Source organism: Oculina patagonica, chromosome 4 (assembly GCF_052425735.1).
Source record: "Oculina patagonica isolate OP01 chromosome 4, crgOcupat, whole genome shotgun sequence".
Lineage (NCBI taxonomy): Eukaryota > Metazoa > Cnidaria > Anthozoa > Scleractinia > Oculinidae > Oculina > Oculina patagonica.
The window spans coordinates 36,418,956-36,491,044 of record NC_135761.1 but is presented as its reverse complement, the minus strand read 5'-3'; the positions used below and the strand labels follow the sequence as shown (position 1 = coordinate 36,491,044).

Here is a 72,089-nt window from a genome sequence, read left to right as displayed (position 1 = left end):
TTTGCCTGTTTAAATACAGCTGTGCTATTAAAAGCTATTATATGACCAGAATTTTGAGATTTTATATACAAAACGTTGGGGTTAGGTGTCTGGAAAACCTGAATAGCCAATAGTCGCAAATAGTGAATAGTACGAATACTGACAAATAGTCACGAAAAAGTGACCAATCAGAGAGATGTAGTTCCAGTACCTAAAGGTAACGTGGGATTTTCCCACCAAAGAGGCCAAAATGAGAATAAACGCAATTTCGTCTGTTTTATACCATTGCAAAAACGTATTCATAACATAATCTCATTGTTGTGTTTTCTGTTTTCTTTCTGGTAAAAGACAGCCCAAGCCAGAGTCCTAAGAAAAAAGGGCAATAAATCCACTGAAATTCTTGTGCTTCGGATAAATTAATGTAAGCTAGCTAGCTTAGGTGTTAGTCATGACACAAGTACTTGTGTCTTTTTAAATCAATAAACTAAGATTATCGAACACTTGTCTAACATCTGTATTTTTATTGTTTTACTTATAGAACGTGTCTGGGATCACTGGCTAGATCCATGAGTGATGATACGACTGATGAAATGTGAGTAAATAAAGATGGTCTTCGGTCTGCATTGTGTGAAGAGATGATAGCCATAATTTATCAGCAATTCATATACACGTAGTTTAATTTTGACTTTCAATTTTCTCTTTTAGCATAAGCGGCCAATTGCAAGTAATAACAAAGCGGCTGTCTTTTGAAAAGTAAGCATATTATTATTTGATTCAGTCCACATTGCTCTGCATGTGACTGTGTGAATATTTTGTAGAGTTTAATTAAATTATGCTCTTCATGGAAGAAAATAAAAGCACTCGGTCTTTAACTATTGCTTCCCAAATAAGATTTCTTTTCTTGTGTTGATTTTGTTTAGAATAGTGTGTTTTTCCATAATAATAGGTAAGTGATGAAATATTCCAATTTTTATATCCGTGATAATTAAGATACACTGCTTGTTTACTTTTGGCAATCTCAGACAACACGTTGCTTTTGACTTTCTCATGATCTTCATGAAAATAGTGCAAGAGTTAAAGGGAGGATATTTTGCTAGATATTTTTTCCAACTTATAGCGCATCAAGCAAAATTATGGCTTTTGAAGGATTTAGTGTTGTGTTTTTCCAGACAAAAAAATACAACGTTCATAATAAACGGAGTCACACAGTAAACAGCAGTTGTTCTAGTAGCCTCTCCTCCCTCCCCACCCTCTCGAAAAAAATCGAGTGAATTTTCCAATGTTGTCTCATGCAACCAACGACAGAAAAAATACTGAAATCAACAACAATAACAATTTTATTTTGCCAGAAAAAAGTTGAACTCCTCAGTAGCTTATTGTTCTTGACACATGCTTCTCCAGAACGCAAGTGCTCCTGTTTGTTTTTCCTTTAGAGTGAAAAATTCACAAAAGACCAATGGTAGTTTGTTTTTTGTCCGTATAGTTTAGAAGTGCTTTAGCAACAATGTCCTCAGTTTAAACAAACTACATGGTATGCACTGAAACAAAAATTCCTGTCCAGTAGAATTCTGACAGTATGTAGATCAACAATAAAGCCAAAGTTATTTGGAAAACAAATTGCCAGTGGAGAGATTTCCCCCATTTGCAAAACGTCAACAAATCAAGCTTCAGGGGGATAATACAAATGAAGATTCATTTTCACTGGTTAAAGTCGGCGAGTTGGTGAAAATCAAATCTGGTTCCCGCTGGTATGATGCAGAAGTTGTCGAGCCTTGGACACCCCCAAAAAGAGAAGTCAGTATCTTCAATCAATGCAAACTTTTTTACTTAAATAGTTTTCTGTAATATTTTCGTTCTAAAGATTAAAATAAAAGGTAAGTTAATTGCAGCACAAATTTTTAAGTTTTTTTTATTTTAAAAACGTTAAAAAGTATATTTAATCGAGCTTTTCTCAAGCAATTGAATCCTCCTCCAACATATCAGGCTACACAAAAATGCATTACATTTTCTGTCTTTTTTGTTAAATACCTCTGCAGATTCAAGAACTTAGCCTTCAATGCCCTCATCAGGAGGACGATGGAACAAACCTGATTAAAAACTTGATGGCTCTGCCGTTCCGCCCGTCAGGAAAAATCATGGCATTTTTGCCCAACCACAAGCATAAAAACAACAGGACCAATGCAGACTTTTGCAAGCTACATTAGGAAAACTTGTATTGAAAGCGTGTTGAAACGTTTTCAATGAAGCCGTCAGAACTAACAATGAAATTGAGGGATGGCATCATGGCCAAAACTGAAGAGCTGAAAAAACCTCAGCTCCTTTCTACCTCCTTATTCATCTTGTACACAAAGAAGCCCAACTGACCATCCTGCAAATTAGGCTGGTATTGGAAAAGAAACGCAAACGTGTACAGCACAAGAATTACAGAACGTTGCAGTCAAAAGTGTTAAAAATATGGAAGGAATTTGAATCTGGAGAAAGTGTGTTTGTAGTAACAAAAGGTTCCTTGCGGGTTTTTTTGTGTTGCGCTGATTACTAGCACCCCATTTGGTTTACTGTCATATAACAGATCACACGTACAGCTGCACCTCTACTGCTGTCAAAAAAGGGTAGTAAATGCCCGGTAAAAGGCTGCCAGAACTATTACAGAAGAGAGGACAAGGAATCTCACTTCAGGGCCTATCAAGATTTGCACCAAGAACTCTTGACCTCTGAGGTGGAGAGGCTGCAGTGTGAAATCTACAACGGGGTATGTTTCCTATGGTTGTTTTTTTTACTTTACTTAAAGAATGCTAATGGTGTTGTTAACCGTAACGACCAAGCCGAGAAGTTTGGCCATGGGTCATTTGACCTGAAACTTTACCGCCTTGTCAAACTTTGCTACAAAATAATTTATAACAACTTTTACATTCCAGAATGGTCCCAAGACCTTAAATATGTTTTACAACACTCAAAATTAAATCTTAACACTTCTGTTAACCGTTACGGAAAGAAATTAACCCTTAGCCATAAAAAGCCAACATATTAACCGTTGAGCGTAACAGCCTCCACCCCATTGAGACCCTCGAGATAGTGGTCAATGGGGTCGTATATATTGTGACCTGTTTAATTAAATCTTTGGTTTGAAATTTTGTTGATTTTTATTTCCCTTTGATTTATATCTGGTAGAATCCCTAGAAGCGGGCATACGTTAAGGCGTCATATCCAAAAGTAGTATAAATTAAGATTTGTCTCTGTTGCCTTCATATGATGAATTCGAAGGTAGTTTTTTCACATTGCAGAATTTCTTTCTCTACAAGAAGGAAAGGTCTATAGGCCTCAGACTTCTCGAATTTCCAGGTGGATGGCAAGCTCTCAGAGTGACTATTATGAGCAAATAGACAAAATAATATGCCCGGAAAGGACACAAAACAGACTTTATTTGGACGACTTCGAATCATTTAGGGTTCCAAACAGCTAACTTAACACAGGGCAAATCATCAGAATTCTTTGTTGTCCGAGCTACAAGTCATCGTACCCAGTGTTTGAGTGGAAAGACAGCGCATAGGAAAAGGGAAAGACATCCATCTACATAAGATGTTGGACTCCTAAAATAAATTTTGGCTGAGTATGGTATAACATTAAAAAAAAGTGCAACTGAATTAGAAGTCATCAACGAAGTTCTCAACTTGAGAACACAACTGCACCAACAGGCAAATGTAACAACTGCAATGGAAAATGTGCCAATTTGTGATTTCACTTTTACGGCAATATTTAATCAGGTATTCTATAAACCGACTGAGACAAAGCAGAAATCTGCCCACAAGAAAGCTGCACGTCCGGCGAAGTCAAGAATGATCCCCTGCGTATTATATTTCTTCAACGAGCGACACAAAAGAAAACTTATAATCATGTTACACACTGTTTATCTTCTTGCGCTGTTTTCACTTTTCTTAGATGTTTCTATGATCCACTGTATTACGGTGTTGTTGCACTCGGTAATATACCAGGTAAGTGTTCTGAGTGCTATAGAGTGCATTGTTTATACTGCTCTGGAAGCACACTAGATTTTTCTTGTATTTATTATTGTTATCTTCCCTTTCCGTTGCATGGGTAAATGTTCCAGGTGTATGTTTTTGGCCAACAGTCAGTTACCGGGAGCTGTTGCTCACAATCTCCATCACACAGGGGTGTATACGCACAATTACCTGCATATATGCATGTCATAATCCGAATAACATCTATTTCCATGGACAAAAAATAAGTCAGAAAAAAATGAAGGCAAATTCAATTAATTCTTCCTTGTATCTTTTGGTTGAAGCAGTTTCATTTAGGTCAAAAACAGTTTCAACCTGAAAACTTATTTGACCTTTGTAATGCATAAACATTCCAAGTGTATACCTTTCACAAATGATAACTTTAATCTCTCCAATATAAAGAATTATGACAGTAAATCTTTTCTCAACAATTCCTCTTTGATGGTAATATGGTACTTAAATACTAAGTTGATCAATATTTCTTCCAATGTTTTAACGGGCATCTCTCTTTCTTCTATTTTCTTTTGCTCACAATGATGTTGACGTTCCTAAGAATTTTTTTGGGAATTCAGAGTCAATTTAAGCCAACTTCACAAAGCAGATAAGTTGGAGTTATCAAAATCCCATAACCATGAAAACATGTCATTATGTTCTTGGTGATCGGTTCCACAGTAGTTCAAATCCCCAAAAATCACCTTTGTGTGTATTCCATGACATCGACAAATGTCAACAGAGTCTTGCTATTAAAACTAGTTACCAAGAGTTTGAAAACAGCAGCGTCTGAGTTCATGTGCTCAGTCCTTCAGCATCCACTTTTTGGACTATTTAATGGACTTTTAGCAAAATGAAGCCATCGTTCACAAGCAGAAATTACAACTGGAGTTAAAGATAAAAGATGGAGAAGTTGTTTGTGATTCTCGCAAACGTTTTGTGATTGTGAGCAAAAGTTAAGCTTGAAGTAGCTGTATGGACTTTTTATGATTCCTGATTTCATTTGATTTCTAAAGCCACATGCAATGTCTGTCATGTGCAGATGCTAAAAGCAGCGACACTGGAAAAGCTTAAGACCATTGGCATTTCCTTGTGCTTGAATTGTAAATTTGACACTTTAACCTTCACCTGGGTTTTATAAAAAAAACGGGGACACCAACCTTTTAGTTTAGTCATTGGCCTAAACTAAGTTTTGTTAATCCTTTTAGATCGTAAAATTGTACCTATTTATACTATTCATCAATTCATAATTGGTTCAAGTGATTTTTGAGATTTCCTTCAACCATTGAAACCATGAGGCATGTCGATCTAAAAGTAAGGGCAAAATATCACTGCAAAGGTTTTTCATTTATAAAATCAATGAAGTATCTTTCCATGAAATTTCTTTGCAAAACAATCTTAAGTTGGCGTAATATTCAATTTTATATTTGCTAGTTTTGTACTAATTCCCATTATTTAATGCCCACCAGTCCTCTCATTTTACGGTTCTTTGTTGTCCAGATTAACTGATTTAAGCAGTTTGCTGGCACATGAATTATTTACCACCAGAACGAGCAGTGCGTGACAATCACTAAATGAACATGCCAAGAATACTGCTTTGTTCATTGCTTTTCGTCCACAAATTCTTGTTCCGCCCATCCCCCCTCCACGTGTTACCAGGGATTTCTATAATAAAACCTGATTGGCTCTTGAATAGGGCCGTTCTTTCGTGCAACGTGGTTGGTCAAGTGCATGTTGTTGCCCCGTGAACAGAAATAATGGCGGGTGATTAGATGTGGATGTTATGGCTTCTTCCCATTCCTTGGATTCAAAAGACATTCCTGCACATTTTATGCTTCAAAGAGGGCAAGGACGAACACAAGAGGTATTTAGTGGAAGGACCAGGTCAGTTTAACATGCTTTCGGAGATTAAGACCTTAACGTGGCAAATACGAGTCATTACATTTGTAGAGTTTGCCTAAACACGCTAAAGAAACGAAAGGGGATTGATAACACAACTTTTTAACCTTGAGTAAGTTAAAACGCGTATATCACGAACAGTCATCAAATATTTTGCAGCTGAAGAGACCAGGAGGTAACAATATTGCTGTAAAAACCTTACACGCCAAGAAACAGCAAGAATCAAGGGATGAAAATCAACCTCCTCTGACATCTTCACCCGTTCGTGTATACACTTTGCCTCTTCGTATCTTCAATGGCCCATTTCGCCCATGACACCAAGGCTTCTACAGCAAAACGATAGCAGATCTACTGGGTATGGCATGTGAGTTTATTCCCATTATTATGTTCATGTGCTCAGTCCTCCAGCACCCAATTTAACCCTGTTTAATTGACTTTTGCCAAAATGAAGCCATCGTTCACAAGCAGAAATTACACCTGGAGTCAAAGATAAAAGATGGAGAAGTTGTTTGTGATTCTTACCAACGTTTTGCGATTGTGAGCAAAAGTTAAGCTTGAAGTAACTGTATGGACTTTTTATGATTCCTGATTCCATTTCATGTCTATAGCCACATGCAGTGGACTCTAGTTTTCTGCTCTTTTACACGGGCAATGTTTGGTATTTGCAAGCAGAAAGTGTAAGATTGTATTGTGAGGTTCAAATATACGGGTACTCAAGGCCTGTAGCAAGCTGGTCACGTTAGGACTGGAAGGATTTTGACTGACGGGTAGTTAAAATGACAGAAAAGTCAACTTAAAAAAAGTGAACATAAGATGGTTGTAGAGTTTGTACACTAATCCAATCTGTCAGATCATCTTTTAGCATCGTTGATTTCACCAAAGATCAGTTTTCAAGGCAGATATGAATTTGGAAACCACAAACATGATCACTTTACTTTAGTCCCATGGTTTTTTATTAGGTTCCCTTGCAAAGGTATGTCGAGTAGATCATTAATTGCATAGATGAAAAAAAGGATGGTCGTGGATAAGGGTGACGCTAAAGGAGCGCAGACCAAACATACATTTAAGGAGGTTTTATCGACTCCAGCCAAGAAAAGTACGAGTCCATTGAAGAAACAACCAAGACAAGCTGTCGAAGCAGGGTCGAGTGGGCCATCAAACACCTCTGCTGCATATAACTCCGATATTATGGATGTGATCAATGCAGCCCTAAGTTCGAAGCTTGACCAGCTCGCCACTTAAATCGAAGCTATGGTTACATTTAAGATAGAAGAAGGAGAAAAGAAGTTCCGAAATGTAGAAAAAGAAAAGAAATGGAAAAGCTCAAAGATGAAGTAGATGAAAGCATTAATCGTGTTGAAGGTGTCTTAAGACAAGACATCGATCAAATGTGGGAGTATGCCGTTCGAAATAAACAATACTCGCGAAAGAATAACCTGCGTGTTCTTGGTCTAGAGGAGGAAGAGGGGGAAAACCTTGAGGAAAATTTTATAAAACTCGTCGAAGAGCATCTGCAAGAAGAGGTATTGGCTAATGCAATTGAGATTATCCACAGGATTGGGGCTCCTAAGAGAGATGGGCGGGATCGAGGATCACAGCGTGACACCAGACCAAGGCCGGTAATTGTAGAATTACAGTCACACAAAACAAAGATTAAAATCATCCTAAAACGAAAGCTACTTAAAGGAAAGGGCTATATAATTGTAGATAGCCTGCGAACAGGCTTTTGCGGGAAAAAACACAAAGCGTCATAATCAAACAACTATATCTTTCATTCTTTCATTGGATGTTACACTTCCTCCTGGAAGGTAAAAAGGTAAAAAGTCCGCCTGAAACACATGAAAGGCCTACCCTGCCATAATGGAAACTTGCAGCCCAAATCAGTTGTCTCCATTTTTCACGCGGTCATTTATTTGTTTCGCTTCACGTTCGAAAAATACCCGGCAGCTTAATTCCTGGGCTAATTGCTTGTAGTTTACAGAACTCGTTCATCTTTCAGCTGCATTAGTTTGTTAGAGTAGATGACAAAAAGGTAAGAATCATTTTTTATTGTAATTTTGTGTGCCCTTGCCCAACTAAACATTATTTGCTGTACAATCTACGGTATAAAGACTAGTCATCTTAATATTAACTACACTTTTAACCCTTGCGGAAAAGTTGTTCTTGAGGCAATCACTCTGCGAAGAACAAAATTGCTTCAATAAAAATGGTTTTAATAGTAAACTGCCGAAAACGTGCATGAAATGGATGAGATTTTAATCGACTGCAAGCCATATTCTCTTAAATGATTGCTTTAATGTCTGGGAAGTCCCCGCTCAGCCGGCGACACATTAGGTGATTTTTTTTCGCCGATCGTAGTGAATTTGATCGCCAGCGATCGGCGAATAAAATCACTGATATCTAGCATTTTTATACGCCGATCGCCGCGATCGGCATATAAAATTGCCACGTGTGTCGCCGGCTTTAGATATCTTTGACAAGAATGTTCTCCCAATTTAATCCTTGCTTAATTAATACTTCTTTGGTGCGAGATTCCATTTGCTGCCTGAGAGTGCCTTAAAAAGTGACACCTTGAGCAAAGTTTACTTGCTAGTGGTTGTGTCGGAGTTTGCTGCAGTGGAGTTGTGAGTGATTCTGTCGAAGGGAGAGAGAAACCTTGAAAGAAAGATTTGTTTGACAAGTTTTTGTTAATTTTACCTTTATTGATAAGAACTAGTGAATATTTCCACGATTTCATCATTCATGCAAAGCACAAAATTATTTTATACTTCATGCAGCTCTTGAGAAAAATAAGAAAGAAAAATAGTGTGAGGTTTTGATCATTATCAAGGAAGCATAATTCTCCTAACAATGGCTGAGGTTGATCGCATCGTTGATGACCTATTAAACTTTGATTTTCTGTGTTGAACAACTGCTCTATGCCGCTAAAGCTTTGATTACAATATAAATTATCTGAAACATGTTTCCTAGACGTTTTTTAATTTTACCTATAGTTAGCACAAGGCTAGGTGTTTTCTATGGACATAAGGCCACCTGATACAGTCATACTAAATGGTGAAGGTCTCCACACACTCCAATACTATCTTGACAAGAGAGAAGTAATTGAACCATCTGCAGACACTTTCCATCGTATGGCAGAAAAAGTGTCGACACAAAAATTTTGAATGCAATGGTTAACTCTACAAACAGGTGTAATAGCCGTGGGTAGTCAAATAGGGCCAAACTATGCACGTCTTTTTGTTGGCTACGTTGAAGAACACATGCCATCGAGTTATGTGGGTACAAAGCCAGACCTTTACAAACAGTACCAGGATGATGTCCCTTGTACTCCATCATGCGGTAGAGAAGACCTCTGTGAGCCCCGTGAGCTCCAAACATTAGTTAGATTACATTGCAGGCATTTAATTTTCCTTGTATGTTTAGGTTAAAGCAGTTTAACTTAGGTCAAAAACATTTTTAACCTGAGAACTAATTTGACCTTTGAAATGCATAAACATTCCAAGTATGCCTGTCACAAATGATAACTTTGGTGTTTGCAATTAAACGCTCTCTTGTTCGAACCTTGAGAACGTTTTCTCAATAATATTTTAAGACTGCTTTGTTTTTGTTGTATTTTAGCACCTAAAAACTTCATCCAAAATTTTCTCAAAAACGCTCTCATAGAAATTCTTCACATTTCGCAGACCTTGAGAAAACTATGTCAAGTCCAAGATCTAGAAGCCTTTTTTCAAAATTATCCCTCTATTACAAGAAAATCGATCTCGTGTAAATTGGGCGGTGACGTCATTATGTTGCTATGGTTACTCCGGTTTCGCTGAAACTTGTCTCATTCGAAAATTTCATCTTTCTTTAGTACAGCTGTATTGATCCATTTTCAGTCGGATTGTTTACGGTGGCGTACAAGTTGCTCAAAGTTGAAAGGTATCGTCACTCAAAAATCCGATCGAGCCACCTTAAACCTGTGTCAGCAATTTCCTCTTTGATGATAAATTGGCACTAAAATATTAAGTTGATCAATAGTCAGTTGTTTCTTTGTTTTAAGGGGCGTCTCTCTTTCTTCTATTTTCTTTTGCTCAAAGTGATGTTTGCATTCCTGAGATTGCTCCTTTGGAATTCAGAGTCAATTCAAGCCAACTTCAAAGAGCAGATGAGTTGAAGAGTTAGCAACATTGATAACCATGACGACAGGTTGTCATGTTCTTGGTGATCAGTTCCACAGTAATTCAAATTACCATAAATCACCTTTGTGTGTAGTCCATGAAATCAACAAATGCCAGCAGATTCGAGCTTTATACTCGCTCGAGTATAAAGCTCGATAACAAACATAACATTGAAACTTGCTGTGATTTTTTCATTTTTTTCCACTTTTTAACTATTTAATGGACTTTTACCAAAATGAAGCCATCATTCACAAGCAGAAATTACAACCGAAGTCAAAGCTAAAAGATGGACAAGAAGTTGTTTGTGATTCTTACCAACTTTTTGTGATTGTGAGCAAAAGTTAAGCTTTAAGTAACTGTATAGACTTTTTATGATTCTTGTTTCTATTTCATTTATATAGCCACATGCAGTGGACTCTAGTTTTCTGCCCTTTTACAACGGCGATGTTTGGTATTTGGAGGCAGGTAGTTTAAGATTGCATTGTTAGGTTCGATTATACTCTACGCCTGTTATGAGCTGGTCACGTTAGGACTGGAGGGAAATATGGTCGATTTTGACTTGATTGTACACATTTTTAATGGGACAAAACTAAAGAAAACTGCGCTTACATAGACTGGCGGGCGTGAAGGATGATTATGGTATTAACTTGACATTAAAAAGCAGGTGACACTTGGGGAGTTGAAGAGCCTACGCATTTCCTTGTGTTTGAATTGTAAATTTAACACTTTAACCTTCACCTGGGTCTTGTAAGAAACCAGGGACACCAACCTTTTAGTTCAGTCATTGGCCTGAAATAGTAGTTTTGTTGATCGTTTCTCAAGTAAATTTTTGAGTTTTTCTCAAACCATTGAAACCATAAGGCATGTCAATCTAAAATGAGGGCAAAATATAAGTGCAAAGGTTTTTGATTATTTGTAAAATCAATTTAGTATCTTTCCATGATATTTCTTTGCAAAACAATCTAAGGTCGGCGTAATATTTATTTCATTTTAGCTAGTTTTATTCTGATGTCCATTATTTAACACTTACCAGTCTACTCATTTTACGTTTCGTTGTTATCCAGATTAACTGATTTAAGCAGTCGTCAGGGCTACAACGTGTAAAGGGGGATCTTAGACCTGGTTTTCATAAATCAATCTATGCTTCGCAAGATTTTGAAAGATAATTGTTTAATATTCTTATGTTATAGTTGAAAAAATACTAATAGTGTAAAAGCGTAGAAAGTACCATGAAGCTGGAGTAAAAGATTAATCAACTATTGTCATTTTAAACTTTTTAATCTGCCATTATTTTGTAACAAAAAAAACATGAAGGGCTCAAAGTTGAGGAAAACTTATAGACGGTGGTGGTGTTTATGTTTTTGTCCTGGTTGATCACACTAGTGTGTCAATGCTTTTTGACACTGGCAGGACTTGGAGCATTACGAATCAAGGAACATGAAAGAACAGTGGTCAGCATCACACCAGACCATGTTCAAATCAGTGGAAACCATCCATCCTCCACAATATTAATGCAATAATGTGAGTATACACATATGCCTTTGCCTGTATAAGCTGCAACAGACTTTTATGTCTAGGTGGTACTGTATCAAGCCAGCCATCATAAATAAAGACTGAGTAAAAACACTTCCGCCAGGTCAGAGCTTGCAACGGCCAAATAATAAACTAACTTACCAACCCAACAAGAATCCAGAAAAAACTGATGGATTATTATACCAATTGTTCCTTTTTGATAAGCTCTAGTGGCAAATCAGGTGAGTTTGGTCAAGCCATGGTTTGTATTTTAGCAAGAGGGAGTCAAGCCAAAATACCTAGCCACAGTTTATTCAATTCACGTTTTTCTTGCTGAATGAATTTCGACCAGGATACATTTTGGCATCATTTGGTCACAAGAAGGCTGCCAACTAAAAAGTGGCCACAGACCCCATTCGCTGGCAGCAGCAAGCCAAAACAAAGTAGCAACGTCTGCGTAGCATTGCATTCCATACAACATTGGTCTTGATCAGGAGCGTGATGTATAAGCGGACAAGAAAAGAGAAAGAGTGCAGAAGTATTTTCTTTGGGTTCGGTCAAGCAACACTTTTTGCCAAGAAAAGCTCTTCGGGAGGAACTGGCAAAAAAATTGCATCCCTTTGTGGAATTGATCTATCAACAATGGATGTCTAACAAGATTCATTTTTTATTTTGGCCAGCAAAATAAACTACCAGGGAGAGATTTTTATGAAGGCAGCTATTCAGCATGTACCTAAGACGTATGTTATGCAGTGCACTGATTCTGGTGGTGCTTCACTTCGTTCGGTGCTAATTTATGAGTTAATATCTGCTAGTCACACTTTGCTGACTTCTTTGTCTTAAGAAGAAGTTGACTGTTATGTCAACTTTATGGAGAGTAGTTGCACAACTTTTCCTGCCTCCTAATTCACTGTCTGAAAGAAAACTCTGGGACATGTGTTAAGGCAGAAATACAACTTCCCCAAATTTCTACCAACTCCAGTGAGCGTGTGTTTTGGTTGTCAGCAAAACAACAATGCATAATCCAGCATCAAAAGCAAATGTCTTCACCCTGGAAGGCCCACTTCCAGTGAGGAAAACTATGCTTGAGTGCAGGCAATGCAAAATGTCGTACGGAATAGCTCGCTAAATATGATGGGTGGTGGGTCTCATTATAGGTTTTCTTAAATGTTGTTTCCGTATGGCTAGAAAATGTACCAGCAAGAACAGATGTGTTTTCACAATAAACAATTGTTTTTAACATACTAGTTTCTCCGATGTAATGTTTAGTTTTCAGGTTTTGCAGTGGAAAACGTGTTCAGAAATTGGTCAGACATGTTGTTGCAGAATTAGAAAATGAGAAACTATGCAAGCCCAGCATAAGTAGTTCTGAAATGCAGCAAAAACTTTTCTTGGGCGGCATTGTTGATCTGCCATCAAATTCAGCGATTGCAAAATATATAAGGTAAGACCCCATATCATGAGAAAGAAAAAGATTCAACAGGTGCCGCTTGAATCAAGAACAGCAATAAACGTTGAAAATGCTGACTTTTTCCTTGACCAATGTTGCTGAGTTTTCAAATTTTGTAGTAAACTTGTTGCTTGGAATCTGAAACCCAAGACTTCTACATCTCCATCAGCAACCTGTGCATCTCTTAGTCCTGAAACATCTACCTATCTTTCATTCTTTCACTGGAGTGACACTACCTCCTGTTTCTTTGGAAAAGGTAAAAAGTCCATCTGTTCATTGTTTTGCGGCCGGATAACACTGAAGTTTCATGTCTCGCATTAATTAATCAATCAATGTTTTCATTACAAAGTTTTGTCGTAAAAAATTACGCATCAGTGGATATCCATCTAAATTCTTAAAAAATTTTCACATATTAAGTTGCATGCTGCGTGCGCGGTTGTACACAGAATAGAGGGGAGAGGAACGGTTTAGGGAGGAGGGAGAAACGGCCGAAAAAAAATAGGGAGAAGGGAGAAACCACGTAAAAAATAAGGGAGAAGGGAGAACCAGTACAGAAAGGGAGAAGGGAGAAAACTATTTTGTTAAAGTTAGTTATTATTTTTTTACAATCAGTTCAGATATTTCCTTGTTTTTCCCTTTGTTTCCGGTATTCAAGTCAAAGCCGAAGGTACGTGATATCAGTGAGCGGTATAGGTTTCTTTGAGAAAAGACTGGGTACTATTTTGAGCCCGTAAGTTCCAGTGATTGCGGTATAAATTTTCGCGCTTCGCAATCGATCGATCGAGTCTTCGCGCGAGTTGTTCACAGAGACCATAGAGTCAGAGAGTCCACAAATATTTCTTGTTTTTTTAAACTACCACTGAGCAGAGGTCAACAGACAGCTTTGGGACCTTTTGGAAATTGTAATAACATCATAATAACGAAGAAAGTTGGTTGTAGTGGGGATTTAGTGGTGATCGTACGGTCCGTGTTGTCTGTGTTCTGCCGCTGTCAAGTCAAGGGTCAAGGCCATGGTAAGTGGAAATTTTTTTTCTCTTTCGAGTTACCACTAGAATTGCTTTCAGAAGTTGGTAAAATGAATCGAACGATGGTAAATGAGAGTAAATAGTTGACAAGGGAAAACCGATCAATTTATAAAGCGGCGCCTGTTACCGGTATCTCTGGCCCAAGGCACCCTGCTAAGCCAGCATCACGTAATACTCCAAAGACTTTTGCGACCTTTGCGTAAAAACAACCCCGTCTACTACAGATCGCACTGAATTAATTTGCAGAAAGGAAACAATGTTCAATGTTTTCATACGTTAACATCTTAGGAACCCGTTTAAAGTTGTTTATTTCTATATCTACGTGTAGCCTTGCGTTACTTTGGCGCAACCAAAACATTTCCGGTTCAGTGTCTTCAGTCACAAACAGGAAATTTATGAATTGCAAACTTAAAGGGTCTTAAAGTACCAGGAAAAACATTTTACTGACCAAATCGACATAAATCTGGGGAATATTGCTTTGCTAAGAGTATGCAGGAGTGATTTATTTCTCTTTTTGTACATTTGATTTGTTTGGCACGGACTGTCAGCCCTTTAGGCTCTCTTGTTTTGGCAATCGCGCGAAGTGCAGATCGATGAGCGCGAAGCGCGATCATGAAGCGAATCCCAAAACAAGAGAGCCTAATTATTCACAATTTAACGAGTTTTATTGGATTCCCATACAAACAAAAATGTGTGGTGCGCATACCGCTATTGCCCCACAAAGGAAAGTACTTTTCTATAAGGGCACCGTATTCCACACAAGCACGAAAGAAAACGAAGTCCTTATAGTTGCAGGGGAAGATGTTTGCGATGATGAATCCGCTATAAATGCAGACATGTTTATCTTAGACAGAGATAACAGCCTTCATTTCAGCTGGAAATGCACCAAGTCTGGAGTATGCCTGGACACATATGTTGCCACTAACATTGAAGTTCATTGTCCCATAGAAGCTGCCGTAAATGAAGGTATAACAATTTCTGAAGATCAGTTTGAGGAGCTACAAACTATCCGACAGGATATTAGTGAACTTGTTCCTCAGGAAATTGACATTCAAGAAGACGCTTTGACTGATGGCGATAGTGACAGTGACGACGGAGAACAAATTGGCCGTTGCAACATACCCTCACTTACGCGTTCTAGCAGGCGAGTTAGAGCACCTGCAAGGTACCATGACTTTTTATAAAGAGGGCATCGTTGTGACCGTTGTCTCCAGTTTGGACCCAGACTGTAAGTGAACAATACTAAACATGAAAGATGTTGTTAATTCAGTTTGTTACGAGTGTGGGGCAAAGAACAACGTACATTACGATCAATGTTGAGCTACAACTAAAACCGCTGAGACGAGGAGAAGAGCCTGTTACTTAGGTCACTAAGGGAGACCACCGCCACATTGACCCACAAAGTTGATGTATATCATTCATAGGTAAGGTACATAATTATTAGGACTATTAGGTCATGATAAATCTAGTGGTCTATAGGGACTATACACTGTAGGTCTCTACAGACCTCTACATCTACTGTAATGAGAGCTTTTGAGAGCACTTAAAGCTCTCTTGAATACAGTATTACGTAATAAATAGCTGTGAAAAGCACTGATAAGGGAGAAAGGGGAAAAATTAGGGAGGAGGGAGAAACGGCCGAAAAAATTAGGGAGGAGGGAGAAAAAGGAGCTAAAAAATAGGGAGATAGGATTTTAAGCTGCCCGTTCCTCTCCCCTCAGAATAGTGATCGAGGAAGGAGTATTTTTATTTTTAAAAAGGAATATTTTTATTGAAAAACATAAACATGGGGAGTAATTTGTTTCACTTATTTGATTTTTTTCTTTGTAGAATGGCGAGCAAATGCCTTCCTCGGAACATGACCTCCTGCCACTTGCGTCTCCACATGCATCCCTGGATACCAGCATCAGTTTGAGTTCGATCTATTCTAAGCCACAGCAAACATATCTAGACGATAAACTGGAGGAGGATGTCTCACTCTTCACTGGGGAGGAGAAACTGAACAGAATTTTAGAAAATCAAAGTAACTTATTTAGATCGGTGTCAGATCTGTTTAGGGAAGTTATGGGAGGCAAATGCTGTTCATGTAATGGAAATAGGGCGCCAATGCCAAGTTTGGGAAGGGAACTTTCAAATAACTCTTCTTTGGGTATTTTGGACAGTAAGGATATTTCAGATAATCTAGGGAGGGCAATCGTTTTTTTCAAATTCATGCATGGGGCACGATATCAGTGTTGGGGATAAGGGAAATGGGGAGCAGAATTCAGGGAGGTTTAGCACAATTTCAGTTGGGGATATTGCAGAGGGAAGGGTCAGCTAGTTCTAATAACTCAAGTTTGGGTGATGGGGGCGATATGGGAGAATCTGTTGTGGAGGAGGGGGAAAGTTTTTTGCAGGAGGCATTTAAAATAAAAAGTAGCAGTTGTAGTGTTGGAAATTTCGCAAGGAAATTAGTACAAATCATTTTCCAACCTGGGAAGATAGAGGGAGGTAATTGTTCGGGGACAAGGTCATCAAATCAGGGGAAGCTGGATATAGTTAGAAAAAACGTTTTTAAACAATATCCATGCTGTCAAGCATGCGCAATGGCACAAGTGCGTTGTCCCTATCGACGCGTTTTTACGTAGGAGTAAGGGAAAGGTGGTAAGGGAACAGTAGTATCTTGACGGGGATGGACAGGTTAAAGTATTAAAACGAAATTTTCCAGTGTAAACTTTCAAGGATGTTTTTAATTAATAATAAGAAGCGTAGGTTTTGGTACTAGAAATACATGTAAATACATGTAAATACTGGGTTTTAAATAGCTAATAATTAGTATTACATGTACTTCTTAGTTGTAAATGAAAAGTTGCTCGTATTTTAAATAAGGTTGTAACATTACTGAAGAAGAAGTAATAAAAGTCTTTGAGTCAGTTTCGCTTTTTCTCTTTTGTGTGTATATTTACAACTTTTCCAAAATTCCAGCAGGCAAACGCGATGGCTAGACCCGTATTTTTAACGGGACAAAATTATAAAACTGTGCAAACTCAGACTGGTGTGCGTGAAGGATGCCGACATAATAAACTTGGTGCAAACCCTGAATATAAACTAGTTAAGCATGGAGTTGTGCATCTGTCGTGTGCAGACACTAAAAGTAGCGACAATGGAGGAGATGAAGAGCCTATGTCTTTCCTTGTGCTTTAATTGTTAGTTTGATACGACTTTTCCTGCCTCTAGTCTACTGCCTAAAGGAAATCTCTACGACATGTGTGAAGGTGGGGAATACAACTTTCCCAAATTTCTAGCAACTCCAGTGAGCGCATGTTTTTGTTGTGAGAGAAACATAAAAATGCATAATCCACCATCAAAAGCAAGTCTTCACCCTGGAGGGTTCTATTCCGGCAAGGAAAATTATGCTTGGGTGCAGGCCATGCAAAATGTCGTATGAAATAGCTCGATACACAGGATGGATGGTGAATCTTATTATTGGTTTTCTAGATATTAAAATGTTGTTTTCAAATGGCTAAAAAAGTTGCCTGCAAGATGAGATGCGTTTTCATAACTTGTGTATGCACAAGCTCCTATTGCGAGCTATTAAAAAAATTTAAAAGCAACTGATGAAGGATCCAATAGTTTGGTTCCGAAACCACAATCGACAAGCTTAAAAACAGTTCTCTTCAGAACTCTACCATGGCGACAGCAGTTTCCCACTAGGACATGGTTGGCATCTTAGCAGAAATGGCGGAGAGTACACTCCCAATATCACCAGTGAAGTCACTAAAACGAGCATGTGACGGTGAAAGTCCAGAACCAGTGATTCCTGAACTAGTACCAGCCCCCCAAAAGCAGAGATCAGAAAGCTGAGGGTGCCAAAACCATCCGGAATCAGCTTACAGCACTGGAAACCAGACAGAGCCAAATGCAAATGGTCACTCCTATACCTCACAGAACACACGAATCACGCCATGTGTCCCTATGGACTCAAATACAGACCGAGACCACATATCTGGTTCCACTAGACCTTCCAGACAGCCTTGGACCAGATCAGCCAAAATGCCCATGTGGAACTACTGGCACTGATGATCAAACAACAGGAAATCAACCTGCAGACAACCAAAAAAGCAACTGCAACAGAACCAGTGCCCAGACCAGCAAAGAAGTTTTCAGGCCAAGACGCCAGACCCTAGACCCAGGCTTAATACTAAGAAAATGCAGAACAATCTCGCCTCCATGTAAGCTTAGCACACATGACTCAATAATAGGCGATAAATGTGGTGCATCAAATCCTGGAATGCACTGATGAGAAGTCTACGGCAAATATTTTGGTAAACCTGTCTAGAAAGTTTCTCAACAGACAGCAGCTACTTAAAATTATGAAGTAGTACCTGTTGCATGCGGACAGGAACTGGAAATGCTTTTTTGTGACCAGCCAGAGAAATTCGGATTGACAGCAATCCCAGCCACTATCTCCAACTCTCACTAACAGCAATGAGGGGAAAGCAGGAGAAAGGGGAAAACAATCCTGTGTATAAATACTGTCCTTGTGTGAAAAAAGACAGGCCAGGGAAAGAGGTGCCTCTGATGCCTTTGGAAAGGATGTCATTTGGACTCATAGAAAGCACTTTTAAGTTCTTCACTTGTACAAACGTCCACCAGGTGATTACTTTTAAAAAGAGTGTCTACGAAACGAAGACCGAAGACCTAAGTTAGAATAGGCAGGGTGAAACCACAAAACGAAGACCCTTGTACAAACTCTTTTTCAGGGTCTCTTTTTTGTAAAATAGGCCGGGTGAAACTACAAAAAAAGAAGATCCTCGCTCAAACGCTTTTTCAGACACAAAAGACGCGAATACGATGGGGTCTTCATTTTGTAGAAAAGGCCGGGTGAAACTACAAAACCAGGATGAGTAGTTCTGTCACGCAGGATGACGTTGAAGATCTTTTAAACTATGCCCGCGACAAGTAAGATCTGATTCTGCACCACTACGACTACCCCAATGATCTATGGGTATTCGGAACTGCCAGCATGTGCTCTGATCTGCCCAAGTACACTACATCAGAAATACTTTGCTATCCATTCTGTGTTAACCCAACATTCAAAATGGGACAATATGAAGTCACTCCCATTGTCTACAAACATCTACTCTTGAAGTCTAAGAAGATGAATGAAAGCCCTGTTTTTAAAGACCCACAATGATTCATCATAAAAGGCATACTCGGGAGTTATGAAGTAAAAAAAAAATTGAAAAGCACCATGAAGAGCTACAGTAGAACCAAACAGTAGAGAATTGGTAAATCCCAAATGCCTATCCTCATCCATCCCGAAGCTCAATTTGTTTTTTTACAGTCAAGCTTCCAGCTGCTTATTGCTCAAAATTCCTTGCCTCTATTGGCTGTATTTCATGCATTAAGTAGCAGATTGCCATAACACCAGCCCTGTTGAAATTTCCTTTGCATCGCACAAGCTAGCAGTACTCTATTATCCCAGTGGCTTGAGACTTTTTCTTTGTCAGGATGTGCCAAATGACGATGAGAGATCCAAGGACCTTGACACTATTCCCTACAATCACAATGCAGATGAAGATGCACAGCTGCCTCCAATGCTTCATTCAGTTCTTGCAGTTCAGTGTTTTTCACTGAACTGCAAACCAAAATGTACAAAACGTGTTATCTGTATTATATTCATCTAATTTAAAATTCAAGTGTCTTTTGCATGTTGTTGTTCCCATGTATTTTTATTGTTTTGGTGTCTACCTTAATTTTGATCAATTAATACATTTTTCTAGATCCCTTTGGGGAAGTCAATAAACTTTACTCCTTGGATTAGACCTTGGATTTTAACGTGGCAAATATGACTCGTTACATCTGAAGAGTTTGCCTGAACATGCTAAAGAAATGAAGGGGATTGATAACACAACTTTCAAACCTTGAGAGTGAGTTAAAATGCGAATATCACGAACAGTTGTCGAATATTATGCAGCTTAAAAGACCAGGAGGTAACGATATTGCTACAAAAACCACAGTGAGAATCTAAAGACGAGAATCAACCTCCTCCCACATCTTCACTCGTTTGTGCAAACGTTTTGCCTCTTCAATGGCCTATTTCGCCCTTGACACCAAGGCTTCTACAGCAAAACAATAGCAGATCTACCGGGAGTCTGGCATCTGAGAGGTTCATGCGCTCAGTCCTTCAGCACCCACTTTTTTTCTTTCTTTTTTTGCATGTTGTTGTTCTCATGTATTTTCATTGTTTTGGTGTCTACTTTAATTTTGATCAAGTAATACATTTTTCTATTTTAAAAATCTTGTAAATTGGGTATGAAGATCCCTTTGGGGATCAATAAACTGTACTCTATTCTATTCTATCCTATTCTAAATGTACATTGACGAAAGATTGTGGGTTTTACTGTTTCATTCTTTTCTCGTACTTTCCTAGACACCATTATTTATTTGCAGCTGAATCAGGTTTACAACACTTCAAAATTTCAAGATAAAACAAACACGATTACACACAGATTTGTGGATTCGCATGGTTGTGTATTTTTAAGTGTGAAAATAGTAGGAGTTGTTAACCTTCCCCTCGCTACAGGAGAACTTAACTCGGAGCTAGTATTGGATTCCTTTCTATCGGCTATGGGGTTCAAAACAGAGAGTGCAGAACCCAACTTAATTTTGGAAAGAACTTTACAAGGAGCTGCCGAGCTTGAAGAGGTATAACTATAAAAATTCATCCACCTTTTGCTATTGTTGAGATAGTTTATAGTTTATTTATAGTTTGTGGAATGACATATAAAATGGTTTTATTTTGTTTAGGCCAAAGTTGCACTTGGTACTTCCTTTGGAGGAAAAAGGTCGGTCCTGACAATACTAAGCAGTTCACAGTCGGGAGAAATCACTTTTGAGGAGGACAAGGAAGAGTCTTCCAGCCGTATCCTTAATGTTTTGATCAGTTTGGTACTCAGACCTTTTAGCCCAAAGCTTAAATAAATATTCTGTAATTTTGAGATACAGAAAACACCTTGTTGTATATCTCGACTTGTCATACACGAAGAATAAGGGTCCACTGGAAAGCAAGAGAAAGGGAGAGTTTTGAAAGAAAGAAAACGTCAATCATTTAAAGTCATCAGAAAGTTTGAGCCTATATTGTTAGGATCAGCCGTGCATGTAAATACATTGATCTTTTATTTAGTACAGCAGGGCCCAGTCGTTTAAAGGGCAGATAACGCTATTCGCTGAATAAATTGTTATCCAGTGGATAGCGTAGTATGTTTTGTTAATATTTATCTACTGGATAGCGATTTATCTGGTGGAAAGCGTTATCTGCCCTTCGAACAACTGGGCCGAGGTCAATAACGTAAAGCAGATTGGCAACATATCTGGTGGATGTGTACCTATGTACCTTCTGTTACTTAAACTAAAACATACATAAAAACAAACAGTGTACTCAGTAAAAGTTCAAGTTAGGTTTCAGTCCAGACAAGTCAGAGTAAGGATGGACAGTCATCCAGGAATGAACAAAGAATGATGTTGCTGATGATTCATATGACAAGAAAATTATCAGGGCAGAAGAGAGAGCAAAACTGCAGGCCAAGCAGAATTTGCTGAAAGGCAATCCAAGATTAGCCACTGCCAGCTTGGAGCTTCCTAAACATTTGCCAGAATTGATTATAGGAGCTGGAAATTTTAACATGACTGTTGAGATTCTCGAGGATAAAATTGCTACCAGGTATCTGTGGCAAGACCTGGAAACTGGAATTCTAACAGACCATGGTCGCTCGCAGAGAACTGGTCTTCAACGCTGTTTAATCTCCTTTCTTCATAATCCATGACAGTGTAAATCTCAGTGAAAATCTCTAATATTAATCAACTCACATCACAAGTCACTCTACTCATACTTAGTGAACACAAGATACAAAGGTACAATGAAAAGAAGTTGTACGGTGAGACCTAACTTGTTTCATAAAAATAATTTTTTCCACAAATATTTACCGAGAAAATCAAAAGTTTGGCTAAAGTACATCATTATAAACATTAGTTGAACAGGTTTTTTTGACAAAAGTTATTTTCTAATGTAAAGATAATATATGTGAAGGATTTAAGTAAGGGTCTTTGTTTTGTAGGCCAGGCCTTTTCTACAAAGACAAAAACAAAGACCCTGTTGGTTTCATGTCAATTTGCGTCCGACAAAGCTCTTTAGCCAGGTTAATAACCGCCTGTAGTTTGAAAGGCCTAAAATTCAAAAAGTCTTCGTTTTTTGGTCTTCAATCTTTGTTTTGTAGACACAGCCCTCCCATGGCTGCTAATAGTAGAATCAAATGTGAAATATGAAAATTGTGGTATTAGAAGTGTTTAACTACTGGTATAATTTAAAGCCTTGTCATGAACAACCTAACAGAACAACGGCACAGGTACATGTATTGAGAGAATATAGCAAGTTAATTGAGCAAAGGAACCGGACATAGCAGCATAACATGACATAACACAACTCAGGAGAAAGCTTGTCAGTTGTGGGGTTTGAAGGCAAGAATGGCACTGATGCAGGGGCTTTCTTAGCAGAGTCTTTTAGCTTGCACTTGATCACGTCAGGAAACAGCTATTCCAGAAAAAGCCAGGAAGTACACTTCCAATTTAAGAATCAATGAACTTGATCATGGGCAGTAATCTCCCGTAATGAAATTATTCTAACCTACAATGTCCTTGGTAGGGGAGGCTGGGGACAAGTGGTCGAAGTAAAGTATTATGTCTGTGCGAATATCTCATGAACTGATTGCATTTGTCTTTTTCAAATCTTTTAACAACCTCTTGAGACTTTCTTAGCCTACCATGGCCAATGAAGAAATGCAGCCTTGCATTGAAACTGAAAAACAAATTTCCTTTAATAAAAAAATCACTGTGAAATGCTCATCCTTGGCATCTAAAAAAGAGGGATATGTGTACAAATTATTGAGATGATACAGTCAGTGGCACTGAAGTATGTATACTTTGAACCTGGGCCACCCATTACTTGAACTAATGGAAAACATCCTACAAAGCAAAAATTGGAAATAAACATTTGGATCACTGCAGTAATCTACCATTCATGAATTTTTTTTTCAGGTCTTGGCAAAGGAGTATAAGGACAAAAAAGACAGAGTCCAGAAAACAAGTCAAAGAAAATTCAAAGGGTCGAAAACAAAAGAGACGTGTGTACAGCATTTCTATGGATTGCTTGGGTGAATGTGTAGGAAGAATACCAGAAAATGACCGACAGGCGATATTGCTGGAACTGTGCTCATCTCTTCCTGAAGAGAAGTTAATTACTCTAGTGAACCAAGCTACATGTAAGGGGCTGTATGTCATCAGAGAAAGTGAATTGTCAGACTCGTCCTGCAAAATGCCAGAAGATTTGCTGGCAAAAGTTTCGCATGAACTTTTACGACTTCAAAAGTCAAAGGTGCAGGTGGACTGCCAGTCTTTTTCACAAACTTACAAGGATCTAGGAACTTTGCAAAATTTTAAGACAGAAGACTGGTTTTCGAGAAGAAATCCAATTGTGAAAGCTGTTGTGGATGGTCTTGCTTCCCCGGAGAAGAATTACTTTCAGCGTTGTTTGGCACTTGAACATTTGTACAATCTTCAAGGAATAAACTTTGTTGGGCCATGTAGTTTCATGACCAACATTAGTCTCCTTGCCATAAGCAACTCGAAACTTTCAGTAAATATGTTTGGCAAGGCCCTTCCAGGTGGTTCCTACTCAACCTTAAAAGTTTGGACCAGAGACCTCACCTCTGAACCCAAGGAATTTCCCCCTGGGGACTGCATGGTGGCCATTGACAACAATCAGATTGTGCAACGAAAATGGAAAGTCAAAGTTGGTCAAAAGGCAAGAGTGAGTGTGGTGACAAGTGTTTGCCAGGCCGAGATTGACAGTGGAGGTTCCTTGCAAACAAGAGGAGATCTTGCACCAAGGTAATACAATTGTTTCAGTGTCCAGTGCTGTAATTAAGGTTTTTAACCAGTGGTTACAACAAAGTTATCACCCATAGCAGTCAAATACCTACATGTATGTGAGTGTAATGTAGCATTAATGTACGGCCGATAGAAAGACATCTTCACCCGTAACAGTCATGTCAAGTCAACCGTAACAGTTTCAGTGACAGGCCTGTTATCACACATCGAATTAGCAAATAAGTTGAAGTGGTAATGAGTGGTAGTTGTAATGTAATTAATTTCTTAAATACATTTTTGAATATGTCTAAAGGCATGCATCTACATTTACATTCGCCTTGTGAATGAAACATCACAAAAAAATTATGTTTTATACAGGGGTGCTATTACAAGTCTCTTTGCATGTTTTTGCTAACCTAATTCTGCCATTGCACACAGATGCTGGGAGGGTAGTCTATACAAAGCCAGAGAAGATGAAGTTTTGCGCAACAAAATCAGAAAGGAAATCCAGTTTACAGAGGTGATGGAGGAGTTACTGAGGAGAGAGGTACATTTAACATAGCCAGTGCTAATTCTTATCTGAATAATATTTCGGTTATAAGCCCTCCCCTAACTGAAGTTCTCTATATCAACTTAAAACATCCTTATACAACATACAACAATCAAAATGTTTAATTAAAGTGTTTTTTATCATAGATTCCTTGTAATTAAAGTGTTTTTGTGAGCTTGTTTCCAAATGATTTTCTTATGATATTTATAAGCTCCTTTTGATATAAACTTCCTCAGTTTTAAGCCCATCTAAAACTCCTTGTGAAGTTTTCTAAGCACAGGGCTTATAACCAGCAGTTTACGGCACACGCACACAAAACAAATGTATATTATACAGTCTGTAGATTACAAGAACAAAATTGTTATAAATATTACTTAATATTAGTCTTTTCTTATTTTCAGAATAAACTGTTGATTCACGAGTGTCTTAAAGATGTTGTTTCTGAGCAAATGGTCAAGAATGGGCTGGTGAGAGACGATGTTGATTTAAAAGTGAAGGGCATTAATCTGCGGGAAAACAGCCGAGTTTGTCCCAATTGTGAAACAGTTATGCCCAAGACTAAACGAAAGTGCATCAACACTAAATGTAAGAGAAAGCTTGTCACTGAGAAAGCTTGTCAGTTGTGGGGTTTGAAGGCAAGAATGGCACTGATGCAGGGGCTTTCTTAGCAGAGTCTTTTAGCTTACACTTGATCACGTCAGGAAACAGCTATTCCAGAAAAAGCCAGGAAGTTCACTTCCAATTTAAGAATCAATGAACTTGATCATGGGCAGTAATCTCCCGTAATGAAATTATTCTAACCTACAATGTCCTTGGTAGGGGAGGCTGGGGACAAGTGGTTGAAGGAAGTATTATGGCTGTGCAAATATCTCATGAACTGATTGAATTTGTCTTTTTCAAATCTTTTAACAACCTCTTGAGACTTTCTTAGCCTACAATGGCCAATGAAAAAATGCAGCCTTGCATTGAAACTAAAACACAAATTTCCTTTAATAAAAAAGTCACTGTGAAATGCTCATCCTTGGCATAATTTTGTATGTGTGTACAAATTATTGAGATGATAAAGTCAGTGGCACTGAAGTATGTATACTTTGAACCTGGGCCACCCATTACTTAAACTAATGGAAAACATCCTACAAAGCAAAAAATTGGAAATAAACATTTGGATCACTGCAGTAATCTACCATTTATGAAATATTTTTTCAGGTCTTGACAAAGGAGTATAAGGACAGAAAAGACAGAGTCCAGAAAACAAGTCAAAGAAAATTCAAAGGGTCGAAAACAAAAAACTTTTAATTGGAAATATCCAGGCAAATAGCAAAATTGCAATGTTTAGGGATACATCATTGGACGTAAGCTCACTAGTTGAAGCCACCCATGTCCAACACACCCAAACTGGATCAATTTATCAAAGGTACTTGTCCATTCGACACGAACTGCATGGCATCGATCCGTGTTACCGGAAGTCCAGGGTGAGCACAAAATGAAAATATAAACCTTCCTCGTTCTTAAAACGTGCCATCAAACTGGATCAATTTGTCAAGAGTACTTGTCCATTCGACACGAGTAGCACGGCATCGATCTGGCGCAACTAATATTATTTGTATTTGTACTTCTAGGAATAAACCGTCTGAGTTACAAAACCTTCTACGGACACGCCAAATGTTGAACAGGAGAAGACTAGAGAAGGGATTTCTTCTCTATGCGTGCATAGAAGTACTTCAGAAACATGGACGCATTGTTGACCATATTTCCTGCAACGGTTATGACCTGACACATGAGGTAGCAGAAAAGTTTTGGGTTGCTTTTGTGCAAAAGTGGGGAGGTGGGTGGGAATGAATTTGGGTATGTCCTTTGAGATGATTAGGGTTAGTTTATTGCTAATCTTGGTTCATTCAGATAATTTCCATCAAATCCAAACTTAGTTAATTTTCCAATGTTTTGAGGCATGCTTTACAATCTGCATTATAAATTACTAATTATCTGCATTATTATATTATCTGGTCAATAATCTACATTATTATTTCATTATTATTATGTGCCATTTACCATCTGAGCTAAAAAGAAAGTAAAATATGTGAAGTTACCTTAAGGTTACTATTGTTTGCCGCTACTAATTTTAGCGATTTTAGCGAGTTGGGCCAAAATCGCTAAATTTAGTACTGGCTAAAATTTTTCTCAGCCAAATTCAATAAACGCGTTAATTGATACCACTGCCCGCCAGAGGAATACAAAATTAAATATAGTGGCCATGTTCAACTATATGACAATGACAATTCTGTCAATTGTTGTTTCAGACTACCCTTACAGTTTGTTATACAATTTGTTTCAGTGTTCTCCAAATACCATCACTGCAGCACGAGTTCATTCTATCTTGTTTGGACGTGGTGGTGTGCCAGCAAGCAACTTTAAGTTCAAAAGGCAGCATATAAGTCCAGAAGTTTTCCGAAGAACTGAACTTCTAAAATCACGATGACATTGCCAGGGCATCAGCTTGCCATGGAGTACTTTTTAGAAAACAACAATGGTGTCAAGAGGACCTACATTTACACTCACTTGCCAGAAAACTTTTGATATGCTCACAGGCCTGTGCAACAACACAAATTTGGACGGAATGTTTGAACTCATTCGTGGAATTGGAGGGGGAGAAGCAAACAGTAGCAAAGTAGATAAGGGATTATCAGACAGTCCTCAAAACGAAGTATGTGAACTTAGTAGAAAGGCATCTCTACTTGTCTGAAGCTTTGTATGACCCGTGCCTTTTGAAGCATGTTCACAAGAGCACCCTGATAGCTTGCAAGAAAAACAGACAGATGATGTTTTTCTCAACGAAAAAATGCTTTTCCCCACATACATTTTTAGCATCTAAAAACTATCTTTATCAACGAATACCGGTTGACATGTCTACACCTTTTACAGACAAATGGTAGCAAAATTTTGGCGTAAAGATTGAGCTTGGTGCTTTTTGCGCTAATCCAGTGGGAAATGTTGCTTTGAATCATGGCAAACAGCTCTCGTAATGGATTCCCGCTGATTTAACTACATTCTGTATAGTTCTTAAAAGGATTATTATTTAAAGGGACATTTTCACGGTACTGCATGTGTCTGAGTTGGACGTAAGCAAATTGATTCCTTTTGTTTAATGACCAATCAGGAGCGGATATGTAAATATGCAAATCAAGCGCGAAATTTGCCCGTAAAAATTTTTTCGCGTCAGCTGGCTGGTCGAGCGATACGTTCAACTGAATGTTTTTTACTGTTGAAATTTAGTGTATGTTTGTGATGTCTTCGGCTGCTGTTGAATTATCAATAGCGGCCAAATCCAGCTGCCAATGTAAAGGTGTATGCTCTAGGAAAGATGGCAGCAAAGCGAAATGATGTTCTTGTAAAACAGGCGGCGATTACTGTAGGGCTTCGTGTAAATGTCTCCAGACTGGAAAAGAACTGTCAAAACCAGGTAAGATTTTTAGGGTTTTTACGAAAAGCTCTTACCTTATATATATTCCTGATATAATAGGTTTCTCTCACATTCACGGCACAAAGTCGCACTGAGGGTGAATCATGGTACGAGTGAATAGCTTCCAGCTAGCAGATAAATCTTCCATTTACAAGCTCACATAAACAAATATTGATTGTCCTTCTGACTGAAACTTTACTCCATAGCCCAATTTCGTCAGGCATGTGAGGAGGAGAGCTAATACTGCTGATCGAAATCCAACTTCCACTGGCAAAGCTACCTCGAGTGAAGCTCAAAAATCTGCAGCTGATCGCTTGTCAGAGATGCAGGAATGCATTCGTGAAAATGTTGCTGTAGAGGTGAGATTTCTCGCAACATATCTTTTTGTGTAATCCAAATAAAGTATTTGATGTCGAATTACTGTATGGTATGTTTTTTATTTTGTTTTGAAGCGGTCAAACAATCTGTGTGTTCCCTTCTCTGTATCTTACCACAACATAAACGATCACTGTAGCTACTCCTGTATTCTCACCTAAAGATTACATTCAATCCATGCCAAAACATTGCCTTCTAACCCGCATTTTATCCTTTTGTTAGAGAAAATACTAAGTAGTAAATTACTCCAAAAATAACTCCAAAAATATGGGCAGGTCTATTTTGTTATTTGGCAAGGGAAAATATCATATTTTAGACCTCATGTTTTTCTTTTTTCATTCCAAAGAACTTGATTCTTGGGTTAGAAGAGGAAACCGTTCGCAGACTTGCCAAAAGATTACTTTCCAGAGGAATTGACAGTTTGGAGTTTATCCAAAGCCAGTTGGTTCCTGAAGACCAGAAGTGATGATGGTCCCTTGGTCGATGCTCATGGGTCTCCGATAAGACGGCTTACTGCTCGTGAAACACCAGCACCTTTTGGCATTTCTGAACAAATAGAAGAAACAATTTCAGGTGCCCAAGACGATCAGCTTTCCACCCAGCCATCAACACCTGATAGACAGGCAGTGGCTTTTATTTTGTCATGCACATTTGAACGTTTTATGAAATTTGTGCATTATTTTTTTTAATTAACGGAGCTTATTGCCATTGAGAAAGGAAAGGAATATGCCAAAACCATGTCATGGATCAGAAGCCGAATTTCATTTGCCTTATTAAGATCTACACTCATTTCTCTTAGAGGAGATGATAAGAGCACTGACATTGATGTTGTAACTGCAGAAGGTGGCTTAAGAGTTGCAAGCTTTTTATTCATCCATTTTTTTAGATCAACCTCAATTACTGATTTTGTGTAAACTTAGATCATAGGCTATCTGGTAGAAAAGAAATTCTATTCTATATTCCAGTCTTGTCAAAGAGAAATGGTAAAACTTACAAAGTACTGCAAAGAAGGAGTTCAGTGGGTTTAAAAAGAAGCAAAGGAAGACCGGCAGAGGACCTCCACCCACCAACCCAATGGAGGCCATGTTGAAAATTATAGACATGTTAAACTCTGTCTTTCACTGGCCTGCAACGCTTTGAAACCGGTGGGTTAACTAATGGTTACATTTATTCTTGTCCATTTTGTGCATAATGGGACAAGCTGTATGACATACTTTTGTTTAAAACTTATATACAAAACACAGGACTGTAAGAAGAGAGTTAATGGTACTCCAGGATCCAAGATACTAAAGTGTAACAACTGCAGCAGATCAGTGCTGATCAAGAATTGTTATGTCAACATGACAGTACATTTTGACCTAGAGAAAGACAACATATTGTACTCAGTGACTGCCTTCCCAAAGGCTTTATCTGCATTCTAACAAAAGGATGTTATTTCCTTTAAAGACGACACTGACACGCTCACTGAAGAGCTGTTGGTTTTAAAGAACATCGACTTTCAATTGTCACAAAATGGCAAAGTAATCACTAAAATGAGCAGCCACACCACTACAGGTAGTGTTTAGAACAGCATATTAAATCTAGACTTTTAAATTCTCTCAAGAACCTGTTGAAATCATCAAGCTTTTCATGCGTTGTATAACATATGCCAAATTAGAAAATTTCTCAGCCCTGAGTCAACGAAGACTCTAGTTCATGCATTTCTAAGTTCACACCTGGACTACTGCAACTCACTTCTCTTTGGCCTTCCCAAGTACCAGACAGATCGTCTCAAAAATGTTCTCAATGCTGCTCGATTAATCATTAAGATTCCAAAGTTTGATCACATTTCGGCCGCCTTATTTCATCTTCATTGTCTACCTGTGATTTATCGTGTCCACTTAAAGTTGCTGCTGAAACGTCGGTTCTTATCATTTATATTTCTTGTATCATGTATTTCCAAATCATTTTTTTTAAAAACAGAAATTAGATTATTATTATTAGATCAGAATACAGCCATTTACATTGTTTTGGACAGCACATTGTGAAATGAGCTTGTCCCTTAAGGAACCCTTCTTGTTTCAAGGGACATTGCGTCAAAGTTCACGAATATTGACAACAACCTGGGAATAAAAGCAGTTACTGATGCTCTAAACAATTTCAGTTTTGTAACATGAAGTTGGTAGCATATATTTTGAGCGTCATATGGATGTATTGTTCAAGCTGTTAATATCTGTTTAGAGCACAACAATTTCCACTTTCAGGAGCAGCATTTTTTGCAAACTCATGGCACCACAATAGGCCCTAAGAATGCGTGTAGCTTGGCTGATTTAGCTATGGGAATTATCCACCAAAAGGCCACATCTGGGGAGACCAAGCCTAAATTACAAAATTTTTGTTTTTGGACCCAGGGTACCACCAAGTTGAATGAATTTACTGATTTCATTAATTCACTGTACCCCACCATTAAGTTTACAATGGTATCATCTGTTGTTGATTTAATCTGAAATTAGGGGTAGGTCTCTCAGTCTTGCTTTGTTTCGTTTTGCTGTACCTTTAGAAACAAATACTAGAATTACTCATCACTGTTTTGCAGTGATTTGACAAACACTCGAACTGTAAGCCATCAACTGCTGGACATAAACCGAACTTGTACTAATCCCCAATAAATAAACAACTCTTAGGCACACAAATTACACAAATGTTAAGTAATTTCTTTAAATGTAAGAAGTTTAAGAGATACTTCCAAAAGAAGGGGCATTTTTGTATTTAAAAGATAGGGACTGATTTTTTGTTTCCTTCAAAAATATTTTTCCAAACCAACAATAACCATCTTTAAGTGGATTCTTAGCAAATGGTTTAACTTAAGGTATTCATATGAGCTAGGAGCTCTTGAATTCAACAGAGACCTATTTTCCCTGTGGCTCCAGATGAACCTTCCTTACCACGCCCATCAATTTCATGTACTTCTCATGGAACTGCCATCTAGCCATTAACACTTTTTGACCTTACTTTTTACTTTTTGTTCCTTTTTCATTTCCTTTTTCATTTCCTACGCTCTGACTTTCTTTGTTTAGTTTGCTTTATATTATATACCCCTCTCTTTTTTTTCTGTTCACTCATTATTCTACTCTCGCGTCAGCAAGTTGTGCTATTCTACACTTCTAAGATGGATTTCGTTTTCGTGATTGAACTCGCTGGTTTCCAGCATGGCGAACGACCATTCACCTTGAAACAAATATGTATTGCTCCTGTGGGAGGTGGCACTCCCACGACCATCACGTTTGACACGCTATTTCTTTTGGATGAGTCGCCCCGAGCGATTAATACTTTTTCTTTTCAGACTGACAATATCCACGGCATTCCCTTTGATGAGCCCGGCCTTACGGCCATCAAGTCCGCCGCCTATAAAACACTCGCCGACATTCCGTCGGCGTACCAGCGCCGGCCAAGAATCCTCTTGGTTACTAAAGGCAGAGACAAAGTATCCTCCATCAAACAACTTCTCCCCCAGGAGGGGTTCCTGGCTCACCGGACAGTCCAGGACTTAGCTGACTACGGGTCCGTCCGCAATAACACTGCACAACGACGCCCACTCGACCTAACCGCAACAACGTTCAGCTCCTGGTTTTGGGGACGATATCGAACATTCCTGGCGCCTTCTTTGTTGCGCCCAGCCGCTTCCTCTACCGTCCCCGAAGACGAAGAATCCTGGGATTAAGACTTACGAGGACGAAACACTAGGACTTCATTACAATTTATTGAACTGACCTCTGGTATTTTTCTATTTATAAGTTAACTTTATTAATATCTAGGAAAATAGGCTCCAGTGATACGCCTTGGTCAGGGTCAGATTAAACACAATTGTTTTAATGGAAAATGAGAAAGAAATCTTCCAAGAAACAGCCATGTCAAGGAAGTAGAAGATAACTATTGCATCATAAAGTTTATGCAATGTCATTTATTCCTGTTGTCACTATTTATTGTCAGTAACAAATGTCGAAACAAAGACTCTGTATAACACCTTTTTACAATCTTGGTTCTCATTAGGGAAATACGACAAAATACAAAGTTCTAGCCATGGCCTCTTGACACCCCCAGGATCTTGGTTAACAAACTCAATAGAATTAGCTGGATTTTGGGTCATGGATGTCATTCATTCAGGTACAGTCTCCTGAAGATTAGACTGGTCTGAGAAATCTTCAGGCGATGGAAGTTCATAACCTGAAGGATTACAGGCTAGAGTTGTTTTGCAAAGCAAACCAAAAGATAAAAGACAACATGATTACTGGTATCAGTGCCTGGACAATTGAGGGCAAACTTTTCTGGAAGTCGTTCCCAGACAGAGTACCAATTATAATACATGATGAGGAGGACTTACAGTATCTCTAAAAATCAATTGACGTATAAACAAATGAAGGATAATGCACTGGATTTTTGAAATAAGGAACTCTAAAATAAGTTTTTTTTATTAACTTAAGTGTTCATTTACTGTGTTTTGATTTGCTTTTAGTTTATTTCTGATGTGAAAGACATCTCGTTACAGTATAGACAAAGTTTGTGTTCTAGATTTAGGGTCATAATTCCTCCTAGAAATCACTGTACTAGAGTCATGTTTGATTTAAATTGTTTAACTCGAAACCAATTACTGCAGGAGAACATAAACATAATTTATCATCAAGAAACTACTCTTGTTAACAAAGAAAACTGTGAGAACCAAACTTACGTAATGTGGCGTGCCCCTGTGCAGCCCCCCAAGGGGCATGCCTCAACATTTATTTATTCATATTTCAAAGCTGTAGTTTTTCTTTTGCATAGTTTCGTACAGTTAAACAAACTCTTGTTATGTCTGTTGTTGATTTTATCTGGAATTAGGGGTAGGTCTCTCAGTCTTGTTTCGTTTTGCTGTACCTTCAGAAACAAATACTAGAATTACTCATCACTGTTTTGCAGTGATTTGACAAACACTCGAACTGTAAGCCATCAACTGCTGGACACAAATCGAACTTGTACCAATCCCCGATAAATAAACAACTCTTAAGCACACAAATTACACAAATGTCAAATAATTTCTTAAAATAGAAGAAGTTTAAGAGATACTTTCAAAAGAAGGGGCGTTTTGGATTTTAAAGATAGGGACTGATTTTTTGTTTCCTTCAAAAATATTATTCCAAACCAACAATAACCATCTTTAAGTGGATTCTTAGCAAATGGTTTAACTTAAGGTATTCATATGAGCTAGGAGCTCTTGAATGAAAACTGTCAATACGTGTCCTTCAACAAACCTCAACAGAGACCAATTGTCTTATTTTCCCTGTGGCTCCAGATGAACCTTTCTAACCACGCCTATCAATTTCATTTAATGTGACATGACTAGGCATCCAAGCTCTAAGCAAGATCAAAAAATGGATGACTTCAAAGATGGCTTACACTTTCAGGATCAAACTGGGTCCAGCTGACCTACACAACCTTGACCTTCTGGAATAAGCGATTGTCAAGGTAAAGAATCCCCAAAATCCCTCGAGACCTTGATTCCCTGCTTGGTGAGAAGTGGGATGTTAAGCTTAACAAGATAAGCGCTTCTTTGTCATGTTCTTGTACTTTGTGCTGGATGTGGCATCCCAATCCTTTCTAAAGTTTGCAGAATCCACCTGCACCTTTGGCCAAGACAGCTGCCATGAAGACATGTGCTAATAGCAGGGAAGAAGGAAGTACTAATTTTTGGCAGGATGGACCAGAATGGCTTTTTGACAAGGAAAAAAAGCCCTCCAACCCAGTTACCTCTTTATCAGCAGCCTCAGAGAAAGAAGCAAAAGAGATACAGGAAGTGCACAATGCTTGCCAAACTAACAAATTTACTTCTGTCATGGTCCAGCTACTGGAGAGGCACAACTTGTGCCACACCTCGCAGGTGAAGGCCTGGGATACAAGTTTCATAAGAAATTGGGGAGGGAGACAAAAACTTTTGAGTTCCCTGAAGAAGACTGGAATTTTTCTGCAAGGAAATTGTCTGCAAGTTATGCACAGATTGGAGGAGGGCACTGGCCTATACGCTACACTTAAGATCGCTGTAAGCATTGCTTGGAGCGAAGGAAAGTTACTTGCCTTGTAAAATGTGACAAACGCATTTGTTTGGAGTACTTTTGAAATCATACCGAAGATGAACTTGTGTTTTCAGCATCAGATGCACCATCATCAGCATCTTAAGCCACAGCAAACCAAACTACTTAGTTGCAACCCAGAGGAACCTAGAGAATAATCGAGACTGATAACAATTGTTTTACTAAATTTCAGAGTGAGCCATTCTCATGCCAGGGTTTTCCAACACATGTACAAAAAGGCATACCCTTCCACGATGGAGCTCGTAGACTCAGATCAAGAAGGGGACAGTGACATTGAAGTAGAGTGAACACACCACCACGTTCTTCATTGCCCGCTGGGCAAGCACCTAGGTGGTCATTTCCCAGCAAAAATAACATGATTCGTTTTTGGAGAAAAAAAAAAAACGAGACTTTAAAAACACTAACTTTCCATTCCAAATAAGTTAGAAAGGTCTGAATGTTCACATGTGGCATGTACAGGCAAACCACAAATCCTGCATGGAAAAACGACTGCCTCAAGAAAGAGAATACACAGGTTGTACTCAGGGATATAGAAAAAGAATGTTTGCATGTTAAACTCCTGGAAAGATCCAAGTTGCTTGAGAAAAAGTAGCAAGGACTTCATGCTATCTTTTAGTATGGAAAAACTGACCGTAGAGATTAAGGACAGGGGTCCACTCTTTTATGCCATCATTTCATCAGCCCAGTTACATGTAACTGTAAAGGTAAGACCAAAAACCCATATCTTTAAGCTGAAATGAACACATTTGAGATGCTTTCCTTCTTGGAGTGAAGGAAGGCATTGCATCCCTATGAACCTAACTGGCGTTTAAACGGCTTGTGCATTATTGCTGAAGGACAACAGATGAATTAAGCATTTTAAATACTTCGATTACTTCTTAAAAAGAACAAAGACAATACCTTATATTGCATGAAAACTCTCCCATGCTTTAATTTTATTTATTTGTAGTGACCATATTTAGCGACTCATATCACCATTGATAGAGTATGTTATGATTAACAAATATGATATGCTAAATATTTCATTTGGATAAATGAGAATTGGGTGAGAAGGGTACAGAGCCACCTTAAATGCTGCAAGTATGCCAAGAATCGTGTACATTTAAAGTGCCCATTTCACCATTTTTTTAATTTTAAGTGAAAGTCCACATTGAAAAAGTAACTTCTCCGAAAATATTTTTGATTTGAACAAAACGCAAATTTTTTTATGAATTTTTTTAAACGCGAAAAATTGCCGCCATTTTGGCACACAACTCGTATTTGTCATTTCACGGTCACAAAGAAGTTGTGATGTAGGTTAAGTAACAAGTGACCACAGATCCAAATAAACTTCGGAGATATTTTACCTGGAGTCCATCGAGTGTCTGGCTATAAACTCAAAAAAATGCCGAAAGATGTGTTGCTGCACAATGCGACAACATAGCAGATCCCGCAAAAGGAATCAGCATGAACAGAATTCCTTTTCAGAAATCAGATAACACCACAGCTAAAAGGAGAACGAAAAAATGGATCGACTTCATCCTGGCCAGAAGGAAGAACTGGGAGCCCGGGAAGATGTCCTCACTGTGCTCGATGCACTTTAAAGAGGATGACTTTCAGTTTCATTTCAACACAAAGATAAGGCAATCGTTGAAAACAGATGAAATTACGATTTGTGTTTCCCTCGCTCCATGCTGGTTCAGAAGTCGAACAACCGCCTTCTAAGCGAGAAAAGAGAATGGTAAGCTTCATTGTATGTGTGTGAAATTTCTCTGTCAGCGTTCAGTGTCGAATAAATAGTTTCTCTCCTATTTCTTGAAGAAATAAACGTGCGGTTAACTGAAATGTTTTACTTCTGCATTTTTCTATGCAGTTCGTGAGTTCTGCCAAGACAAGATTAAAGACATTAGAAGAGTCTGAAACTTCAGTTTCGCATTGCGTGTTGTCACCTTGCGAGGTGCCTACAACAAGTAGTCAAGAGGTAAGATGGTTTATTATTGGTGCTTAAAATTGTCAGTATCAAAAAGATCATCTTATCGCTGAATTGCTGTATGCTGAAGTACTGGAAGCATTGACTTCATTGGAAAATATTACTTCAGAGCAGAAAGATTAAAATTTTATAAATCATGTATGGAGGAGTTGAAATGAAGTAAATTTATCATTGTTTATATTTAATTTTTACAGGTTGTTCAAGGATTGGAGGAAGCTGACGCTTCAACTTCACTGTTAATGCCTATTTAATTGTTCTACAAGTCATAAGAGTTATTGTCAATTCTTTTTGTAGGAGGAAGATGTGACTGTGAATGCTAATGTAAAAAAACAAGGAGGGGCTACCTGTAATGTAGTAAGTAGAGCTTACACATTTTGAATTAATACATTGAAGTAGACTTGTAATGACCACTCTGTCATCTCAAGAGTTAATAACTTCAGGGAAAAAAGAAACATGAAAAATCTTGGGAAGTAAAATTGTAGCCATTTTGTTATTATTTTGCAGGAAGATGACACACAGATGACCGAGGGTGGAAACCGTTTTTGATGTTAACCCAAGCTCCCTTTTAAATTTGATTTCTTTGTTTTAACATTGTATATTTTTGTTATATTTTGTGCTGGACCAGGATCGTAAAATCACAAGAAATTATGGGTATAGCATCAAAGGGCAGATAGCGACTGGATCATATGTGAACCCTTGGACTCCAAGGGTTACATCTATCTCTGCAGTAAATTTTAACGGCCTTGTTGCGACAAAACTTTCAAGTAAAAATCTAACTGGCAGGAGGTTTAAGCAATTTCGAAGAAAGGAAATCGTTCCTATTCTTCAACCGTACAATGGTGTTGATCACAACTCTGTTGTAGTAATGGATGAGTTAAAACACATGTTGATATGTTAAATTCTGACAAAAAACTTCCTTTTTGATGGAAGCCCAAATTTTGTGTGATCGCAAACTATAGCAAAATCGAGCAGCTCGTTACGGTATATAACCTCACTAGTTACTCCTGTTCAAAATTTACAAACATCTGATTCAGTGTTTAAGATCATGGCAGTTAGCCTAAAAACTCTCGCATTCAATTTCTTTTTGCTTAAAATAACAATTTAAACAATACTTATACGCAGCAGGGGGTTTTGGACATGCTTCACGCAACTTTATTCAACCAATCACATTTCACCTCAGCAGAAGTAATGGCGGACAGTTTTGTCACAGTGATGTGAGAAGTTCTTATCTTCTTCAACCGATTTTCGCAAAACGTTTAAGTTTTAATGGACTGTTTTTCTTAGTGTGGAAAGAATAATACCTAGGCCATTCAACTCAGTGGCGTAGCCAGGGGAGGGTTCCAGGGGTTCCGGAACCCCCCTTCGGGATATCGCAATAGCTAATTCAAGAGAAAAAATATTATTAGAACCCCCCTTTAATTCCGCCAGATTAGAAAAATGAAATTTTTGAGAAAATAAAATGAAATCTATAAAGTATCACCTTGTGTTTACAATTAAAAAAATTTCGTGTATACAAGCCTGCGTTGTACGTGTAGTGCGGATCAAGACCTACCAAACAGTGCAGTTCAGGCCTTGGCAGAATGTGACAGCGATTTTTATCCAAATGTGCACAAGTTGCTGCGCATCTTGTGTACGTTGCCAATTACTTCTGCAGAATGTGAGCGATCGTTCAGCACATTGCGCAGACTAAAGACATACCTGCGGGCTACAATGACCAGCGAGCGAGAGTCGGGACTTGCTCTTATGAACATACATTACAACAGACAAATTGATATTAGTGCAACAGTCGACATTTTTGCACGGAAGCATCCACGGCGCCTACTTCTGGCTGATATACTAGCTGACTAGTGAGTGACGGTACGTCGGGAGTGAATGGTAGGCCGGAAAAATTACCTGGTACGCGGGATTTTGAGCTTCCCTTCTAAGAAATGCTAGCTTCAATTGACGCTAAAATTGCTAAAAATTTATGCTTAGAATCAAGGAGATGCCATTTCTGGGGACCGCAAATTTCAAAATTTCCCGGGGGAGCATGCCCCCGGACCCCCCTAGAGGAGGAGCGCCTCCGGCGCTCAGTTTTACCTTCACAAATACAATTCACATTTGGAACCCCCCTATACAAAAATCCTGGCTACGCCCCTGCAACTGTCAAGTTTTGGATTGAGGTAAGCGTTTTTGATGTCAAAACTAGTTGATTGAAATCATAATACATTGAAAACACTTGGTTGGCACTCGCGTTAGACATGTATGAATATTCGCCCACTCCTCGAGAAATAGGGATCAGTATTGTGGATTATGTTTGCACAGAACTTAAATTTGATAGTTAAAGTCAAAGAAAAATCCTGCAGGACCGGGCGGGCCCCGCCATGTTAATGGTCAAATGTGGACTTGAAGTTGGGGCTTTTTGCTTGGTTTGTCACTTATGCTTCTGCATTTTGCCCCATATTTTCGCGGGAGTTGATGGTGTGATTATCATCGATGCCTTACAACAAATAGCCTAGATTGGCACTTAAACTTGTTTCATTTAGGTTTTAATGTTTTCTTGCCCTTTTTTATAGTGTTTATGACGTCAAAATGGCCTTTGGGCCCTCCGAGTGGAAACACTCCAAACAAACCTCCAAAGAAAAGGTCAAGACGATGTTTGGGTATTCCGAAGAAATCTCTAGTATTTAATGACGATCCTTCTAAAGATGTAAGTAGTCATTTTGTATTTGTTTTTCTCAAGTTATACCTGGAGTATCCTTTTAATATCTGACACAAATCTTTTAGGAATTGTCTGAATCTGCAACTGCATGTAATGTAACTCACATTCATAAATGTTTCTTTCTATAAAGGTACTGCTTGTCAAAGAAAAGTACAAAGGCACCTTATGCCTCAGTTCAAGTCATAAGATGCGGCTGAGGAGTTTTATAAAACTGACTATTTTGAAGGCCAGGAGCCTGCTGACTTTAGTACTGTCAGTTCAACGCCAGCTAAAGAGTCTGTTTGTGTCAACTCAAAACTAATCATTCTGTAGATAACCAATTTTCCACCAGTCATCGTATGATAAAAAGGACAAAGAAATGGCAACAGGTGATCTCATTACATTGATGACTGATGGCTTTTTTAAAATGACAAGTCTTCAGCGTATTCAGTTTCTTTCCTTTTTCCTGAGTATGCACCTGACTCGTGACATTGGAATAGATGGAAACTTTACTCCTGCAGACTTTGTAAAGCTTGCTGGGTGTGCATTCAAAAATCTCCAAGATGCTGGTATCGGGAACACTGTTTATTTTTTGGTGCAAAGCATTGGCACATTGAGGTCTGATGGCACAGGTCCACTTTAAGAATGCCCATCTTCCAGATAATTTGAAGTGGATTTTGTGAGAAGCAAGCTTAATTCTTGGTTGCTGGAGCAAAGGGTCGAGGTCGCTTAGTTGGGGATTATCAATATTGTCAGTTTCAACGCAAAAAAGGTAATTCAGGTGTATGCTTCCTTGTTGATGTTTTAGCGAAAAGAGCTAAGAATAAATACGGTAAGCAGGTTTTTTATAATATATAAAAGAGAAGAGTCACAAAATTATTAATTTCATTTTCTTTATTGTGGGCATAGTTGAGAAAAAGTCCAAGAAAGGGAACTTAAACCCTTTGATTCTCCTCAAAAAGGAAATGCAGTTTTTCCTGAGGAGATGAGTGTATAAGAAGGAATAGATGGGGAGGAAGACAGGATCTTTTCTAGGGAAATACTGAAAATCAAGGGGGAAACTTGTTCTATGGGGAACTTTGTCATAAAGCTTGTTGATAAATTGTTTGGGGAACTAGAAATCGCAGTTGCCCAGGATCAGTAGGATCACAGGGCAAGGAAGCCTTAGTGCCAAAAAAGCTGGGTAAGGTCAAGCAGTACACTTTCAGTATCTACCCACACCATCCAGGGTGTGTGATGAAAATAATCTATTTTAAACGGTCTATCTAGTAAAATGACAGAATGAGAAGTGTTTTATTTCTTTTTTTTAAAAAAAATGCCGACCAAAGTTTTGGAATTGGCTACCATTTTGGTATATTTAGGAGCCAAGTGGTTACTGTTAATTTTAATTTTCCCCATACTAGTCCTTTGTTTTCTCAACTCAAACTTCTAAAACTTCAAGATCATATCAAACTTCAAACCCTTTACTTCATGCACCAATTCTTCCATGACAAATTACCTAAGGTTTTTGACTACTTATTTATTAAAACTTCTGATAAGCATAATGTTAACACACGCTTTGCATCTAGGTCAACTTTTCATGTTCCTAAAATTCGAACTAACTATGGCAAATTCAATATAAGATACAACGGACCTATATTATGGAATGAAATTGATGAGAGATTTAAGATTCTATCTACTTATTCGCTTAAAAGAGAATTATTATTGCATTTCATTAATTTCTATTAAGTTTTTCTACTAATAATTTAATTTGGTATTTCTGCCATTTTTCATTTTTTTTCCTTTTTCTTTTTACTATTATCTTTTTGCTGTTGTTGTTGTTGTACATACGTGTTTAAGAATTATTTGTTCTGTAATCTACCACCTTAATTAATTGTGTAAAATTGTAAAATGTAAAATGCCTCTTTTCTGACGTTGTATTTATTTTAAATTAATAAATGGTGGTCACCCAACTAGTTTAGCTTTTTAGTTATTTTGGGTGACCAGCAACTGCATGTATTTTTAATTTATTTATTGTTTAAACATTTCTTTGTCATTTTACAGTTCAAATAAACTTTGTTGTTGTTGTTGTTGTTACGCCCTGTGGTGCTAGATACTATTTTAAAAAAGGCTACCATGTAGAAAAGCAGGTAAAAAGTCACACTTTTGAGGTTAAAAATTCAAATTTCGTCCAAACAATAGAGCAAAATCCTCTTTTCTACCTTTGTATTTGGAGACGCCTTTTGGACTTGTAATGGGACATTCAGGGTTGGTAAAGCATCCAGATCCCTGGAATTCACAACAATCATTCATTTTAAGAAAGAAATGTCGCTTAATGATCTTTGCAAAAATCTTGTGAAGCAGCACATGATGGGTATTGAACATTCAAAAAATTGCCACATAAATGAGGTGTACATTCATGTCATTAAAAAAGAAAACAACTACACAGCTCACACAGCACAGCAGAGGGCCTAAATTTGTGATCTTCTTACATCAACCACCGAAAAATAAGATTTTCCAAACGTTCTTGTTCATTGATGATACTGTCAGTTTAGTATCTCTCTGATGCAGAGCAATCCCATCTGAAGAAAAGGCCAGCGCTGTGCCCAGCGCAAAGGATGTTAACTGGCAAAAAAAACCATTAATGATTTGGATAAATTTGAGGCGAATCCATCTTGCGGTATTCCATCATGGCAAAGATTTTTTTTTTCTTTTTTTTTTTTTTTTAATTTTTAAAAAAATCATGGCAAAGATCCAAACAGTAGATGAACGACTTCCAACAGTTCTGTATACTAGCAATTGGATGCCTCTAAAGTCCAGTTTTCCTGAAGTTGAACTTTTCTTAAACAACATTACCAAAGAAATTCTTGAGCCCAAAAACTTGAGAAAAGCCAAAGACAATCTGATGAAGAGAAAAGGTTAAAAATATCTAGCGATAATGTGTTTAGAATTCAAGACAAAGTATCCAGATTTGTTATTGTTTCTAAATGATCCCCTAGTAATTTGTGGAATGGCGTTTCAATGTAGAAGTGTGGACTGCTCAACAATAAAAGAAACTGAAAGTGAACTAAAAAAAATAGGAGAAGTAATAAGTATCCTTGTAAAAGAAAGACTGCAAAACCAGACTGGACTTTAATATTCAATGAGTATGTGTAACTTCAACTAGAGCAGAGAAAATGGCTTTTCGTTCCAATACAAGTAATTTAGTTTTAGTTAATCAAACGTAAAGAGAAATGTCTTCCTTACATCAATAGCCTAAGGGTAGAAACAATCGCTTAAAATATCAACTAAGCTTTCTAAGAGCATATCCTGATCCAATGAATTGGAAACTTTTTTTGACAAAATATACCGTATTTGGTAATGTATTTAAATGTTTTAATTGCTGCGATCGAGAGTCCTGAGTAGCAGTTCTCACGACTGAAAGTATGTCTTTGAACATAACTATCCAATAAACACAAATTAAAAAAAGCTGTTCATTCTTCCTTATTGAGAATAACCAATTTTTAAACATACATAAGAATTAAAAGTTGTTCCTGCTTTATAGTCACGTATTGCACAGTTATAATAGCACTTATTTAAGTCTTTTCCTCAGTTTCCCTTATTATTGAGCAATCCACATTCCTATGCTTAATCGCCATTCCAAAATTTACTTAGGGATCATTTCAGGGTTACCGTGAAAACATCTGGGGATCATTTCCGGGTCGAGATCATTTCATGGCCAATTTGGGGATCAGTTCAAGGTTGGGGATCATTTTGGGGTCGGGATCATTTCGGGGGCTGTACAGATCCACCGATTTTCAAGTTCAGTTTTATAATCACAAGTCTGCTATGCTCACAAACAAAACCACTTGTGAAGTAGCAGTACATTTCAACAAAATTCCACACACTTAAGATGATTTTGCATTTCAGTGCTTTGATCTAGTGAAGGCCCCAAACAACTCTGACGAGATCGATAGGTTTTTAATTATGAAAGAGGCTTATTGGAGTGCTCAGCTGTTCTCTTTGGCACCAAATGGCTTAAAAAAAGAACGGAAATTCACTCCAACAATAGAATTTGTTATAATTAATTTTATCTTGTGCAACTCTGCGTTGGCATTGTATGGCAGTTCAAAGGTCCTTTTCTTGGATTTTGTCAGCCTTTTAGGGGAACTTATTACGACTTATTGTTGAAGCCCCTCCCTGGAGGGTTTTTGTTGTTTATTAACCCTTTGATGCTCCAAAGACCTTGATTTGGGATTTTGTTATGATTAATGTTTGTGTTCTTTTTACATTTGCCGCATCGCAAGAGTCCTTTTAGTTATTTTAGTTTTAAATTTCAATTTTTATTTCATGCATCAACCTTGGTTTAGTATTGCAATTATCATGCTGTATCACATAATTTATACACAGTATTGTGATTTTTCGCTTGGTATTGTAATTATCACCCTGTATGACGCAATTTATAGCACAGCATAGTATTTTTCGTTTTGCATTGTAATAATCACGCTGTATTACGTTATTTATAGCACAGTATTGTATTGTTCGTTTTGTTATGTAATCTTTTACACTGTAACCTTATTTAAAATTAGTTTGCATTCTATTTGTCATGTAACTGATGAAGGTCTAAGACCGAAACGTTTTTTTATTAAATTTTTATATTTTAACTTTTTAAACCATCAGAAGTTGTTCGTCCTCTCTGTTCTTTTCACATGAAAAGGGCGAGACATTGTCTCACATCAGATAAGAGAATAGTTTTTGAATAAACCGGAAAACAAACAGAAATCAAAGCTATCAGCAATGCCAGCCGCATACAGCAGAAATTTTCACTGACATATCGTGGAGCTACGCTATACAGAAAATAAAAGAAAACGGTCCATTGATCAACAACTCAAAGTATCTTTATTGACAGTGATTCGCATTCTGGAAAGATTCAACCAATATGGCCACATACGTCCAGGACCAATGGAAAGGCCAGATGTAACGTCTTTGTTAACAAAAGCCCAGCTACTAGTGTTGATGGATTATGTTTTAAGTAATCCTACCTCTTACTACAAGGAGATGCAATCATATTTAGCAGAAGCTAAGGGGAATTCCCCAGACTTCGTCGGAATCCATTGCATTTTAAAGTGTTCTGGATATTCCCGCAAACGAGTAAGTTCACTTCTTGATATGTATAAGAATATGCATGCGGCACAGCTGTACTAACTATACTGTTACTTTGAACTTTACTGTGACACAGGTGAAGAAGAATCTAGAATTAAGAAGGCAGTATCAAGAAATTATTTCCGTCTTTCGCCTGGAGGAGCTGTTTTTTTAGACGAGTCTTTTTTTGTAAGTATACCTTCAATGATAAAGAACTGAATAGATCAGTGTAAGCTGGAATTATAAAGGGAGTACCAACAGGTTTTTCCCGTCTTTTACAAGGAGCAGCTGTTCTTTTTTAGGATGAGTTGTTTTTTGGAAGTATACCGTCAATAATAATAGATTGCAGTCAAAATCGCACACAACATCCAATTTACAGCAGAAATTGTTTTTGATGTATACCCAGGCTCCCTTTTAAAGTTAATGTCTTTGTTTTAACTTTGTTTTATTTAGTGTTGGACCATGATCGTAGAATCACCAGGAATTACAGGGTATAGTGTCAGAGGGCAAATAACAACTGGACCATACGTGAACCCTTGGTATCCAAGGATAACATCTATTTTTGCAGTGAATTTTAACAGCCTTGTTGACACACACCTTTAAGCAAAAGTCTAACTGGCAGGAGGTGTTTAAACGATTTCTAAGGAAGGAAATTGTTACTATTCTTCAACCGTACAATCACAACTTTGTTGTAATAATGGGTGAGTTAAAAACACATGTTTATATGTTAAATTCTGCAAAAAAAAAAAACTACCTTCTTGATGGAAGCCCAAATTTCGTGTGATCGCAAACTATAGCAAAATCAGAGCAGCCCATTATGGTATATAACCTCACTAGTTATTCCTGTTCAAAATTTACAAACATCTGATTCAGTGTTTAAGCTCATGGCCGTTAGCCTAAAAACTCTTGCATTTAATTTCTTATTGCTTAAAATAACAATTAAAACAATACTTGTACACAGCAGGCGGTATTGAACACGCTTCACGCGGGAGTTGATGGTGTGATTATCATCGATGCTTTACCACTAGATTGGCACTTAAATTTGTTTTATTTAGGTTTTAATGTTTTCTTGCCCTTTATATTGTGTTTATGTCGTCAAAACGGCCTTTGGGCCCTCTGAGTGGAAACACTCCACACAATTCAGAAGAAATCTCTAGTATTTAACGACGATCCTTCTAAAGATGCAAGTAGTCATTTTGTATTTGTTTTTCTTAAGTTATGCCTGGAGTACCCTTTTACTTTTGAAATTAATATCTGACACAAATCTTTTAGGAATTGTCTGGATCTGCAACTGCATGTAATGTAACTCACATTCATTAATGTTTCTTTCTATAAAGGTACTGCTTGTCGACTAAAAGTACAACGGCACCTTATTCCTCAGTTCAAGTCATTAGATGAGGCTGAGGAGTTTTATAAAACTGACTATTTTGAAGGCCAGGAGCTTAGTACTGTCAGTTCAACGCCAGCTAAAGAGTCTGTTTGTGTCAACTCAAAACTAATCATCCTGTTTATCACCAATTTTCCACCAGTCATCGTATGATAAAAAGGACAAAGAAATGGCAACAGGTGATCTCATTACATTGATGACTGATGGCTTTTTTAAAATGACAAGTCTTCAGCGTATTCAGTTTCTTTCCTTTTTGCTGAGTATGCACCTGACTCATGACATTCAAATAGATGGAAACTTTCCTCCTGCAGACTTTGTAAAGCTTGCTGGGTGTGCATTCAAAAATCTCCAAGATGCTGGTATCGGGAACACTGTTTATTTTTTGGTGCAAATGCTTTTGCACATTGAGGTCTGATGGCACAGGTCCACCTTAAGAATGCCCGTCTTCCAGATAATTTGAAGTGGATTTTGTGAGAAGCAAGCTTAATTCTTGGTTGCTGAAGCAAAGGGTCGAGGTTGCTTAGTTGGGGATTATCAATTGTCAGTTTCAATGCAAAAAAAGGTGATTCAGGTGTAAGCTTCCTTGTTGATAGTGTGAGTCTTAGCGAAAAGAGCTAAGAATAAATACGGTAAGCAGGTTTTTTATAATATATAAAAGAGAAGAGTCACAAAATTATTAATTTCATTTTGTTTGTTGTGGGCATAGTTGAGAAAAAGTCCAAGAAAGGGAACTTAAACCCTTTGATTCTCCTCAAAAAGAAAAATGCAGTTTTTCCTGAGGAGAATGCAAGTGTATAAGAAGGAATAGATGGGGAGGAAGACAGGATCTTTTCTAGGGAAATACTGAAAATCAAGGGGGAAACTTGTTCTATGGGGAACTTTGCCATAAAGCTTGTTCATAAATTGTTTCAACATGGGGAACTAGAAATCACAATTGCACAGGATCACAGGGCAAGGAAGCCTTAGTGCCAAAAAAGATGGGTAAGGTCAAGCAGTACACTTTCAGTATCTATCCACACCATCCAGGGTGTGTGAGGTCTCTACAGCTAAAATTTATAAGGGAAAGTATGAAATTACTATTGCAAATTTCAAGAAGAATGAAGGGGCCAAACCCAAAATCCTACCTCTGTACCCATATCTAAGTATGAGTATTTTTTTGGAATATCACATTGGGGAACACCAGTTAAGGTGACAGCACACAGCCAATTGTACAAACAGGACTTTGTTTTTTGGGTCACAACTTATGGTTAAATTTGTCAGGTTACTTGTTGCATTGTTTTGCAGACTACAGAGGCAGTGGGCCAACATACGATGTACATCTTTGGCAACAATTCTTAAAAGCACATAGCATTCCACTTAGATTGTCTGTTATGTGCTTAAATTCAACGCAGGTCAATGTCTTAAATAAAATTTATAGTGAATAATAAAAGTTCTTACTAAAGGAATAAAAGAATAAATATGAATTTATATTATATATAGAATTTATAGAATGTGGTAATATTGTGGGCGAAAGTTCAAAGTGAATTGAAGGGTAATGATAAAATGTATCGTGTCAGCAATGTTTCAAGCTTTTCCCATCATCAGTTTTAAAGGTTTTTACCGGCTTGTGCAGGGAGACAAAATCCTGCAAACTACACCCAATTCCAAATGAGCACCATTTGGTCAAAAACAGCTTGACTAGCTTCAAATGGAATTTCTCAGATAATTTATCTTTTTGTCCTACTATACTCTTTATATACTTAAAAAGATGACCATTGACAAATTGTTCAGTACCTATCCAAGATATTGTAGGAACAATGGTGTTAGATGTTCAAGGTGACGCCAACTTTTTAGTCCTGTTATTTACGACTGGAAAGATATGAAATGAAATTCTCAAACTCATTAAACATTCATAAAGGAAATTAATATTAATGAGTGTTTGAAAATCAGAGGAAACATTTCTCCTTTATGCTACCTTAATTTCTCCTTGGATTCAAAGTCTGGATTCCTTTTTGTAGGTGCCATCATCTGTTAACCTTAATGCATTTTGTCAAAAACAAGTAATCAGTGATCACAACAGGAAAATGCAAATCAGCCTTCCATGAGTACATCGCTGACATGTTAGGATTGGTTACCCCAAAATTGGTAGAGTTAGATATCAGGTGAAACCTAAAATCATACCTCACTGCACCAGGAACAAGTTTGGTGACCTTTTGGCAAGAAGAGGTGGATGATTGTTGGGTCTCTTCAATGTATTCAGAAGAAATACACTGTGTGAAGATGGCTCCTTGTGCTTTCGCTTGCACAGTTATCTTTTTAGACAAATGGTTCACTGCGGTCCCTGGACCAAAGTTAAGCAAAAGGTTAGAGGATACTGGTCCGATAAAGAAAATCTCATTCACAAAGAATTCTACTGCAGAGGAGATCAACAAGAAGATCAAGAGCAAGTTCCCTTTCGTCCTGGAAAAACCATCAGTTCAGTGTCAACCCTATTAGAAATATGATGAAAGAAATAATTACTGAGGCCAAGCTTCCTGAAGTTTTGTTGTTCTTCAGGCGACAGCTATACCCTTGTGGTCTGAAGCTGGTTTGTCAAATCGCCACATCTGCCATATTTCAGGCCACAGAAACCCAAATAGTCTTTAGAAGGGGCCAACCAGACAACACAGAAGTACACTTAATGTGAAATGCCTGTTAGTCGACTCCAAACAGCAGAAGCATCAGACAGTGGTCAAAACACACAGCTAATCATCTTCCAAGACAATCCACAGTGAAATGTGTGGCAGAATGTTTAATTCTTTTACCATCAGTTCTATGTAACAACACACAGCCAATCATCCTCCAAGACAATCCACAGTGAAATGTGTGGCAGAATGTTCAATTCTTTTACCATCAGTTCTATGTAAATAAATTTCCATTCACTCCAATGCAAAAATTCGTGAATCAGGGAACTGTTGCTCTAATGTAAGCACTTGGGAATTTTTAAGAACACATACTATATTGGTTCTCTTCTTTTTTTAAAAATTCCCAAATGCACTCAGGCAACAATACACTCAGGCGCGGTTTTATTTCTTTAATATTATTTTTTGGAATTTCCTATAACTTATCGTAATACTTTTGACTTTAGTTAGATACATGTAGCTTCTTTAACTTTTATATTTTTATTTCTTATTTTCATATACCATTATATTTTTACACAATTTCATGTATTACTATTGTTGTTGAGTTGTTGTTATAATTACTATTATTATTGTTTTTATTATTACTGTCAACCACTAAATATTCAACAGCCTCTTTTAAAAGAGAGACCTTTAACATGGTGTGCTTCCTCGGAAATGGAAGTGCCCCATAGTTATTCATCAGAAGGATTTTGCTGATCAATGCAGAATAGTGTGGAAAAACCACAGATATCAAAGAAACGATTTTGAGATTAATTGACAGAACCATTTGTTATCTACTGACTAAAAAAATATTGTCATTCTTATGAAATAATTAAAAGGAATAATTAAAAGGAATAAATGTTGATTAATTGACAGAACCATTTGTTATCTACTGACTAAAAAAATATTGTCATTCTTATGAAATAATTAAAAGGAATAAATGTTGGATATAATTCCTGCTTGCTGGTCTAATTACAGCTGCTAGCATCTCTGGAATGACAGTGAAACTTTCAAAAAAATGTAAGAGTAAATATCAAAGTAAACCTGATTTGGTGGATGACCCCAGTGGAACGCGCCGGGTAACGTTGAAGATTTTGCCTTTGCAAAGGGTGCTTTCCGTTTCACTGGTCAAACGGATGGTGCCTTAGTTACATTCCACATCACGGCCGAGGTTTGCCTGGACGACGCTGGCCGCATTTCTTTTGTTTGTTAATATTCAACGTTAACCTATTTTTTTCAAATTTGTTTATCGTATAATCTGTTTCAATCTCCCGATAAAGACAAGTTTTGTTTTATTTCGGTTTATAATCGTCAATGATTTTTCTCTCTCTAAACCAGCACTGCTATCTTTAATTCCTGCTCACTATAAAAAAAACCTTCATACAGGGTTCAAAATAAAATTTCGTTTTTAGCCTGAATTTGTCGGCTTTTTTTGTCAAGGCTCATTTTTTTCCCGGCTGTTAGAGAGCTATGCATTTTCAAGGGACACAATCCATCTGCATACATGACGTACCCAGATGCATTCTGGGGCAATTTCAAACACAGTCGGCCATTTGTAAGTTTTCCGAAGTGATACAATATTTTACGGCAAAGCAAAAGAATGGATTGGAGCAATGTGACTTCTTTTCTTATTTTGAATGTTTGAGAAGCAAATAAGATCTTCAATATTATTTTCTGGAGGGACACAATACCTGAGAAGGTGGGGCGGCCCGTTATTCATCTTAAAACAGAAATGAAGTCGCCACATTGGCGACTAAACCGTAACTGAACCAGAAGTTTTCATCGACAAAGATGAAATTTTGGTCGCATTAGCAACTATTGAGTCGCTCTTTCTAGTCCTGTAGCTGCTTTGTTTTCTGATATGGAATGTTTACTTCAACATTACCGCAACTTTTATTTCAGTTGGCCGATCAAGGCATGATATTTTCTATTTCTTCGGTGAAAAGTAGCCGGCAAGTGTCGTCAGAATGCCGCCTACCGCCGACAGCCAGCTGCTATTTTGAACCCTGTCATACATGAATCTCCACACAGAACTACATGATGTACTTTGAAATTTGTTTGGCAGGTGAAATCTAAAGAAGTGAGCCTGTTTTGACGAATAATTATTAATTTTGAGAGTCATAGAAGATCTCTATTATCTCACCAAGCTCATTGTCTTCCTTTAATGAGAAAAGACGGATTAACGCTTGATTGTCAATGAGGAGAAAACATTTATACGATGGACTGAGAATTTTGACCACCGTGAAAGCAAGGGATGCCCGAAAAGTGTGGGATGATATCACGAAAAACAATGAATGACAAATTCGGTACAGAGTGATCCACAGACAAGTACCAGAAGAAGATAAAGTACATAGTAGATCGATATACGCAAGCTAAGGACTGGAACAGTAAGCAATTCGGTGAAAATCTTAAGCAGTAAACCCATGTTATTATACTTTAAGGAAGTATGTGAAGGAAGGGTACCCAAGCTATTGGAGTTAACATTGACCTAACTGCAGGACTTCTGATAGGGTTGGGCAAAAAAGCAGAAATTATGCGGCATTTTTAGGGCAGATTATGCGGCAGGAAAGTACTATTATGCGGAAAATTATGCGATTTTATCAGAGCGATTTTAAGCTTGTTTTACAAGGTTAAAGGAGATGAATATCAATTTTGTGCATTTCAAAAAAAAAGCATAAAGGAAGGATAAATATCTGTATTAGAATGAAAAAGATTATTTTCACCTCATTTACGTTTATTCCAATGTCGAATGGCTTTCCGTGTACACTACATGCTGCAGTAGAACGTTGAAGACTTTTGGTGACATACTATATGAAGTGTGACAAGATACCGCTGACTGAATTAACGAAGGCTCACGTGTTAACGTACGGTGTCGAACAATCTACGACGTTTTTTACTTCATGGAAGGATTTAAACATTCTGAATTCAGCCATTTTGCCTTGTAAACTTCAGTACAATACAAGAAAGCAAATATAGGAAGCAAATTTATTTGTGTGAATTTGTTATGGCTAAGTTGAAACTAGTTCGTATAGTGTGATCGTCCGGGTGAGAGTAGTTAAAGGTAAAGGTAAAGGTAAAGCAACTTTATTTATACACGGTTTGTGTTTAAAGCTAGAAGCTTGTGGGGCCGTGTATATGAAACAAATGCTAAACAAATATAATAAATAAACATAACATGATTAAAAATCCCAACTGGCAGGAAGCAGACCAGTTCTGACAAGAACTGTTGTTGGTGACTGACGTTTCGACAACCTGAGCGGAAGTCATCTTCAGAGTCAAGTGAAAAGTTGTTGTCAGTCGATGATGTTATAAGTCTGGTCCGTTGAAGCTGATTGGTCAGATAAGCCGTGATGTTATTGGCTGTAAGACTCGTGTAAAGTTTGTCATCAGTAATTGGTCAGTTTCGATCCGTCTATTGTTAGTCTAATTAAGTCGTTCTGTTCCATCTATTGTTAGTCAAATTAAGTCGTTCTGTTGGCGGTTCGTTTGTCGCCTACGAAGTACTTAAATGTCACACCCTACGAAGTACTTAAACGTGACCCGACGCCTGCACTACAACGTAAACTTAACAACAAACTACTTACGCTTAAAAAGACCAACACTTTTGACAATCAACGTTACTACCGACTGCGGTGCTCAGTACCGCAACCACCGAAACTTTACGGACTACCGAAACTGCACAAGCCGGGTATACCGATGCGACCCATAGTCTCGTTCTGTGGGTCCCCTACGTACCAACTGTCTAAATACCTGACGACTATACTGCAACCTCTTACAGACCAATCCAGACGTAAACTATAATCTACTGAGAACTTTATAGACGCCATCAAGACTGTACAGATACCTGACCACTACAAACTTGTGTCTTTTGATTTGAAATCACTGTTCACCAGTATTCCAGTTCAATTGGCTCTACAGTGCACCGAGACCGCTATCCAACAATCTACTGTTACATTACCGCTACCGACTGAAGACATTATGGACTTACTGAACCTCTGCCTTACATCGACTTACTTTCAGTACAACGGAAAACATTACAAGCAGTTGCACGGAACAGCCATGGGGTCGCCGGTTTCCGTTGTTGTTGCAGAAATTGTGATGCAAATCATCGAGGAACGCGCCCTTGCAACTTGCCGACAAACGATACCGCTCTGGTTATGCCGTACACAAAGACGAAATCGACGACTTTCACAAACACCTAAACGAACAGAACGCCGACATTCAGTTTACCAGGGAGATCGAAGAAAACGGAAAACTTCCTTTTCTTGACTGTCTGGTAAGCCGCGGCAACAACGAAATACGAACTACAGTGTACAGAAAACCGATGCATACCGACAGATTACTGGACGAAACATCCTACAACCCGACTTCCCACAAAGCTACGACTATCAAGACTTTGACGAGACAAGCGCAACTAGTTTGTGACACACCAGACAGTTTATCTCACCTTGACCGTGTTTTTCCACAAGAACAACTACAATACTGACTTTATTAGACGCAATACTCACAGAACTACTGAAACTGACAGAAATCTGACATATGCTACTACAGCGACTTTACCCTACATCAAGGGCACTTCTGAGACTATTGCGCGTATCCTACAACCCTACAATATCCGTGTAGCTCACAAACCTATAACAACGTTACGACATTTACTGACCAACGTTAAAGACAGGGACGAACCTAACAACAGATGCCTATCAACAGATGTCAACAACTACCGGCACCTTACAAACGACTTATTCACGACGTAAACAGAAGCAACAAACGAACCGCCAACAGAACGACTTAATTTGATTAACAATAGACGGAACAGAACGACTTAATAAGACTAACAATAGACGGATCGAAACTGACCAATTACTGATGACAAACTTTACACGAGTCTTACAGCCAATAACATCACGGCTTAACTGACCAATCAGCTTCAACGGACCAGACTTATAACATCATCGACTGACAACAACTTTTCACTTGACTCTGAAGATGACTTCCGCTCAGGTTGTCGAAACGTCAGTCACCAACAACAGTTCTTCTCAGAACTACTCTCACCCGGACGATCACACTATCTGAACTACTGATACTCCTGGGTTCAAACCATTTACTTTATTAAGTTGAAACTGAAAAAGTAAGTTGCCCGCTCAAAGTGATGTTGTTCGTTTGGAAACCACACCAGAGGTTTTCCAAGGTTTTCTTGACAGGTAAACCACCTTGAAACAACGTTGAATTGGCTTAGAACTTAGTTAAAGCGAGTATTTCCTTTATCTTTGCTCAAATTGTGCAATTTTGTATGAATTATGCGATTTTTGATGAATTATGCAAAAAGTTGCGATTTGAGATCAATTATGCGAAATCGCAACATCGCATAATATCAGAAGCCCTGCCTAAGGCACTTTTGCTACACAGGGCTACTGGAAACTAATGCAACCGGTGTACAAATAAATGTGTTATTTTGACCTAGTTAACCCATTGGCGCCTGTGCCGGCCGAGCGAAAACCACCCCCAAAATGCCTGTGCCGGCCTCAGCCGGCCTTGAAAACCACGTGTTGGCAAATGCCCTTTCACTCCCTCCCTTGAGTTTTTTTGGTTCTCCTATTGTTCTATAGATAATAAAGGCAAATAAACCAATCAGAATCCGTTTTCTGCGCATATTTTTAGGGAACTCTAGGGGTCCTAGAAAGAAGGTTTTTCGTCTTATTCCGTGCGTTGAAAATGTACATGGAAATCATGGAGTCGCGCGGCACGTATTTACAAACTTCCAAGGCCTTGTTTTTTATTCTGAACAAGAAAAATACCATCTTTTGGACTTAAAACGGAAAGGAGAAACACTATAGAATTTTAAAGTGGCCCTAAAACGGAAAACCATGGAGTACAGAGTGCTAAAACCTTGTTGATGAATGATTTATCTTTCCTTCCACCGTCGCGAAGACATGGTGTAATGGCGCTTACAAATGTGTTTTGAATTCAAATCACGGACTTGAACACGGACTAAATGCGGCTTCTCAAGTCTTCTGAGAACGAAATGGTAATGTATTGTTATTGCTTCGAACTTGGATGTAATTTTTTGAACGATCGGTAAATCCATTTAGTGTACAATTGACTCAAAAAGCTCTCTGCTAAAATTAAAACTTCGCTTTCAACATGAACATGTAAATAATTAATTCTGCCGTGCAGTACAGCACGGCTCGAAAAATTTCGATATTCTGACGCTTGTGAACAGATTTCTTGACTTCATCCGAACTAAAAATAAATTCTAAACAAAGTTTCTTTCAAGGTTCTCTCATTTATCCATTTTGAGTCCGGAATTTTAGGCTTTTGAAGGCAAACAGATTTGTTGCGCGCGTGTTGTTATCTGAGATCTTTCTTTCGGGAGACTTGCTTCTTCATTGTCTAGCGTCGCTTTGTTTTGAATCATGTCTATCGCTTTTGAAAATTACAACAGTGCTTCAGAATATACAAAGGAGTATGTCTATTAACATTAGTAGTAAACGAACGCGTGGAAAGCGGTCCTAGTGTTGATTTAGTAGTCTGAATTCTGTAATTTTGTAAGCGTTTTTTATGCTTTTCCACGCCGCCGTGATTTCAAGATAATTTATCATCTCGAATTACCGGTTTTCTGCACCAAGAAAAAAGCTTATTGTTATTGAATTAATGACAGAGTCAGTTGTACAGATTGTAAACCTATCTATTACCAGACTATTTTACGATTTTTCTTAAAGGAGAAGTTCACTCCAGAATGGCCATTTATTTTCTTTACGCCAATAAAAAGTTTATACAAAGATACGTTATCCACCAAAATTTCAGCCTCCAACATGCACTATAACCCTACGAAATCTTTCTTTGAAGTAGCCCAAAACTTGACAACTGAACCCCGCCATCTTGGAGCTGGTAATGTATGCGTGACGTCAAAGAGCTCAGCCTGAAGTTTGGCGGGGAAATTTAAATACTCGAAACTCCTTGTTTCTTTTTATTGGCTTTTGTTTGTCAAAATGCCTGTTTGTGCAGCACCATTTTGCTCACACAGAGCTCCAAGAAATACAAAAAGAGGTGTTTTATTTTCACCGTCTTACGATATTTAAAAGAATAATTGCTCAAAAGCGGACTCCTTTGCCAGACCCTGGGAACCAGGTTGCTCGGTTGCTCGAGGAACGCGCGCGCGTGAGACCGCGCGTGACGTACTTTCTCGTTTTGCTTTTCATTTAAACCATTTCAGCCAATAGAAAGAAAGCATGTACATGTAAGGAGGAAACTAAAGTGTCTTAATTAAAATTCGCAATCATTTTCTCGTTTAAATGTCTCTATAAAGTGTGGCTGTTTACATTTCATAAAAGAAATTGTTGCTGTAATGTAAACGCTTGGGAGTTTTTAACAACACTCACTCTATGTGATTCTCTTGTGTTTTTAAAAATTCCCAAATGCTTATATAACTCAACAATGCATGTTTTATTTTTTTAATATATTTTTTTTGGAATTTCCTAATACTTATCATAATAGATTGTTTCTTTAACATTTAAATTTGTATTTCTTACTTCCATATACCATTATATTTTTAGACACTTTTGTGTATTACCATTGTTGTTGAGTTGTTGTTATAATTATTATTATTATTGTTGTTATTATTAACCACTTAATATTCAAGAGCCTCTTTCAAAAGAGAGACCTTTAACATGGTGTGCTTCCTCTGAAATGGAAGTGCCCCATAATTATTCGTCAGAGGGATTTTGCTGATGCAGTACAGTATGGAAAAACCACAAATTTCAAAGAAACAATTTTGAGTTTTATTGAAGCATTTTTTTATTTACTGACTAAAAAGATATTGTCATTCTTATGAAATAATTAAAAGGAATAATTAAAAGGAATAAATGTTGATTAATTGACAGAACCATTTGTTATCTACTGACTAAAAAAATATTGTCATTCTTTGAAATAATTAAAAGGAATAATTAAAAGGAATAAATGTTGATTAATTGACAGAACCATTTGTTATCTACTGACTAAAAAAATATTGTCATTCTTATGAAATAATTCCCCAAAAGGAATAAATGTTGGATATAATTCCTGCTTGCTGGTCTAATTACAGCTACTAGCATCTCTGGAATGACAGTGAACCTTTCAAAAAAATGTAAGAGTAAATATCAAAGTAAACCTGATTTGGTGGATGACCCCCGGTGAAACGTGCCGGGTAACGTTGAAGATTTTGCCTTTGCAAAGGGTGCTTTTCGTTTCACTGGTCAAACGGATGGTGCCTTAGTTACACATCACGGCCGAGGTTTGCCTGGACAACGCTGGGCGCATTTCTTTTGTTTGTTAATATTCAACGTTAACCTATTTTTTTCAAATTTGTTTATCACATAATCTGTTTCAATCTCCCGATATAGACAAGTTTTGTTTTATTTTGGTTTATAATCGTCAATTATTTTTCTCTCTTTAAACCAGCACTGCTATCTTTAATTCCTGCTCACTATAAAAAACCTTCAAACATGAATCTCCACACAAAACTACCTGATGTGCTTTGAAATTTGTTTGGCAGTTGAAATCTAAAGAAGTGAACCCATCAGGGTGAGACGAAAAAAGAAAACTCAGCTTGCCCCAAGGGCAAGCTGTTGTTTTATCTTACTAGCCCAAAGCTCTGAGAAGCTAGCCCGAAGGTAATTTGCATAATTAATTATATGCAAATTTAAAATTGATCTTCCTTTGGAGACAATAAAATTCATAAACATTTCAAAAGAAAAAGAAAATAATCTTACCACAAGAATTAAAACAAACACATAATTACGATTCTGAGGCAACTAACTTTGTAGCTTAATGTAGAGGATTACAAATATGATGGATCCTGAAACATACATTTCAGGAGACACACAAGAGACGCATACATGACGCATCCAATGCCTGCCATGCATTTCGGAGCGTTTTCAAAAACAGTCAGCCATTTGCAAGTTTTATGAAGTGATGGAGTTCTTTACCGCAAAGAAATACCATGGATTGTAGCACTATGCCTTCTTTTCTTATTTTGAAGTTTAGAAGCAAAGATCTTCCAATATAATTTTCTGGAAGGACACAATTCCTCAGAAAATGGTCGTTACTCATCTTAAAACAGAGGAATATAGTCGCCACATTCAAGTTGGCGACTAATAAAACCAGGAGTTTTAAACACCAAGGATGCAGTGAGTCACATTTTCGAGCCCCAGATTTTTCCCTCTAATTTGTCTGATGTACATTTATTTCTGAAGGTTGTCATCAGAAACAAACAATGTTTCTTGCCCGTCGGGCAAGTCGTGATCAGAATACGCTAGCCCGACGGCGATTCCACTAGCCCTGGGCTATCGGACAGCACTTTTGTCGTGCCCCGAGTCCCATTATGACGAATGATTATTAATTTTGCGGAACTTAATTTTCACGATTTTCAAAAAATCGCAAAATTAAATACCCGCAAAAATTTATTTTAAACGTTTTCTATTGCATTTTTTTGTTAATTACTTATTTTTGGCCAAATCGAGAAAATAAAGACCCGCGAGATATGCCTGTTCCATTTTTGCAAAATTAAGTTCCCGCGAAAATAAGTAACAATAAAGTAGACAATCAATACAAGCAAAGCTAAGGACTGGAATAGAAAGCAATCCGGTGGAAATCTAAAGCAGTAAACCCATGTTATTATACTTATAGGAAGTATGTGAAGGAAGGGCACCTTCTAACTAATGCAATCAGAGTACAAATAAATGTGATATTTTGACCTAGTTAAAATAGGTAATCCTAAACGGCTTTGGAGAGCGATCAGTTAATTACTGATTATTCATGTTATAAGTTATTAGCCTTCCTCATCCAGACACATGTGTAGTTTCTTTTCTGGATTTTGAGCACGTTAGCTTTGTTCCCAGTGATTCAAGTACTTTTCGATTTCCCTTCCCACTGGCCCGGTTCTTAGTCTAGGTGCTGGTGGGCGAGGTTTATTAGCTACTTTTACTTGCGCATGTCCGGCATGTTTGTGGGCTCTAGTTAGCAATAAACTTCCATACCCAAAGAAAGGATAAAGGTGTCTTGGTGTGTTCGCTATAGAGCGCAGAATTGATAGGTTTTGTTTCAACCTTTCTCAATATTAAGATACAAGCTGGATTTTTTTCTAGTTACTTGTTACACCACAAAACATTTTCTAGCCCATTCATTTTCGCAGATCTATGTACATAAAGAAAAATCACCTGTCCTGATTCATATAGTATTGTAAAAATGTGAGTCAAATCAACTTTGTTAATTGGCCCTTTACTCTAATATTTATTTTTTGAACAAAATGCAAATTCAATGATTGAATAACAGACAACACGATAAAAAAAAACTTTAAAGCGAGGGGCCACTCAATCAGAAAATTACCATCTTACATGAATATATAAAAACCTTCAGGGTGAACGAAGTGTCTTGACTCTGCTCCTAGACCGCCATCTTTGTACAGGAACATTGCAACACATGAACATCAACAGTCACTTGGAATCCACAGTCCGACCATATGGAACCTGTAATGTAAAAACCAGTCTCTTACAATGCTACAAAACAGCTAAGAAGGAAACTGAAATACTTTGGAAAGCAAAATGGACAATATATAAACTTAAAGCAAGGCAAAATGCACAGCCACATGTCTGCAGAATCTGATCTGCAAGCGAGTGGTTTGCAGTTCGACTTTACTCGTAGCGAACACCAAAATGCCTCTAATTTTTCTCGTAGCTTCCCGGAATGAAAAAAAAAATTGTGTAAACGAAGTTAATTTACTCACCTGGAGCTTTCTTTAGCGAGAAAAACTGACCAAAACTGAAGATGTTCGGTGCAATGGCTGCCAAGTCTGGAGTCAGAACATCGAGCTGGTGTGACGCTGAGTAACCAGGCGTGGTATTCCTTTGCCAGACCCTGGGAACCAGGTTGCTCGGTTGCTCGAGGAACGCGCGCGCGTGAGACCGCGCGTGACGTACTTTCTCATTACACGAAATTAACGCTACATGAAATTGACGTGGATTTTCAAACATTTCCGGTAATTTAAAACGCATCAATTTTTGGTAAAAATTGAAAAGCGATCTCTGGTGAAAAATTTGTTTAAAACGAGCTTTCGACTACCATTCTGTTGTCTTTAACGTGGTAGTCGAGAGCTTGTTTTAAACAAATTCTTAACAAGAGATCGCTTTTCAATTTCTAACAATGTCTTACCCTGGTTACTCATTTATTTTAAAACATTAATTTTTGTTAACGTTAATTTTCGCGCCATTAATTAAGTGGAGCGTTAATTTCCATGAACTTATTTTTAATTACAATCAATCTACTTGATAAACTTCAAGTGAAAGTCTGCGTGTGTTAGTTTAACTGTGAAGAACGCTCGACAAGAAGTCAGATTATTTATCTTAACCCTTACGTTTAGCATCGTTTAGGGAAAGTACCATGACCTCATTTAAGATTAAACGCCAAGTCAATGAAATAAAATTGTTCCTGTTGTCTCGACATTCTTTTTTCCTTTTTGTACGTCGCGTTTATTTCCTAGTTTTGAAATGTTACCCCCTAACGATAATTTTACTACAATAAGGTCACAAGAAACCAAGATATACTGCTGAGAGCTTGTGTGGATTTCAAATACAGTTGAGAATAATATCTTTTACTACTATCATTGAAAAGTTATCGTAAAACGTAAAACTTTACCTGGTGTCACTTTTTTGTCTTTCTAGTGCTTTAGAAAGCCATACGCGCAAATTTCTTTACAACGGTACGCGACAGACCGTTGAAAAGCCGCGAAACGTATTTTTTAACGTTTCTGGTATGGCTCGGATAAAGTTGTTACGCGTACCAAACAAATAGGACTGATACCTGGTCCCGGGGGGGGGGGCTACTTGCAAAGGTTTGATACGGGGAAGCTCCGCCCCGAGGTCCAACCCCTTACCCTTTTATATACCATTTTGACAGAAAAAGTACCCCTTTCGTATACCTTTTATTGAAAAAAGGTAGCCCTTTCACATACCTAAATGACATGACATATATACCTTACACAGGAAGTCTTATTCTCATTTTTATGTAGTGTTTAATAAATCAAAATGATACAGCTGTAAGATGCGTCTGTTCGAAATATTTTTATTAAAGACCCCTTTAAATACCTAAATGACAGATTTCCCTACCCTTTCACATACCTAATCTTGTGAAATCCCTACCCTTTTATATACCTGCAGCGTGAAAAAGGTACCCCTTTCGGGCGGAGCCTCCCCGTATAGGCCATTATAGGGAGTGCCCCCCCCCCCCCCGGGTACCTGGTTTAAGTGCGGGTAAAAGGCTTGGCACCTTGGCAAGCGTACGCCATTCTGCCTTAGTGCGCATGCCGCTATTTCATTAAACGTCACATACGAGTAGCGCATAGGGTCAAGGTATATGGTTGTTGTTCTAAAGGCAGCAGTGATGGCTTGTAACTCCCCTGTTAATGTCAAATATTTTCTTTATTATTATATTCAATATTCTCCTCACATAATTTGGATCAACTCTTCTAAGGCAGAATTTCAGTTTTCTTCTCTGGACACTAACGATCACGCACTCAGGAAAAAGCGACCAAAGAAGACTGCTGAAAGTCACGCTAGTTCTTCCATGAAGGTTAATGAGATTTCCTTGGGAAATGGCTGAGGAGGATATGAGGATGTTCAAGGTGGAGGGGGATTTTCTCACTGAGTTACTAAAGTAAATTATTGGTCACGTCAAGAAGTGTAGTTGTTTTTTGTTTGACGCGCAGGGTAGGCAGGGGGGGGGGGGGGGAGAGAGTGAAAGCACCTCGCAGGAGAAAGCGACACCGGAATACAATGCCTTCTCCAGAAAGCAAAAGATGTTTCACTATAAAGCTATCTCTGGGGGTACCAAGTAGAAATACTTCGTAAATCAGACGTTAACTTGCACCTCCCATTAAATGACACACTATATACGGTCGTGAACCACGTAACGTTCTCGTCATCTTCCTCCTATCCGCTGACCTTCTACCTAAAATGACTTTAACGGCAACAATGTTTGGTCTGGTTTTGGTCCGGGCAATATTTTCGACTAATTTCATGCCATCTCTTCATGAAAGAGGTGTTGCGAGTCATAAATACTTTTAACGGGGTGTCGAGAGCATGGCCTGGGGTCCGCCACATGTCAATTGAGGACTTTTTTCCGCTAATCCTATCTGGACATTCCCCCGGAAGTACAGTGCTTTTAATCTTCGATTTCTTTTATTTGGAAGTTGAGCGTTTCATTTTATCCCTGTTGTTGAAGAAAATGGTGACAGTGTCCCCAACAACCACAGCCGTGCTTATTACATTGACACTTACATAAAGAAATTCATTTTTATGTTGAGCTTTGTCGGAGGCGGGCATCTGTTGGCAGACTAACGCTCAAAACGTCAGCGTTTCCTACGGCGGTTAAACTACAGTCACTACGTTTTACTAGAGAAGTAAATGTTATCGAACACCTATTCCAGGTGCTCGGTCTGTCGGGGGAGAGGGGGGCCGAGAAAGATAAACAAAAAAGAAAAACTTTATAGCCGGTCTACGTAGACTAGCGTGGACGAACGAACCCTTCCCCATTCTTTGCACTGCTGCCGCAGTAGACGGCCTCGGTAAGCTTAGTAATATTCCATCTATTGATAATCAAGATATATTTTCTTCTTTTGGGGCCTTACCAGTATGATTTATGCAACCTGTCATTTTATAATATTTATTCTGTCACAAGGAGGGATTATTTTTTCCAACTTCCCAGTAAACATTTGGGTCATGATTCACGTTCAGACGTTTGTCACGGGTTAACGTTTCTTCAATCAGGTATAATTGAAAATGGAATTTCTATATAAACCCAACACCATTTGAAATGCCATTCTCAAACTGAAGTTATCTTAGTACACCAATACAGATAAATCTTCATGGGAATATGATCCAAGGGAATTCCTTTTCCATTAAAATGCTTTTCCATAACCTTATCAAAACATTCTTTAAAAGCTTTCTTATTTTCTTCACTACCACCTTCTAATGTGGAAAACGAAGCGAAATATTTATAGGCATGGTCAACAGAGCTAGGAAACCAATGCGTAAAGGTTACATTTTCCTTTGGAACGTTGAATAACTGGTGTGAAAGCTGGCCAACGGTTTCCAGCTTTCTCTGTAAGGTAAAGCCACAGAATAGTGCTCATTGACGGGCTCAATAAATTCGTAGAGATCTTTCAGCCACGGCACAGTAATATCCTCAATTGACCACGTTATGCCGAGGGATCCGCCTGCAATGAGAACTCGGTGGATCTCCTTCAGAGCTTCACGGTTGGTAAACCAATGAAAGCTCTGGGCAGCAATAACAGCATCCACACTTGAGTTAGGAAGGGCTGTAAATTAAAACAAACATCCAACTTTAAAGTAAAAATCAAACAGAAAATTCTTGCTGAGAAGTTGTCACCGCAATTCACTGCGCACAAGAATATAAAAGTACTGGCCTTCAACCAGCCGCTGTTCGGCTGGACGCGTGGACTGACCATTGTAAATTTCCTCCTGATTTCCACCAATCGGAAGGTCGCCTGCTTAAATCGTATAGACAGCATAAATCTGATTTTTCTAGAACAGAGCTCAAACTGCTGTAATGTATATGAAATGATTCATATATGAACTGCGGATGTATATGAGAGTGATAAATGATCGTCGCAGTGAATTTCCAATTTAAGCAATGGGAATAAAGAAGCCTGAAAAAAAAAAAAATTCAGGGCTTCAACGGGATTCGAGCCCGTGACCTCCGCGATACCGGTGCGATGCTCTACCAACTGAGCTATTGAAGCCACACATTGGGAGCGAGGTCAATTGTGAGTTCATATTTTCCCGTGAGAGGAGTGAAATGCTGTAATGTATATGAAATGATTCATATATGAACTGCGGATGTATATGAGAGTGATAAATGATCGTCGCAGTGAATTTCCAATTTAAGCAATGGGAATAAAGAAGCCTGAAAAAAAAAAAATTCAGGGCTTCAACGGGATTCGAACCCGTGACCTCCGCGATACCGGTGCGATGCTCTACCAACTGAGCTATTGAAGCCACACATTGGGAGCGAGGTCAATTGTGAGTTCATATTTTCCCGTGAGAGGAGTGAAATGCTGTAATGTATATGAAATGATTCATATATGAACTGCGGATGTATATGAGAGTGATAAATGATCGTCGCAGTGAATTTCCAATTTAAGCAATGGGAATAAAGAAGCCTGAAAAAAAAAAAATTCAGGGCTTCAACGGGATTCGAGCCCGTGACCTCCGCGATACCGGTGCGATGCTCTACCAACTGAGCTATTGAAGCCACACATTGGGAGCGAGGTCAATTGTGAGTTCATATTTTCCCGTGAGAGGAGTGAAATGCTGTAATGTATATGAAATGATTCATATATGAACTGCGGATGTATATGAGAGTGATAAATGATCGTCGCAGTGAATTTAAATTCACTGCGACGATCATTTATCACTCTCATATACATCCGCAGTTCATATATGAATCATTTCATATACATTACAGCATTTCACTCCTCTCACGGGAAAATATGAACTCACAATTGACCTCGCTCCCAATGTGTGGCTTCAATAGCTCAGTTGGTAGAGCATCGCACCGGTATCGCGGAGGTCACGGGTTCGAATCCCGTTGAAGCCCTGAATTTTTTTTTTTTCAGGCTTCTTTATTCCCATTGCATAATTGGAAATTCACTGCGACGATCATTTATCACTCTCATATACATCCGCAGTTCATATATGAATCATTTCATATACATTACAGCATTTCACTCCTCTCACGGGAAAATATGAACTCACAATTGACCTCGCTCCCAATGTGTGGCTTCAATAGCTCAGTTGGTAGAGCATCGCACCGGTATCGCGGAGGTCACGGGCTCGAATCCCGTTGAAGCCCTGAATTTTTTTCAGGCTTCTTTATTCCCATTGCTTAAATTGGAAATTCACTGCGACGATCATTTACCACTCTCAGAGCTCAAACTGACGGATGCGAGAGTGCTGTTTGATATGGCACGTGTTCGCGTTTTGGAGCGTTTTAATCTTATAACCTTAAAATTTTACAAGAGAAACGTAAAAAAAATGAAACATGTCCATTCTCCGATATTTTTTCGAGGTTGAAATTAGTTTAAATAGACGTTAAGACCAGTTTCACTGCTCTCCTCCAGGCTTGATGTAAAATCTAAAATTTAAAAGGACGATATGGTGAATTTTGCAAGATTTCGGGAAGCCCAGCTGTTTAAATGCAAGCAATCATCTTGAAAATATAAAGGAATCAAATCAAACCCCACGAGCAAAACATTTTATAGCAAATTACAGGTGCCAATCTCTACAAACAGGAAACCGTGTAGAACAATTATCTGTGAACTTGCTAGGCATGCTAGGTGCTATCTTACAGCTATATTCATTTTTAAAAGCATCCTTATAAATATGGGTTATTGACCAAGCGTGAGGTCAAGATGGCAGGATATTGGCCAAGTTATTTTTTTGTGTGTTTATGGAAGTCGATGTTCATAAACATGCAAAACAATAATGAGGCCAATATCCTACCATCTTGACCAAAGAAGCTTGGTCAATAAAGGATTTATTATGATGAGGTTTTTTGAGCACCGAAAGGAAGCCAGTGCATGCACAATCAATAGCGCACGCTAAAATCATTTCATTGATTTTACAGTGTAATGGGTGACTATCAAATTCTCGAATGAATCGAGAAGAAGTAAAACGATGAGACAAAAGCGAAATTCACTTTTTTTTTAACCCTCACAGCGTGCGATCTCGAGCGGTCAAGATGGCTCCATCTCGACTGCTCGGCTAGCCAATCAGAGCACGAAATTTGCTTTATCTTGACCCCTCACGAAGCTAGTCATATAATAATGCAACATACTGCATGGAAGCTTGGAACTGTTGCACGCCCTGCTAAAACAAAAAATCCGCAGTAAGGAGTCTGCCTGTCATGATTCTCCGTAACATTGCTTCGCTTATTCTCGGAATTTCTCTAGACGCTTGATACTCCTATGCCCGTCATAAAATAAATCCATCTAAAAATGAACTCAGCGCGCACGCTGCTGGTAACATTTCGTCCGCAGTGTTGGCGCGAGAAAACCAGTAACAACGCATAAATTCAATTTTGAATTTACGTCACAGACATGATCGGCCACTCACGCGTCCAGCCGTATCTTCCCGGGGAGGAACAAAGACCGGAATCAAGAGAGCGACAGAAACCGAGCCTAGACTTAAACACCAATGAAATTACTAATATTCGCCGCAGTTTACTTTCTAATCCAATTAGCTACTTTGGAAACGAGAACAAACCTGGTGCGAGTCTCGTCATCCGATGGTTCTCTATTACGAAAGTAAACTGCCGGATATATTTATTGATTAATCAACTATTAAAGTTTACACCATAGCGAATTAGTGTATTAGCGACCTAGCGGATTAGTGGGTTCACGGAGGACAGCCCACAAACAAACTATCGCAAAGGTGCATTTTGCACTAATAGTACCATTTTAGATGATGGAGTACAGTAGATTGTGTTCATGGTGGCCATATTGGAGGAGTAGAACAATAAAATGATTTTCCTTAAAGAAAAAAATCATTTTTATGCAAATATCTTTTATTGTTTGACACCTCCAACATGGCTGCCATGAAAACACTCTATTGATTAAAAATGTTCATTTTCGGAAAATAAGTGTGAACAAGGCATAACCTCTGAATGATTAGTGCTTCATTTTTGCATAAACTTTTTTGTGGTAAGCAAATTTTTATACAAGGAATAGGCCGAATACCGCTTAAAGTTCTGTTAGCAACAACGTAAACTTTTCTTCAGAAAATAAGAACCTATTAAGAACCTAAATAGCCTAAATTTGCGTTACCTACCATTTATGTTAGAACCTTTTTAAGCTAACCTTGAAAAATTAGGTTCTTACTCGCGGGTTTTTACTGTATGACCTCAATTTTGCAATTGCCCGTTGTTATACTAAAGACGATTTACCCGTCTAGACGAGCTTCGGCAAAAATTTTTTTGCTCGTCTGGTTATGCGTCTCTAGTATAAAGACGGGCACAAGACGAGTTACCCGTCTAGACCAGCTACTTTTCGAAATGCATCTTAAAAGACGGATGACGAAAGGAAGCTCGCCTAGACGTGTAACTTGTCTTGTGCTCGTCTTTATACTAGAGACACATAACCAGACAAGCAACAAAATTTTTGCCGAAGCTCGTCTAGATGGGTAACTCTTCTCTGGTATAAAAACCGGTCAATAACTTACGTATTTTCTCGGCAGTACATTGGATAACTTCCGTATCAGGTACCACCTGTTTAAATTCCTCGCACATGTTCTGATGTGGTTCGCTGGCAATTACTTTCACATTCTTGCCCTCTAAGACATTCAACATCACCTGAGTAAATTTTCCGGTGCCACAGCCGACTTCCAAGATTGTGAAAGGGCGATCCTTGGTGCCGTTCTGCTTTACGCCAAGATTGTTTAAAAAGAACTCCACAGCTTCGACAGGATAGCCTTGTCGAACATTCTCGTAGTTAGAAGCCCCAGTAAAGGCTCGTTGTACGACCTCGGAAAGAATTTGATTGGGTTCAGACATCGTTCCTAAGGAAAACAGAAGCGGACATGTTAACACAAGTACTGACGGTAAACAAGACGAAAGGACAGATTTTTTGTAATTAAAAATAAGTGCGCGGGCTGTGTAACCTATCACATAGACCCCACGGGTACTAACATTTCTTTGCCTCATTCGGATGTTTGAGTTAGTGACCTTGAGATAAAAGACAACTACCGTATTTATTCGATTTAGCGCCCAGCCTCGAATAAGCGCCCACCCCAGAAAGTTCGCTAATTGGCCTTAGTGACAATGAGACTGAAATTGACTAAGTACTATAAGTACTACTAAAACGGATTTTGCGCTTCTTTACCTATATCCGAAAATGGATTAATCTCGGATCAATAATCTGAAGAATCCACACTCCGAGTGGATACATCAGATCATATCTGAATCTGGATGTTTAGGATTCATGATCCGTGCGTTTCTATGGGAAAGGATTCGAAAAAGTACATTGGCCCAGCGGTTTTTGAATTGCTGTGAAAATACGGGTTCGCTCTTTGTAAACATTGTCATAACGGTAAGTTTTCAGGCGCTTATTTTGATCAAAATACAAAAACAATTCACGGTAAAAGGAAACGGTAACTTGATCAGTAATAAGTGTCATTCTAAACTGGATGCAAGTTTTCTTGAACAGCCACCTTGTGCCTACGGAAGCTGTATCCTTTTGAAATTGTCACGAGGGAAGTTTGCATTAATCATCTCGCATTCTTCGCTCTCAGATGCGTTCTTGCTACATTGTACTTGAGGCTAAAGAAGAACTATTTCGACGTGTGATTTTTGCGAAAGATTTTGTTGCGAAATTTGCTGGACATCGACAGAAAATAAATTTGTGCTGATATGTTATGTTCTATGCGAAATGTGCTTACGGGGTTGTCATGGCAACGGATTCTTCGTTTCTTTGGGAGCAAAGTATCCGCGTGATCTGAGATCCATGTTCCAATTTGGATTTTCCCAAAGAAATGCACCCCTAAGAGACTTCCCCGAAGACCGAGTTTTCTTGTATTTTAAAGAAACGTTCAATGAACAGTTAAAATTCTGTTTTGGTACATCTTCACGTTTTGTCATTACTTATTGTTTTGTTGCAAAATAAACTATATTGATTATTGATTATCATTGATTGATATCGCCGGAAGTTACAGTCTGGCTAGTCAAACCGGGCCACGTGGAAGAAAGTTGAACAATCAAAACGTTTGATACATTGAGAAGTAGTTGAGAACAATAGATGGCGATCTTTGTAACAAATTTTGTGACCTTAGTGAAGGCAAATAAAAAGTCTGTTTTACATGAATTTTCATGATATCGACTCCACTATACTGTATACACTCTACAGATCACATCCTTGGCGGCAAAGTATCATAAAATTTAATTTTACCCATCTCGAGTAAAATTAATAAATATGATGCTTTGCCGGCCGTCTGGAGCTATTGTTAGCAAAACAACAACGCGTGTTTGGTGTAATCAAACTGACAAATTCGAGTAAAGAAAAAAATATGGAATCTGGAACCGGAATCTGGAAAACAAAATCGGAAAGACTAGAGAAATCAAGTTCTTTAAAACCAAAATATTACGTTGTTTAGTTCGTTCCTGATAAATCTAGGTCTCAATTTTTGAAAAATAATTCTCTGTTGACCGAAATTCCTACAGCTAGAGGGCTGTGGCTATAGAATCTCAACAACTAAGTGTGTAATGGGAGAGTAATCGAAGTCTCATTTAGTGCACGGTCTCTTCAATAAAAGAGCCATTACATCTTACCACAGAAAAATATAATAAATATCTAGAATTTATGATGCATCACTTATCAACGACATTCCAGTTACAGCGTCGAACCATTGAATCATTCTGTTCTCACGGGTGGTAATTTTTTTTATCACGAACTGAAATAACGCGTTTCCTCCTACAGAAACGAAGCGAGATTTATTACTTGAGAGCCTCTTAAAAGTGATTTATTTCAGCTCAATCGGCAAAATACCATTAAATCGGGCATCTGGGATCAAGAGCGTTCTGTATTGCTATTCAAATTTCTCAAACACCGGGCAAACAGCAGAAAAATAATAACATAGGCCGTCTCACATTAAACGAGATTTTTTGCACACAAAATGTATCAGTGTTGCAAATCACCACCAAATATCGATGTCAAGTATTGCATTAAGATAAGCTATACGAATGAGTTACTTTATTCTCCTCTTCGCTAGATATCTAGATACGTCAGATTTTCTTGACCACATGTTGAACGCCATGCAGCTTCCACGTGATCCACCAGTCCACGCAAATGTTTAACGCACTGACGTCAATGTTCTAAGAATGGCCTGGTAGTACTAACAGCCATAGACAAATGTGCAAGAATCGCGTTCCGATATGTGTGCTGGATAAATCACTATAAAGTGGACTGTGTGGTTTATGATGAACACTTTTTACATTGGATAGCGATTCTATCTGAGATAGAGTTATCCACGGCCACGTTTTGAAAATCGTTTTCACGTCAAGCTCTTTCGAGAACAATGAGAAAAACAACAAAAATTTCTTCCTTTTAATGTCTTTATTGGACGTCACTGTAGTAGTGAATCATTTCTCTCATCACCCATTCTCATTCCGGTTTCCGGATTCCGGATTCCGGAATCCCTATTTTACGGTTGCCCTTCGAGTAACGCAACAAAGCACAGAAGCAGACAAAAAAATCGTCAAAATGGGGTGCAGTTGAGCTCGAAGAACGCAAATCTCAACCATTCAAACTAAGGGGAACTTAAAATTAAACGAAGCCACAGCTCTCAATGCTTAGAAACTACGGCAGCCTTGAAAAGACTCGGATATTATACATTCAATTCATTAATACGCAGAAGTTCTTTAATACGGCTCGTCATGCGTTTCTAGCCTTGGCTATAAACCGCAGGCTAAAAGCAAACAGAATATCAGAAATATCAGAATATCAACTAGAAAATCCACTGTTCCTACCCATTTTAAAGACTATAAAGGATTTTGCATCAAATACGAGCCGCGAGGCAAGCAAACACGATGGCCTAAAGATACTATACAACGGCTCCAGAGAGTGAAATGTTTCGATAAAATCTTTCATTCATTTCGCGACATCGAGCCAGCATCAGGCCCTTTGAAATACAACAAATTTGTTATTGATCGCCTAACTTGCGATCAGCGTCCTTAGAACTCCTAATCGGAGGTTATTGATCGCTCGGAAAATTGCTCTTGCTAAACATCCTGCAGGGACATGTTACCTTATCAAATAAACGGCATGCAGTGCATGCAGAAGCGATGACGTTTCACAAAGGGTCTAACATAATTGAGGGCGTGATAAAGACTGTTATCCAATTCCAGTGTACATTTTTTTAACCTAAGAAGCAATGTTGGTGATTGTCTAAATAGCATAGTTAGGATATGATGGAATTCAAATAAATACAGAATTAACAGTAGTTATAAATTCACAGGCCAAAGATGCAAAGTTAATAATACATTTTCTACGTAGATTTGCTCAATTGAACAACAGTAGATTGCGTTATATTGTAGTGTGTGACTTCCGATAAACGACATACGATACGCGGGAGTCAGCTTTTAAGCTGCGAGAAAGGTCAAATGGTCTCTTGCCCATCGCGGCCCTTATTATTATAAGAGTTAGAAATTTCTGTCTACTTGTTCTAATAGATCCCATCATATGTAATTAGTCTCTTTCGTTTATACATTGTAGTGTTCCATTCTAACTACACGGGAGTATTTTGCTTTTATGTTCTACGCGGCGATTTCTTGTTATCAATTTAAACTTGATTTCTGTTCGACCGAAACAGACAAAAAGATCGGGTAGGTCTTGCGATGACAATAAGCGATTTCCTGACGTCATCGCTTAAAAATGTCAAATCACTTCGTTACCTTAGCTTGACTCCTTGACGATTCAATCTTCAAATGCAAAGTTTCGCGGTCTCCCGGGGGGGGGGGGGGGTACTTGACCTAAGTTTAGGTATAGGGGTGCCGCTGGAGGTTTGAAACCCTGACCCTGTTTAGGACAATAAAAACTTAAAATGCCTACCCTGTGTAAGACAACACTCCCTATTCTAAGACCCTATTTAGGACAAAGGACAACATCAACAATCATTTACGCTTTATGGTGATTGCGTCCCATACGCGATGTTTGAAGCATTGAAATGCAAAAACGCCTATCCGGCCGAATAAAATAATGCTTTCTATTGAAGCGAAAGCGAAAACAATGTAAATACATGGACGACAGTCTTGCAGCCATACCCTGTCTAGGACAGCTTCAGGCCCTGTTTAGGACAGAGGAGCTTGAAATTATATACCCTGTTCAGGACCGGAGGAGTTAAAAACCATACCCTATCCAGCGGCACGTCCCCGTATAGGCCATATAGGGGAGTGCCCCCCCCCGGTCTCCCGGGGCGCGGTCTCTAGCACTGACTGCCTTGAAACAAAGATCTATTAAACGGACCATAGATATTACGCAATGTTTTTATGCTATTGTGGCGAAGTAAGGATTTCGTGACAAGTGTTGCATATATTTCATCAGTCACGCATGTTTAGGGTTTTCTTTATAGATTTCGTATCGAATTTTCTGTAGCTTCCTGTGGTTAGACCGCAACAGAAACCCTTTTATCCTTTTAAGGCCGCTTTGGTGACGCCTTGACCCTCGGCTGTCTCGGCTGCGGTACACGATATAACGCCACAGGGCGCTGAAACAGAAGCAATCGCGCGTACAAATACGTCAGGTCACGCTTGTTCGCAGATGGTAACGCAAGTACAACTTGCGTACAGACGTGCGTTGGGTTGCCAAACGGACATGCAAGTTTAGTTGCAAGTGCACGCAAAGTTTGCAAAAAGTCATTTAAAATGCTCTGAGGTACAATCCAGTATTTGAAGACTGAGAAAATTGTGTTTTACGATGGGGGAGGGGGAGGGAAAAGGAAACTTTATTTTACCAGGGGTATCCATTTGATCTCGACCAAAGTGAGCGCAAGTCAACGCAAGTGCACGTAAGTCCTGGCCAAATGGAGACGCAGGCTGACGCAAGTTCGTAACTTGCCGTCTGGTCAGGACTTAAGAACGAAAAGATGCTAAATTTACAGCACTTTGACAATGTTATGACGCAATCTGTCATCAATAACAGGACAGTTGCATAAAAGACTGACGTTCATTCATTAAATATATAATAATTAAAAGCTCCAATCTTATGGGGTCGTCCAAATTTCGTATTATTAATCTCCAAAAAACCGAACGCTTACTGGTTGAGGTCAGGTTGCGAATCCGCCCCCACCCTACCCCC

General features: G+C 38.3%; 2 protein-coding genes, 1 long non-coding RNA gene and 1 pseudogene across 5 annotated transcripts; 3 read left to right on the top strand and 1 right to left on the bottom strand.

Annotated features, from left to right (window-relative positions):
• Positions 1 to 14,721: 14,721 nt before the first annotated feature.
• Positions 14,722 to 15,732, top strand: LOC144648395 (uncharacterized). The gene is made up of 2 exons (XM_078507969.1): positions 14,722 to 15,197; positions 15,303 to 15,732. Exons 1-2 carry the CDS (start codon positions 14,722 to 14,724, stop codon positions 15,361 to 15,363), a joined length of 537 nt encoding a protein of 178 aa, XP_078364095.1. The 3' UTR covers positions 15,364 to 15,732.
• Positions 15,733 to 23,198: 7,466 nt separating this feature from the next.
• On the top strand, positions 23,199 to 27,231 carry LOC144652290 (uncharacterized). Of its 2 annotated transcripts, XR_013570468.1 has the most exons (5): positions 23,199 to 23,959; positions 24,377 to 24,485; positions 24,890 to 24,955; positions 25,695 to 26,270; positions 26,821 to 27,231. XR_013570468.1 is itself a non-coding variant. In XM_078512330.1 (4 exons), the coding sequence occupies exons 1-4, from the start codon at positions 23,211 to 23,213 to the stop codon at positions 25,782 to 25,784; spliced, it is 1,014 nt and encodes a 337-aa protein (XP_078368456.1). In that variant the 5' UTR covers positions 23,199 to 23,210; the 3' UTR covers positions 25,785 to 26,305. The 2 variants fall into 2 exon arrangements, 1 of the variants encoding a protein (XP_078368456.1); XM_078512330.1 differs by lacking the exon at positions 26,821 to 27,231 and having other exon boundaries at positions 25,695 to 26,305.
• Positions 27,232 to 43,986: 16,755 nt separating this feature from the next.
• On the top strand, positions 43,987 to 45,972 carry LOC144648678 (uncharacterized). Its single transcript, XR_013569727.1, has 3 exons — positions 43,987 to 44,359; positions 44,624 to 44,871; positions 45,508 to 45,972. It is a non-coding gene; the product is annotated as an uncharacterized LOC144648678 (long non-coding RNA).
• Positions 45,973 to 62,039: 16,067 nt separating this feature from the next.
• LOC144648677 (uncharacterized) lies at positions 62,040 to 70,739 on the bottom strand (annotated as a pseudogene). The gene is made up of 3 exons (XR_013569726.1): positions 70,688 to 70,739; positions 66,466 to 66,801; positions 62,040 to 62,543 (listed from the first exon to the last, which is right to left on the bottom strand). The product of XR_013569726.1 is annotated as an uncharacterized LOC144648677 (transcript).
• Positions 70,740 to 72,089: the final 1,350 nt, after the last annotated feature.

Bases quoted from the DNA above. Each gene is read 5' to 3' on its own strand.
- LOC144648395 (XM_078507969.1), top strand. From the start codon at position 14,722: ATGTGTGGTGCGCATACCGCTATTGCCCCACAAAGGAAAGTACTTTTC. The intron at 15,198-15,302 runs GTACCATGACTT...TTGTTAATTCAG, and splicing joins CGAGTTAGAGCACCTGCAAG to TTTGTTACGAGTGTGGGGCA.
- LOC144652290 (XM_078512330.1), top strand. From the start codon at position 23,211: ATGGATTGCTTGGGTGAATGTGTAGGAAGAATACCAGAAAATGACCGA. The intron at 23,960-24,376 runs GTAATACAATTG...CATTGCACACAG, and splicing joins AGAGGAGATCTTGCACCAAG to ATGCTGGGAGGGTAGTCTAT. The intron at 24,486-24,889 runs GTACATTTAACA...TCTTATTTTCAG, and splicing joins AGGAGTTACTGAGGAGAGAG to AATAAACTGTTGATTCACGA.